Below are 71,548 nucleotides of genomic sequence, written 5' to 3'. Positions count from 1 at the left end.
TACCCTTCCCATTTTCCCTTACCACTGCGAAGTCACTTGCCTGTAGTCACACACCAGTCGCTTGCCAAGCATGGATTCAAGCCCAGATCTGGCTATCTCTAAAGGTAATGGTCTTCAAGAGAGTAGGATTCAGAGTTCAGTGAGGCAAGATGTCAGACCCGGCTGAGGATCAGGGGAAGAAACGCTTAGATGCAATTTGCAGAGTCTGAAATCCCTCACTGAGGTGATCTAATTTGAGGTGGCCCTTATTGCAGGCAAGTTCCACAATTGCCTGGAATCCTCCCCGTCCACCTCCCAGGGCCAGCGCTTCCGTGGACCATGACAGTTCTGTTATCAGGCTTGGCAGGATGCAAGCTGCTCTGCGGCTGCCAGTCCCGATTCAAGGCGAGGTGTAAAGAAGCTAATTTTCCTCCCTCTCACTTCCTTGGCTGCCGCTGGGCCGTCCAGTGGGGGGTGGGGGTCTCTGGGAGGCCAGGAGCTCAAATGAACCCTGACGGGTGATCATTGCCAGAGCCGCAGGTGAGCTGTGATTAGCGCTCCCAGCGAGAAGTGGCCAGGGGGCTCCTCAGCCTGGAAGTCACTGGAACCCCCGCAGGCGCAGTGAGGCCTCCGGAGCTGCAGTCTGGTTTTGGTTACAGCCCAGGGTCCACCGCCAAAAGGCCCTTCCAGCCCCCTTTTACTCGGGTCCAGGGTCAAGGTCAAAGTGGAACAGCTATCTCCTGGACACAGCAGGGATGAATCCGTTCCACTGCAGGATCCAGACCCTGGGGGAGTTCCGTGGGGCCAGGGTCAGCTCCCTGCATTTCCCACATTCCTTTAGTAAGAGGGGCCTTCAGCAGCTGTGGCCTTGCTTGTGGCTGGAAATGCAGAGTTTTACTAAGATGTGTCACTCTTGCAGTCTGGCCTTGGAATCCGGCCTTGAAGGCTCAGTCTTGACCTTCTCTGAGGTTTCCTGCCACTCTCCCCTCCCTGCTCACAGGCCCGAGGCGCTCGGCCGGGGAGAGCAGACCTGGGCCTGGATCAGCTCTTTGACTCGCCAACCTGCGCCTGGTGTCTGCCTTCCCAGAGCTTGCTTTTAAACGACTCTTTACTTTATGAATCACCAGAGGAAAGGAGCCAGATGCACAATAATGATAAGGGAATGGAAACATCGGTTATGCCAATCTGATGACTACATACTTACGTGTGTATTGCAACCCCACGCCGTAGCCCTTAAATATGTGCAGTTATTATGGGATCATCAATTTTTTTTAAATGTTTAAGGCAATAAGAACGCTATAAATAAAGTGGAATAAAATTGAGTTAAAAGGAGCTTCAGGTTTCCCTGAGACTCACATGTACACAGAGGAGAGCTGGGGTTAAGCAAACCAAGAAAGGTTCTGTCCCATGTAACCGGTCCCCTAAGGGCTGGGTCTCAAGAGTAACTGGGACCAGGTCCCACTCCTCAATCTCTCTGGCTCTCTTCCTTTCCAGAAGCCATCCATATCCTCTGGGTCAACTACCAGCTCCCCAACAGCACAGAACAGCCTCCTCCCTAAGTCAAGCTCAGGGCCACCAGAAAACCCTTAGGGTCCCCCTCCTGACTGTATGACAGAGTGCAGAGCTCAGAGCACCCCGCCCTGGGCTCTGGAGTGGACAGCTCAGGGTGGGCTCCCACTGGCCTGCTGCGGGCGAAAGGCAGCTCCCACCAGGGTCACCTAGAGGGAGCTTAGAGGTAAGGATGGGGCAAGGCATCTGTGAGTCCCCAGGGCCGGGGACAGCTCTCTGCACCTGTTGCCTGGGTGGACCCTGACTCTCCGTGCCCCGTCTGAGGACCACCCCCAAGGTGGGCTCTTCTCTAAGCAAAAGGAAAACTAGCACCAAGGCCCCTGCCCGCCAGGGGCTGCACAGGCCCCTCAGGAAGCCCTCCCACCATGGGAGCTGCAGGCCCCGCCCACTCCAGCCTCAGGCTCCGCCCACCCCGGCCCCAGGCTCCGCCCACTCCAGCCCTGTCCACGGAGGAGGAGATGTTCCAGGAAAGACCAGCCTCCCTCCGCCAAGCCCTGCCTCTCGAGTGCCGGTGGAGGACGTCAGGCAGGGCCTGGGCTGCTCTCATAGGAGGGTCCCCATGACCACTTGCAGACTGTCTCTGGAGCTCACCTGCCAGGTAGGGACGAATTTTATGACATTTAAGACAAAACCGCAACAACAAACTTTCAGCAGTGCTGCGTGATATGAGAAGGTGCAAAACCCAGAAGAGACGGCCTCTGCCGGCCAGGACAGGGCTCGTCCAGCTCAGGCCCACAGCCTGCGCAGGTGGGCGGGGGAGCAGGGCGCTCCTGGGCACAAATCCTCCCGCCCTTCTGATTACGGGTGGGGCGTGCAGTTTTCGCTGGCCAATGGAAAGCAGGTGAGGTGACAGTGCCAGGGCCTGAAGACACACTCTGGTTCCAGACAGGCCTGGGGGGAGCCCCAGAGCTCACTGGGAGCCGGAGGCAGACACCCCCCCACACACACACACACACACACAACACTCTCTCCCTCTCTCTCTCTCTCCTCTCTCTCTCCAGGCAGCCCACAAATGAAAAAGGAAGCTATTAGCTGCTGCCTGCCCTGGAGATGTTCAGGTTGTTATGGAGAAAAATGAAAATCTCACACAGTCGCCTGGCAGATTTCAGGGGCGTCCTCTTCCTGGAAGCGCCCCCAGCATCCTTCTGACCCCGCTGCTCTGGGGGGTGGATTGTTCTTGTAACCATGATGCCTCGCCCAGCCTGCAAGGGAGAAGGGACCCAGAGGAGAGCAGAGGCCAGCCTCCACGCCCAGGGCACTACAGAGCACTCTCCTGCCCCCTCTCCCAGGTCACCTTGGCATGCCCTCCATGGGTGGGCATGTCCCCAGGGTCCCCCTCGGCCACACACTTTGCTCTCTGCAGAGACTTCCCATCCTACGAGCCACCCACCTCTGTCCCCATGCTGGAATCCCGGACCCCTGTCCCTCTGCCCATCTTGCTGGTGAAGAAGCAGGCCCAGGGAGGTGGTGCTGTTGTCCAAGTTTGCCCAGCTGCCGGGGACAGAGGTGGGAGGGAGCCTCGGTCTTTGGGCTCATCTTTTTCTAGCAGAGCTTCTTAACCTTTCCTGGGGAAGAACTCTTGAAGTCGTGTGTTTACTGTTAAAATTCATGTGACATTTGCAGTCTGTCTCTATCTTGACGCTAATCCAAAAGCATGTTTTACATCCCAGGCCACTTGAGACCCCACCTGCAAAAACACCCTACTTCCCCTGCAGCTTCCTATGCCCCCTGTGCTGTCTACCCCACCCAGGCCCCCAGGCTGAGCCAGCTCTCCCCAGCTGCTAGAGGCTCAGGAGAATCAGACTTGGGGTCAGGGGGTTCTGGGGTGCCAGCTGCCAGCAGAGTCGTGGAATTCATCCTTGAACACTGTAGACCATGTACTGGGCTCTGATGGCTCCATTTTATTGATGGAGAGACTGAGGCACAAGAGGGAAACTGAGCTGCCCAGAGGCAGGCAGAGAAGGGGTGGCTGAACCCAAGCCCCACCTGGATCTCCTCGCACAGTTCCAAGAGTCTGTCCCCTGAAGAGCCCCTTGTGCGGAGGCTGCACTGCCCATCTCCCAGGCTGAGGCAGGGCCTTACCGTGCTGACCAGAGGTGACGGGTGTGGGCTCCGTTCTCCAGGAACTCCCAGGTCAGGAATGAGAGGGAGAGGAGGGAGCAAGTCCAGCCCTCCAGGCTCTGCTGTGTGACCGTGAGCAGTGGCCACGTCTCTCTAAGACCAGGTCCTATCCACTCTGACTGCTCTATAAGGTAAGGACCAGGGCAGACGGGCAGTGGGCACCCACCACAGTGACTGCACGCAGGGAAACTGACAGAACACCACCCTACACAGGTCATGCACTATTTTTCTTACTGGATTTGATTTTGGTCCTCATTATTTGTCTGGGAGGCAGACTGGCTGGCGAGGCCCTGGACACAGCTTCAGAGCAGGGCGAGGCTCTAGGCATGTGCAAGCCCCACCTTGAGGGAAGGGCGGGCTGGGGTCTGGCCAGCAGAGGGGCTGCAGGGGTGTCTCCATCACCAGGCAGGCAGGAAACGCTGCGCTGGGCTTCTGAGGCTGAGTCAGGCAGTCAAGGATCCAGCAAAATGCCCAGGTGACCCAACATCTAACCTGCTGTGGTGGCCACCATCCTGTCCTCTGCCGCCAGGAGCCCACAGGGAGGGTCGTGATTCCTCATTACACATGGGGAAACCAAGGCTCAGAGAAGTTAAGTAACTGCAATCCTAACCCTAACACTAACCCTAACCCTAACCCCTACCCCTACCCCTACCCCTACCCATAACCCTAACCCCTAACCCCTAACTCTAACCCTAACCCCTAACCCCTAACTCTAACCCTAACCCCTAATCCCTAACTCTAACCCTCACCCTAACCCCTAACCCTAACCCTAACCCCTACCCATAACCCTAACCCCTAACCCCTACCCTAACCCTAACCCCTACCCATAACCCTAACCCCTAACCCCTAACCCTAACCCCTACCCCTACCCATAACCCTAACCCCTAACCCCTAACTCTAACCCTCACCCTAACCCCTAACCCTAACTCTAACCCCTACCCATAACCCTAACCCCTAACCCCTAACCCCTAACTCTAACCCTCACCCTAACCCCTACCCATAACCCTAACCCCTAACCCCTAACTCTAACCCTAACCCTAACCCCTAACCCCTAACCCCTAACCCTAACTCTAACCCTCTAACCCTAACTCTAACCCTAACCCATATCTGTTCTCTGGCTTCCGGCCTCCTCTGGCGCCCAGGGGCTCAGTCTAAAATCCACCACTATTAAAATGTGGTCAGTGGTGGGCAGAGCCTCACAGGATGTGAAGATGGGGAGGGGTGAAGGCGGCTGCCATGACTAGAGGATCGGGGTGGCCAGTGCCTGGCACACAGTGGGCTTGAGTGATGCATCTCTAACAACCCGACACTCCAGTGTCCTTTCAGCCATTGAAGACACCCTCAGGCCTTGAAAATGATTGAAATGCTTGGCTGTGTCTAGCCACTCCCACAGGCTACCAGGCAGGGCTGAGGAGAGACAGGGAGGAGGAGAAATCATTGTCGAGAGCCCCAGGACATGGCTGGACGCATGCGGGTGGCCCAGGCTCTGTAGGCAGCCCAGGGTCCCTGGAGGTGCCAGCCTCTCTCAGGCCGCCCTGTGTGCTGTGCCCAGCTGGGCTTCTCTCTGATGGCCCACCTCTCCTTCCCCAGGACAGCGGCTCTCCCAGCCCTGCCCCCCCTCTCTCCTCAGCCACTGCTCCTGAACCTCACCATCCCTGTTGCCCAGGGTACCAGGTGTGGCCACTGCATCACCCTCCTGTCTGACCTGCCCACCTGCCAGGGCCCACCTCTGCCCCACCTCCTCCAGCAAGCCTCCCCAGCAGCCTCCCTGACCCTCATGGTTAGCAGAGGTGGAGTGTCCCCGAGGCCAGCCCCACCTGGTCTCATCCAGGCATCCCCAGCTCCACCGCAGGGTGGCAGCAACTTAAAGGCAACCCAAGCTGGAGCACATAGGCCAGAGGCTGAGTTTCCATCGCGCAGGTGAAGGGCCTGAACAGGTGTCTCGCCCGGCCAATGAGGGAGGGAAGCGAGTCCTTGCAGCGGGGCCTCAGGCTGGACTCTGCGAAGGACTTACTTTCCCTGTGCAGTCTAACTAAGGACTATGGTGCCCTGGGCTTGGGCTGGGAGGAGGGTTGGTATGGAGACGGTTCCTGGACAGAGTGGAGAGAGCAGAACCGAGTCACAGCAGTGACAGGAGGGCCCTGGAGCTGGCAGGCCACCCCGACCCTAGCCAGGCCACCTCCCACCGGTGGCAGCCCAGCCGGTGGGAGAGCTCAGCAGGAAGCTGGGCAGCAGGGCGGCTGGGCGGCAGCACCAGGTGAGGGCGTGGCCGGAGGCGGGAGGGGCGGGGAAGATGGGCGTGGCCGATGGGCGTGGCACCAGGACCTGATCCTGCAGAAGAGCGCTCGGGCTGTGGGTGAGCAAGTGGAACTCCACCTGCTCCCACACGTCTGTGAGGCCGGGCCAGTCACCTCACGGCTCTGAGCTGGGGATGGGGTCAGAAGACCTCCCAGGACCACAGTGTGAAGTGATTAACCTGAGACTCACAGCACGCCCGGCCAATGACCGACAAACAAAACATGTCCCTGCTAGACCAGAGGGCTCCCCTACGACCCCAGCCAGGACACCCCGGAGATCCCAGGCGCGGCCTCTGCTCTGCTGCCTCCTGGCGGTGTAACCCCGGACAACCCTTCTTCTCAACCTATTTCCTTCTCTGCAAAATGGGGTAACGGCAGCTTCTCCCTCTGAGGATTCTGAGATCCTCCTCCTTAACAGGGCCCAGCATGGCAGGGTCCTCCACCCCAGGCTGGGGCATCACCGGGCTGGGGGTGTGCAGGGGCTTTTCACATGGAAAACAGGGTCCCACCGGAGGTTTATCATTCTGATGACAATTGTCATGGCTCAGGTGTCCCTTCCAGAATCCCACATGGAAGTCCCTGGCCTTGACAGCTCCAGGTCTCCCAATCCACTTTATGGACACCCTGGGGAAGGTCCAGCCCGAGCTCTGACTGCAGAAATGGGTTCTTTGTGTTCATGAAAATTGTCCCCTTACCTTGCCAGACCCACTGAAAACTCCACTTTTCTTCCAGCTGGCTGATGGCGGGGGACACCGCCCTCCAGCATCTCCTTCCCTGTCCCTTTAGGAGCACACAAGTGGTCCCCCGCCCCGACCGCGATTTGCCGGAATGCAGCGCTTTCTTTCAAGCTGCTGGATTCTGAGAGTGGAGTTTGCTCTCCTAGCTGACACCTTTTCCTCCTTCCCTTCTTTTAAATGAGAGTGCCTCTTGTTCATTCTTGCGGACGATATGTTAAGGGAGATGAATCTAGAAAAGTCATGAACTCCCGAAGCGATAGAGCTCTTTAAAAAGAATTCATTTGTGGCATGAAATCCGCCAAGTGAGCGCACGTACACCACAGGGTCATTACCGTGCGGCTGAAGGGTTCTGCTTTGAATTGTGTCATGGATCTGTGAGCGGGGAGGGCTCTCCTGTCCTCCCACACTGTGTGCTCAGCGAAGCAGGCGGGTGGCCCCGCTGGGCTCGGCCCCTGAGCCCCAAAGAGCGTTTGAGTCATCCCACCTGCACCCCCTCACCCAGCTGAGGGGAGGATGTGGGAGGCCTCTGTTGCTCTGAGGTCCCCATTATCTTGAGAGCTTTCTCTGGACAACTCTGTCCTTAATAGGGTGACCACCCACCTCTAGTCACCCAGGGTGGAGGGGGGTCCTGGTATGGGGCAGTTCCAGTGCTGAGCCTGGAGAAGTCAGAGCAACTGGGACCAGCTGGTCACCCTGCACCTGGGGCTCCTGTCACCCTCACTAGAGAGCCCGGACTACGAGGAGAGGCAGGAGAAGTCCTTGTCCCACGTGCCACCATGCTGTGCCCTGGGGGACCAGCCCATGCTTTCCACTCCTGGGGGATGGGCTCTGTCTGCACGCACCTCAGAGGTGACTCTAAGCTAAGCAGTGTGGCTGGAGAAGGCTGGTCTGTGGGGTACCATCCCCTTCCTGCCCTGTCTCAACTATTCCTCATGACCAGTGTGAGGTGACAACACAGAGGATCAGAGAGGTGCAGGCACCTATCCCAGGTCACACAACATAAATGCCCCATCCTGTGGCTCCCGACCAGAGGGCCCTCCCTGAAGTCAGAGGAATGTCAAGAGCACAGCAACCCCAGGGCCAGAGGCAGGACTGGCAGGGGCCAGGTCAGGGGGTGAGGTCCCGACACTGCGGCCTCCGTCTGCCCCTCCAGGGTCCAACAGGGGACTGGTCCTGAGTGTGCACTTGATGAAGGAGCCGCGTGTGGGAAACCCTCCCTGTCCAGCCTCTCAGCCCCTTCGCTGTCCTCCACTGTGTCCACCCCTGGCCCCTTGGGGCTTGATGAGCACCAAGTACTGCCCCCTTCCACCCAGCTGCTCTCTGTCCGTGGGACCAGCACCGGGAGGGCCTGGTGTGCCTTAGAGCTCACTACGTCCTCGTCCACCACCATCCTAGGCTGGGCATATGGCACTGAGCAGGACACACGCAACGCCCTCAGGAGCAGGCCCTGAATCCCGGGAGGCAGACCCCAGACCTGGGGGAGGTGAGGTCCAGGGCCTGTGGCCAGAAAGAGCCAGGTCCAGCCTCCCAGCAGCCTCCAATCCTCGTGATCCCCAGGTCCTCCCATGGCCCAGGGGAACCTGTACTAAAGTACGTCACCTTGCCCTCAGCTCCCAACCTCCGTGGTTTCCCGTCCCTGGTGCGGGCCCTAGACCCCTCCCCAGCTGCCCCCAGCTGCCCCTTTCCTTGGCCGACCCCCCCTGCACAGGACTCCAGCCACCCCAACCTCCCACCGTTCCTCACACACACTCGCTGCTCCAGCCTTGGGCCTCAGCTAAGCTCTGCCAGCCACACAGAGCCCCAGGCATCAGACAGGCACAAGGCCACACCTCCACAAAGCTGGTCACCTGGCGTGTCCCTGGCTGATGCTCAGGTCTCTGTGGGGCTGGTATGTACCCAGCTGATGTCGGAGCCTCTGTGACCTGAGGGCACCCAGCACCTGGGCAGCGCTTCCAGTGGGGGGACCCAGCCTGCTGTGGGCTGCTGAGGATGGCTCCGGGCAGAGTGGGGGTGGGCTGAGGGGGCAAGCTGGAGGGCAGAGAGGCTGGTCAAGGCGTGGAAGGGATCCAGGGAGGGCCCAGATGACCCAGCGGGCCCCAGGTCAGCTGGGAGAAGCAGCCAGGCCAGGGGCTACAGGAGGGGCCTTTACCCCCACCCCCAGAAGCTCTGGCCCGGAGGAGCTGGGCTGGCTGTGGGGCCCAGGGGCGGTGGGATCCGAGCTGGGATGGAGAGAGGGCCACCAGGAGGTGAGGAGGGAACATTCTGCCGACCTCACAGGAAAACCGGACACGGCCAGAGCAGTTCTCACCCCCAAAATATCAAAGGGGGAGCATATTTGTTTCCATGGGGCTTTTCGGGAGACCTCAGGACTGTTTACCCACTGGAAAATCATGAGGGAAAAATCTCCCCTGCCCAGGCGGCTGCTTCATCCCCAGACACTAAACAAGAGAGAGCAGCAAGCTTCCGGCCCCAACTTGTTGAACCTAAAGTTCTGCTTCATTCCTGGGGCTGGAGGCTGAGTCTTTCGTTAAATGCAAACAGACTGGCAGAAATCATCTTTCATGCACACATTTTCATTCATTCAACAAATATTTACTGAGTTCTTGCTCTAACCAGGCGGTACTTGGAGTCTGGGAAGAGAGAGATTAATTAAGATTTGTCCAGGGCCAGGCCTCCAGGACTGCTGAGCCCTGGGGGTGCCGTGGGGAAGGCTGACCCAGGAGGCTGGACTTGGTGGAAGGATGAGGGGCCGTGGGGACCCTGGCCGAGGAGAAGCCTGAGCTTGGGTCTCAGGGGTGAGTGGCAGGAGCTGGTCCCCACAGCTTGGCTCAGCAGAGCCAGCAACTCCCTGGTATGTTAAGCCAATCTGTGGTCCCTGTCATCTGGAAAGGTCCTCGTTGTCCAGGGCATTTGTAGAAGACAGACTTCAATAGACTGAAACAGCAGCTTCGGGAACCCAGGGTGGGCAGGGGGATCAACTGTTCTCCTGTGGACCACCCTCCGTCTATGGCCCTCAAAAAGGGTCAAGATCTTTCCATGGAAAACATCCCCTGCCCCACCCTGGCCTGGAGGCTGGGGAGCAGTCCTGGTGATCAGAAGCCCTGGGTTCTGTCCCCATTCCACTGCCACTCAGCGCTATGCCTCGGGCTGAGTCACACCAACTTGGGGGCCTGGTTTTGTGATTCATCCACCTCAGGCTGTGAGCACCCCGGGGCAAGGGCATTATCCAACCCACACCCTGGCACCCAGGACTGGCCTGGCTCTGAGCAATAGGGCTGTTTGGTGACCATGTGGGAGCAGCACCTTCCACTCTCACCTCCCAAGACCAAGGCCAGTGCCATGCTGATTGACAGCTGCAGTTGTGCCCAGAGAGCCTGCCCTGTGCCCGAGCCCCGGATGGGGCTTGACAGGGAGGGGGGCTCCTGGCCGAGGCCCAGCACACAGCCTCCAGCGCTCGGTGGCTCCCTGGGCTGCAACTAGACTGTGGGGTGAGAAAAATCCCCCAGAGTCCCCAGTGACCCACTTCCGCCAGCCACAGCCCTTTGCCGTCATTTCGGCACCTCCAGTAAATCCATTCACATTATTGATCCATTCACCCACCCAGAGCTCCACTGATCCGGTCATTGCCTAAGGGCCCACCTCTGAGCCTCCAGCAGGGAGGACCTAGCTCTCAACACCTGAGCTTGGCGGAGAGGGAGGGAGGACCACATTGCAGATGCATTTCGTCACAGGAAGCCTCACCCAAAGTTGGTCCTCACCCAGGGCGGGGCCGAGCCTCACCTGCTGACAGTGAGCACCTGGACTCTGGGCCACAGTCAAGGTGACCAGCTCACTGAGCCTCAGGCTCCTCCCAAGGTCTTGTTGAACCAGCCCTGGGACCTGTTCCATAAGGAATCCGACTCCCCGGGGGTGGGCTCAGCACTCACATGTTAGGAAGCCCCCGGGTGACTGAGTCAGTGGGCAGACCCCTGATGAACCAGTGTCCAGAGACCCTGGTAAAGAGGACGAGACCCCAGACACACCGAGACCAGAACAGCTCACGACCTGTGCCCAGCACTCAGCCTGAACTCCTGCAGCCCCAGCTCCTCAGTCCTCAGGGACTCACAGTGAGGGGCCTCTCACCCCCCTGTCGTATGGATGAGGACACGGAGGCCCTCAGAGGAAAGGAACTGGCCTGGCGAGCCGGCGGCGGATTCACGCTAGGCCTGGGGGCTTCTGCCTCCCCCACACTCAGGAAACAGCCTTCGCCCCTCTCTCCCCGCCATTCCCAAGTGGCAATTCAAGTTTCAAAAGGACCAAATGACCTAGATTTTTACATGGATGAGCAGCTTCTTCTCCAGGTCCCCCTGAGCAGTCGCACCTTGAGGGACTATGTACATAATAGGCTGTCACAGGTGGTGACAGGTCCATGCCATGACCCAGCTGTCAGAAACTCAGGAGGAAACACCCAGGACAAACATCCAGCTGACATTTTACCCCCATTAGAAAACGTGCGTGTCCCTGAGGCACTGTGGCAGGGAGGGGCGAGCTCAGAGGGGCCAGTTCTGGCTGCTGGGCAGGAGAAACCCTTCCTGGGTGGGTTGGATGGGAAGCCTGGGGATCCACACCCAGGGCACAGGCAGCGCACAGGAAGGGCCCAGCACATGACCTAAGCCCAGCACATGCAGCCTTGGGCTCTGAAAACAAGATCCCTCGTAAATTTCCTGTCCAGCCCCTCAGGACTCTGCGGAAAGTGCCCTCAGCCCTGGTCACCATACTCAGGCTTGGGTCATTCTGCCCCCAGTCAGTCAGACAGAAGGGCAGGGGAGGACCCGTGAGGCGGAGAGAAGGGAAGGAGCCAAGCACAACGTTTTATCAGGAGCTCACTCCAGTGACGACATTGATCTACTGGTGAGGGCAGAGAGACCTCATCTCTTTCTCCTCCTCCTCCACTTCCTCCTCCCTCCTCCTCTTCTTCCTCTTCCTCTTTTTCTTTTTCTGCCTCCCCTTTCCCTTCTTCTTCTTCTTCTACCAGGAATTTAACCCACAGATGCTCGACTACTAAACCACATCCCCAGTCCTTTTAATTTTTGTATTTTGAGATAGGGTCTTACTAAATTGTGTAAGGCCATGCTTAGTTGCTGAGACTGGCCTCAAACTTGCCATCCTCCTGCCTCAGCCTCCTGAGTCACTGAGGTCACAGGCACAAGTCACCGCACGTGGCTCCTAATCATCTCTTAAGGGTCCCACCTACCAAGGCTGTTGCACCGGGGATTATGCTTCCAGCACTTGAGCTCTGGGGGGCACAGTCAAACCATGGCATTGGCCAGCAGCTCTGAGCAGTGGTCAGGGGCTTGGCCCCAGGCACAGCTGGGCAGGAATGCAGGCTCTGCGACTTGTCCCCCGCAGGATTTGGGGGATGGTATTCCTCTCGCTGCAGCTCACTTGGTATTGAAAGCCCACCCCAGTGAGAGCCCCAGGTGGCCCCACACAGCCAGTGCCCCAAGGCTGTGGAGCCCCTCTCCAGCTGGCCGACAGCCACCCTCGTTTCTCACCCACATGACGGCTATTTGCTCATGGTTCTTCACTTACATCCTTCCTGACTGATTTTCTGGCATGAACTCTTGCCTTCAGCTTCTCTTCCCCATGATTATCATTGTCACCAGTCAATGAACTTGTGACTGTAATCTCCATTAATATAATTGATCTTGGGCCGACATAAATAACTCCTGCTCTTATTAACACGAGGAGAGCAGGTAAATGCAATCTGTCATCGGTGCAGCCAGGAGTCGTCCTTCAGCTCCTCTCCACCAACAAGCCCCTCCGTCCTCCTGGCCCCCAGTCCCCAGGGCAGATCCAGCCTCCCCCTGCCCCTGCCGGAGCACGTCACTCTAGACTGGCAGTAACCACCCCTCACTCCTGCTTGGCCTCAGCCACTCTTTGAGCCAGTTCACCCTGCACCATCCAGGGGAGACTCTAAAGTGGCCACCTAACCACGCACCAGGACCAAGCCACCTGATCGCCCAGCAGAGGGGAGCACTCAGAAAGCAAGTCAGCGAAGCAACGTCATTGCTCACAAATAGGCAGCAAGGGACAAGAGAAGCCAATGGCCAGGCGCGGTGGTGCACGTCTGTGATCCCAGTGGCTCCGGAGGCTGAGGCAGGAGGATCGCAAGTTCAAAGCCAGCCTCAGCAAAAGCGAGGCGCTAAGCAACTCAGTGAGACCCTGTCTCTAAATAAAATACAAAATAGGGCTGGGATGTGTCTCTGTGGTGGAGTGCCCCTGAGTTCAATCCCTGGTACCCGCTCCCCAAAAAAGAGAAGCCTATGGAGGTGAGCTGGTCCCTCAACGCTCGCTTGGGAGAGCTGCCCTTGGGAAATGGGTGTCCTCTGTGTGTGCCACCTGCATCCAGCTGAGTAGACCACGCCATTGCTGCAGGCACAGGAACAGACCCCTGTGGTTCCAGCCAGTTCCCCTCTTTGCCTCGGGGTGCTGTGGAGCCACAGTACACAGTTACTCTGAGAACCACAACTGAGACCCAAGGAACTATCCCCAGTTTAAGGGGAAGAAACCCAGGGTCTCCAGACTTGTAACCCGCCCCCCGCCTCCAGTGCTACCTGGCTGGAGAAGACACTTGGGTTTCTCGTTCCCTCCCAGCAGTCCGGAGGGGCCCAGCCCTGTCCTCACCCACATGCATGTAATGACACCTCTTCTCCTATTTGCTTCACTCACATGCCAAGGAGCAGGTCTGGGCCCCTCAGAATCATCATCCTGGAAAGTAGAGCATCCTAATCGGGGAAACTGAGGCCTGAAGCGTCACAGCTTTTGGGAACTAAGAATCCCTTTAACCATCCATGTCTTCATTTTACAGATAGAGAAACGGAGGCCCAGAGAAGCGAGTAGATTGGCCCAGGAGCAACAGGGAAGGAAGGACGGGGCCAGCCCCAGGTCCCAGCACCCCTGACTCCCAGACCTGCACAGCCCTGGCTCATCCGGGGGGTGGTGGATGGACTTCAGCCTGCTCCCCAGAGGGCTGGGGGGGGGGCAGCGCTGGCTGGATTCAGGCTCAGAGCCGCGGTGGCGCTGGCTCGGGGTACCACCTGGAGCACCCTCTCCTTTGCAGACCCACTTCCCACCTGTAAATGACCTTTCCCAGAACCAGGGTGCCGAGTCCGACTCTCCTGAAAACTGGGTGTGGTAAAGCGCCCGTCCCCCTGGGGTTTCGAGGGGGGCTGGTCTGCGGGGATCCTCGGCCGGCGGCAGCTGCTCCCCTTCCCCAGCCAGATTGCATTTCCTCTTGCTGGACCCTGGGCCCAACGCTCAGGCGACATAAGCACATTTGTAGGGATTGCCATTCCCTGGGGCCAGAAGCAGGGGTGGTGATTCCCAGTGCTTCCTAGTGAGCTCCGGAGTCCAGCTGGGACGAATCTCTCCCTCCAAAGTGACACCTGCTGGAAGGCAGCGTTGAATGATGTCACATTATGTCACCTTTGACTCCACTCTGTAACCTTTATGTAGCCAGAGTTGCAGTCGCCCACGGAGAGGCCAGTGGATACCTGTTGTCTGGGCCGTCTTGAGGAGTGGGGCATCTGTCCCACACCTACTCGGCCCCCCGGGGACTGGACAGAGCCCCTCCTCTCCCTGTGCTCCAGGGCACCTGGTCCAAGAGGCCACCGCCTGACACATCTCACAGCATCTGGAATCCAACACCTGGCCCCAGGTTAGCCATGGGCCCCGTGTGGAGGAGATCTAAAGTAGTCAATCTGAGGAAGGAAAGATAAGGATACACCTTCTTCAGGCATGGCTGGATCCAGGGGCTCAGATTAGAGCCTTGATGTTTCTTTATTGAGCTTCCCTCCGGCTGTGGCGGGGAGTTGAGGGTGGAGGTCCCTCTCCCTGTGCCGCTGACACTCCTCCTGCGGCAGTCAAGAGCGGGGAAGCAGGAGTCATGAGCATAGCAGTTCCAAGTGTGCACGATCCCAGCTGGGACCCCAGAGGGAAGAGAGAGCTGCTGGATCCCAGAGGATTCCCAGTGGCCCAGTTTGGGCTGCAGAACCGTTTCTTGGGCCAATCAGTCTCTGAAGGGTCAACACCATGATTGGTCTTAGACTGACCCTAAGGAGAGGAGACAGGCTGGGGACTGTGCTTGGTGACACTGTCTGAATCTCAGGGCCTGGGAGTGCGGGAGGCTCCGTTCCTGAAGCAGGGTGGGAGACCACAGGTGTGGATCACAGCAGGTATGGTTAAGGCCACTTTAAAAGGAGGAAAGGCGTCTTGGAGAAGTTGGGTGGCCCAGCAGGTCAGTGGGCGCAGATGGGAAAGTCGGAAGCCCTTCACTGACCGCCAGGCTCCTTGGCGTCCCAGGGACCCCGGCTTCTGCAGGAGCCTTCTCCAACCCCTGCACCTGAGTTCCCACGGGTTTAAATCCCTGACCCCAGCCCAGGCTCTCCAGCCCCTGACGGCCCCAAGTGCACGCGGCTCCTCTTCCTGGTGGACAGGATCTGAAGTGCCTTCTCCCTCCAGAGCGGCCCCTGGCAGTTTCTTGTCCACAAAGCAGTGTCCAGAGCAAGGGCATCAAAGGGGACGGAGACCAGGTAGTGTTGCTACGGGTGACGTTAGCCTGGGGAGGCAGCCTGAGGCGTGAACGGTGTGACCAGGAGCACATCCTGGGGAAAGGGCACCTTGCAGGTGACTCAGACGCAGCCACGCGCCCTCCCATCTGCTCAGTCCATCTAAGGGACACTGCAGCACACGTCACCCCTGAGCCTCGGCCCAGATCCCTTCATCTCAGGTGAGAAGAGCCTGGGAGGGAAGCGCCTGTTCAAGGCCGGCGAGGAGGGTCAAGGGAAACAAGAACCACGGAGAGGGCACTGGTGAGGTGCTGGGCACCACGGAGGGCACCTTCTCCTCATTTAACTTGGACCCGGGGCCAGGCTCCTGCTGCCCTGGGTGTCTGCCCGCTGCCTTCTCTCTGTCCCTGTGCAGGGCCTTCTGCAAACAGGACATGTCCGTGGACCCCGTTCCACTCATGGGGAAGGGAGACCCCGTCTCCTCACCTCATGGCCAGGAAGGACAGTCGAGTGCAAATGCTGGATCCTGACACACTGTGGGGCCGTTTGTCCAGCTGCCTCTGCTCTCCCTGGATGGCCCTGTCCAGGGGGACCCTCTGGAGCCTGCAGCTGCATTTCCCGGCCCCTTCCCGCGGGTTCTGTTGGCAGAGGAGCCGGCAGAGGAGCAGGACCGGTCTCCCTCTGGTCTTGGTGCAGCGGGAGCTGCACGGCCTGTGGCCCTGGCAGCAGCAGGGACGTTGGCCACCTCAGGAGCAGCGGAGGTGGCCCTGGGTCCACCAGCGTTGGCCGCGGGCACCACTCTTCTCCTCTCTTCCTCCAGCCCTGGGTGGTGCCGTTCCCCAGGGCTCCACAGGAGCCACACGCCCGCCCTCCCCTCCCTCGGTCCCCTCAGCCCTTCCAACCCTTCGTGGCCAGTGTCTGCTTCTGTCCCTCCTCTGCACTCGGATCTCCTGAGTGGTCCCCAAGAGGGGCAGCCCTGAGCAGCAGGAGTGTCCTCCGGAGACAGACCAAGGAAGATGCCCCTTGGTGATGGCCTCAACGCGGGGTGACCTCATCGTCACGGGAACCACGGGAACGAGACGCGGGGTGTGGGGGGGCTCCCCGCAATCCGTGACCGCCCGCGTCGCCAATTGAAGGCAGGCCTTGGGCACACCAAAGAACCCGGGCCCGATGATGGCTTCCGACTGAGTTTCAGAAAGAAAATGACAAGCTCCAGGCTTTACACTCTTTAAACGCTCAGATCAAAGTATCCTCGGAGAACCAGAGATCCACGGGGGCCTAAAGAAATGTCCTGCCTTTGGTAGCGACAGAGAAGACACAGTGGGAAATCAGCTCCAAATGGAATCCAGCATCGCGGCCCGGCCCTGTGGGCGGCAGTTACAAGGTCTGCTGAGCCCCAGATCCCACCCACGAAATCAACAGGGCATTGCCCGAAAACAAGAAGGCTCCCGAGAGCTCAGGTGAATCTGAGCCCCTGGAGCCCACGAATCCCCCCCAGCCCCCACACCCCTGCTCATCCCAGCAGCCTCTGGTCTGTGTTTGGGGGAATGAACTCGCCCTCCCCTGAGATCCTCATGACAGATGCGGAGGCCACGGTTCCGACCGCACTTAGGTGACCTGGGCAGGAGGCAGGATGAACTTGGGAATGACCATGAGCGATCACCAACAGGCCCGGGGAGCGGCTGCAAATGCACCTGCTATTCCAGATCTTTCCCCAGAGGTAAAAGTCAGCACAGCTCTTGGAACTGCGGGCGACAATTATTGTTCTGGCAACTACCAAAAGGAGCTGCTTTAACGCAGGAGGCCCGTCCTCCCTCAAGGCTGGGTCAGCTTCCCTGCTAGGACATGATCCAGGCTGAAGGGACTTGGCCACTTAGCATCACAAGCCACACCATGCTGATCCGCCAGCCGGATGACATCCTGCAGAGTGGACCTGGTGACACCCTGCAGACTGGACCTGGTGACACCCTGCAGACTGGACCTGCCGAGCAGGGATGGGCTGCAGCTGAGAAGAAGGCGGGGCAGGTCCTGGGGTCTGACATTCTGGGGACTCCTGGACATCACTGCCTTCCCATCAGAGGCCTGGCCCTCAGCGGGCTTCCTGGATCTTGGAAGCAGCATAACCCACACCTCCACCTTAGTGTGTGATGCTGCAAACAATTTTTACAGATTGCAAATCTGTAAAGCTGCTGATTTGGAGTGGGACCCAAGGCAAGAAAGGCCCTGCAGAAAGACCAGGCTGTGTGTTGGCCACTCTGCCCTGGGCCTCAGGCCCGAGCAGTTAATGATCCTCAGGGTGACAGACAGAGGGGCTAAACACCCCTGGGCCAGTCCCAGCGGCCCAGACCACAGGGTTCTGGAGCAAATCTCTGCCCAATTCTGGAGATAAATGTTCTCCCTGGGGCCTCAAGGGACCCCGAGTCATGTGCTGTCCGTCAGCAGCAGGGTGTTACTGGACCCCCTGAGACATAAGCTGGGCGTGCATGGCGGTCACTGTCCCCGGTGGAAATGGTGAATGTGTGTTCAACGGCTCCCGGCAGGTGCTGAAGGTGGGAGCAGGCGGCGCTTGCAGGTGGCCCCTCCTCCAAGTGCCCTGCCCACCCTCCATCTCTGCTGTCCTCTCCTCTCAACTGCAGCGGCCTCCTGTGCGGTGCACTGTGGCCAGTCAGGTGAAGAGGGACACTCAGCCCTAAGTTACAGATGGTCCAGCAGATGTTCTGGCCCCTTCTGGACACATGCAAAAGCCGCTCAGCAGCCTGCGGGGCTGAGGGCTCCCGACACGGGACCCCGAGAGGAGCAGCGCAGCAGGGGACACGTGGACCTCATCCTGGTCCCTGGAACTGGTCACTTGGATGGCAATTGAGCCAGTCCACCCTCCAGGAGCTCCACAAGATCTCAAATAGCAACCGGACTTGGATGTTCAGCATCATCTCGTTTAACCCTCACGTGGCGCATCTCGCGGGCCAGGCCACACAGACCAGCACTGCAGGGCTGACCCCTCACTGCCCCTCCTGGCTCCCGGCTCAGGGGACTCAAGCGCCCTGGGGAGGGGAGCTCCCAGGCCACAGGCTGGGCAGCGCCCTGGGTGAGAACCGGGCGAGAGTGGGTTCCACGGTCCTCTCTGTCCAGGAGCCATCAGCCCTCAGCACACTGGGGACAGCCAGGAGGCAGTGGTACAACTGAGCATCCTTCTCCGGGGCGGGGGGCTCTTCTGTCTATGAAGAAACCCTCCAGGGAGGAAGACGTCACCACCCAGGAGTCGCCCAGGCTCAGGGGACCCACCCGCCCGCCTCCCCGGCAGAGCACCTAACGCGGGTGATTAATCCCTCCATGGTTTCCTTTATGCGCCTCAATAAATGTCTCCCTGAAACACCGGCGTTCTCTGTGATGCACAATTACCGTCTTATAAATCTAAGCCAAGGGCCCGGGGTTAAGTGTATGCAGGCCACTCCATTAATAAAGTGCCACAATAACCATGGCAGCCTGTCACTCCAGAAGACTCACTTCCACAGGGCGCATTTCTGTGCGGTGTTTGTTGGGGGGCAGGAAGGAGCCAGGGTCTCTGGGCAGTTTGCCAGCCGCTGTGGGCAACCCCACATCCTGGTGCCCTCCAGAGCTGCCTGGGCTTCCCCGTGTCTGGCCTCTTGGGACCTCTGGGTCATCTTCCTGCCTGAGAAAAAGGCGGCCAGAGCAGCCTGTAGGTAAAGGAAACTTGGGCAAGAACCAAGAAGCCTGGCTAGGCCATTCATGGGCTGTGTGGCTTTGGACAAGTGGCTTGCCATCTCTGAGCCTCCGTGTCCCCCTCTGGATCGTCAGAGAGGCGTTTGCAGCAGCCACCCGAGGCAGTTACGGGGTGTGGGAAGGTGGGTCTGTGACATGGGAGCAGTGTGACTTTGGACAAGTGATGTGACCTCTTTAGCCTCAGTGCCTTCGTCCACACACACCAGGACAGCAACGGCACCCCCTCAGGGCACCGGAGCTGAGCCAAGGTCGGACGTGACAGGCTCACTCAGGCCCCGTAGATGCCATCGCTTGTCAGGCTCCCAGAGTGGCCTGTCCTCCGTCGCCCTCAGGGGTCCTCACACACCACTTGGAGGACTCGCGGGGAAGCATGGGAACAGGCGCAGGGTGGGCTGGGGACGAGGTGCCAAGGGGTGCTCGGGTGCTTCCCCAGGGGACGGACGGACTGGGCCTGGCCAAGCCCCGGCTCTGTCCCTCTGAGGTCAGACTGTAGGGAGCCCAGAGGCCACCTGCGCAGCGGGCAGCAGGGGAGCTCGGCTCTCAGCCCCTGAATTTCTACATGTGGCTGAGCTGGGAGGCCATCAGCGGCCAGACCAAGATCGGCACCAGGCCACCGCCCCTCCCAGCTCCTGCAGAGGCACCTGCTGTGACCAGGCCTGCAGGCTGCCCCCTCCAGGATCCAGGAACCTCCCGGAGCCTGAGGAACATGGGGCCTCAGGGGCCCAGGCCCACCCCGCCAGCCCACCCTGCACCCCTCCCCCACCCTCCTGCACCCCACGTGCCCAGCCCACCCTGCACCCCTCCCCCGCCCTCCTGCACCCCACGCGCCCAGTCCACCCTCCTGCACCCCACGTGCCCAGCCCACCCTCCACCCCACCCCGCCCTCCTGCACCCCACGCACCCAGCCCACCCTGCACCCCACATGCCCAGCCCACCCTGCACCCTCCCCCACCCTCCTGCACCCCACGCGCCCAGCCCACCCTGCACCCCACCCCGCCCTCCTGCACCCCACGCGCCCAGCCCACCCTGCACCCCACGTGCCCAGCCCACCCTGCACGGCCCCCGCCCACCCCCACATTCCCAGGCACAGACATGTCACTAGGCTCCGAGACTCTCACGGGACACCTTCCTGGCTCCCTCTGTGACTGGCTAATGGGCTCGCTCTCTTGTTAACTTTTATTACGTATCGATTTCCTTTGATTTACCTCGGCCATGTCCATTCTCATCTGGTCACTGAGTGGGAAAGGCACAGCTTAGATCTTATACCATAAACAAGCGCCCGTACTAATGGGGCCACTCTGGGGCTGAGCATCACCCCCAGCCGCCTGCCACGCTGGACTGGGGGAGCCTGAGGAGGGGGCCTCTCAGCTGCCTCCCACGGGGGGGCTCAGGGAGCTGGCCTCTGGGGGCCACGCACGAGGGGGCTGGGCTGGACAGAGACAGGGATGAGCTCTCGGATGGCCAGAGGACGTCTGACGGCTCTGAGGGGACACACAGGGTCAAGTCTTAGGTGGGGGCCGAGGGCACAGGAGCCTCAGCCGTGGTCACACAAGACAGGTGGTCTCAGGGAGGGGACAGGAGGGGCAGCAGAGGCCAGGCCCAAGGTGGCGGGGAGACTGGGCAGAGCTCTCCTGAACCAGGAACCCAGGTGACACCCGTCCAGCCTCCTCACACCCTGAGGAGCAGGCCCAGCTGCTGGACAGGGACTTGTCCCCAGGCTCAGCCAGGCAGGGTGCAGGGATCTGGGGTCCCTCCACCACCCCTCACCCCTGAGGAGCCCAGGAGGCTGGTCTCTGAGGAGCCCCAGGGAGCAGAGTCATAGTGGACAAGCTCACACTGGCCATGGAGACCCAAGGCCACCCCCTGGGCCACCACTTACTGGCCAGGGCCCTGGGTAAGGCTTCCGCCTGGATCCTCCTGAGAGAGACAGACAACCAGGCCTGTCCCGGGGCGCGGGGAGGGGCGGGCAGTGAGGCTGGTCATGAAGTAGGGCTCGAGGGGACGGCAGTGATGACGGTGACAATGGCCATGTGGATACAGGTGGTGTCGGCAGGCTCTCCAGAGAGCAGAGAGGCTGTGCGTGTCCCACAGCTGCGCGTGTCCTTGTGCTTCTGGGCCGAGCCTCACTGACACTTCACGTTAGAACGTGGCACACCTGGGCACGCGCAGGCGCACGGAGAGGGCGAGGCGTGAACTCGTGATCCGCGGATTTAAATACCAATCCCTCCCAAAAGTAACCTCACGGCAACGTCCAGCTTAGTGCCTGGCCCAGCTCAGGCTAACCCACCAGTGACGACTGACGGGGAGGGAGGTGCAGGCAGGAGACGGGGAGTGCCACCTGACCCCCTGCCGCCCAGGGGCACCCGGGAGCACTCCTGAGCTGCACCCGCCCGGGGGGCCCTCCTGGGCTCTGCTCGCCCACAGCTCTGTCCCCAGCATGGAGCTCAGGGCTGGCCGGCTCCGCAGTGGCCTTGGCCCCTCCCTTCTCGGGTGTATTTCTCAACAATGACCCTGGGAGGTGCTGAGACCGTGGTGACCTGAGGTAAGTGGGAACTGGCCGGCAGCCCAGCTCTGTTCTGTCCCCTCCACCCGCCCGGCGTGTCTTTCAACACTTGACCCCAGCAATCGTGTGGCCCCAGGTGACACCGAGGATGGCTGCTCTCTGGGGCCTGGGCCAGCAGGAGAGATCCCATCCACCCCAGCACCCTCCGGAGCCTGGAGACCAGCTCCTGCTGACCCTGCTGCCCATCCGTGAGTAACCAGCCGGAGGGGGAGAGTCACCTCCTACAAGGGGACAGAGAAGGGGCCTGCAGGGGACGGGAGGGGAGGAGAGCGCCCCCCGGCGGCCTGTGCACAGCTGGGCCTCCTCTGCCGGGCATCTGGAGTCTCTGCAGGAAAGCCCGAGCCATCCTGGCCTCCCCAGGGGGGCTGGAGGGCAGCCTCCACCAGGGACAGGCTCCAGGGTCAGGCAGGGAGGGCAGACCCCAGGCCCCCCTCACCAGCTCAGCTGGCCCCTGACCTTGAAGAAGCCACTCACCTCCCTGGGACTCAGTTTCTTCCATGTGACCTGCCACCCCACCCACCTGGCCCACCAGGTGGTTCTGAGGACTGGGGGAAGCTGCAGACCCCAGCATGCGATGAGCCTGGATCCAAAAACCACCCCTGTGACACCCACCAGGTTGCCGCACTCTGCTGGGAGCACCCTGCGTAGGCTTAATCCTCGCCCCAGCCTGGTGAGGGCTGCTATCATATCCCATTTCACAGATGAGGGAACTGAGGCTCAGAGAGGTTAAGCAACTCACCCAGCATCACCAGCACAGGTGAAAAATGGTGAAGGCAAGATTCGCCATCGAGGAGTTGACTCCGAAATCTGTGAATTTCAACACTGTTTAAATGTTTTTAGCAGCCATGGGGCGTGTCTTGTGCTGGTCACTGTCAGAACTGGCCCCTCCACCTGGCCCTGGCAGCTGTGAAACCAGGCGATGCCTACAAGCCGTTGCTCCTGCTGCACCCTCTCCCTGGGACACGGTCCCCTGCCCTGGGGCTCCAGCAAACTCCTACCCAAGCTATAAGCCCATGGGCACTGCACCCACGCACCCTGTACCCACGCACCCTGCACGGCTGCTCTTGGCAGGTGGAGGGCTGGGGCGACAGGAGTCCTCACGGGCTCAACCCACAGCACCGACTTCTTACCCCCCACTTTAGACAACCTCCCACTTGGACGGGCTTCAGTTTCCCGAGGCCACGGATCCGCTAGAGGGGAGACATCTGAGCTCCCCGGGCCACCGAGGCCACCTTGGGGTTCATGCAGCAGCCTGTGGAGGCTGCGAGTGGCCCGCCCCACCGTGTCCGCTCTTCCTTCCTGCAGCCGTGAGCGCAGTCACACTCCGCGGTGTCCCAGACCCCGCCAGGGCCCTTTGGCCACAGTCACAGCAATTAAACCCACTTGATGTAAGAGCAGCGCCTGAGACTCAGGCAGCGGGTGATTAACTCAGCACAGCAGGTGACATGGTTGAACGGAGTGACAGCAGCACCCCTTGACCTGGAGGTGCCCAGACGCTGCCGGTTCTGATCGATTAGCAAAGCGTTGGAAATTGACAACCAGTTGAACCTGATGGGCCCGAGCCATCCTGGCCTCCCCATCCTGGCCTCCCCTGGCCGAGGTGGTGAGCCCGGCTGGGCAGAGAGGGAAGGCGGGACCCACCGCAAAGGAGGCGCCTGCCGCTGGACACCCTGGGGGACTGGCCCCTCACGGCTCCCCTGGGGCTGTACCCCTGCTGCTCCCAGTGGCACCAGAGACACCACAGCCACCTGCCCAGACGGCCACCACCCAGCACGAGGCCCTCATCTGCCTCCCCCACCCTCCTCCGCCTCCCCCACCCTCCTCCGCCTCCACACGCCCGTCCAGCAGGCCTGGCCCAGGCACGGCCACAGCAAATACTGGCATTTGCAGAGCTGTCTGTCCCCAGAGCTCTCCCCCAAGCCCAGGAGAGAAGCCAGGGACCCGGAGCCACCACACCAGACAGTCGAGGGGCAGAACTGAGCTGTCGGAAGCTGGAGTCACCTCTGGCTTCAGGCCTGTGCCCTTCCGGCCACCCAGCACGGTGGAACACAGGCCCTTGGGCTCCTAGTTTGGATGATGTCCCCCTCCCAGGGCCAGGGCCACCCCAGAGACACCAGCCTGTCTGCACCTGCCTCATGATTTCCTGAGACTTGGGCCCTCCTGGGACGCCCAGCCTCTCACCCCGAAGCTCTCTCTTTCCCTTTCTGGCCCCAAGAGATCCACGAGGGCCACGTCTCACTGCGGGCCACGGCACCAGGAGGGGGCAGGTCTGGGCTCCACAGGCCGAGGCACCAGGGTGGCACTGAGAGGCCTCTGGGGGCCAGGGCTGGGGCTCAGAGGCAGAGCGCTCGCCTGGCACGCGTGAGGCCCTGGGTTCCATTCTCAGCACCTCATTAAATAAAGGTCTGTGTCCACCCACAACTAACAAAATAAATAAATGTTTTAAAAGGTCTTTGGCACGGAAATCAGGGTCTAGGGACCAGTCAGCCCCACTGAGGGCCCTGGGCCCGCCCTTCCCCTCCTGGGCCTCAGCATTTCCACAGGTGAGTGGAGGGCTGCTACCTGGATGTCTCTGCTCCTAAAAACTCTGAGTCTCTCCGACGTTGTGAGTGATAATGAAAGTCATTATGATGTTGTTACCAAAGCTAGATCACCATGGCGACGGCGATGGGGTGGTCTGGGGATGATGAGGATGGACAGGAGAAGGTGATTGACAGGGATGAAGAGGAGGAGGATGGAAAGGATGAGATGAAAAGGAGGGGGAGGGGGGAGAGGAGGAGGGGGGAGGGGCGCACCGCAGCCCCCACGCCCTCTCTCACTGCCCAGCACCTGGCAGAGGAGAAGCTTCCTCACCCGCCTTCCAGAGGAGGAGGAGCCAAGTGTCCTGTCCCCAGTTCCAGCCACGAAAGCCTGGAGCTTGCCCACCTCAGGCTGGGGGTGCCCCGCTCACCTGGGAGCCCCCGGCCTGAGCCCTCTGCCCCCTGGAGGTTGGGCGGGGGTGGGGCTCCATGGAGGCCACTGGGAGGGACCCCTGCGGTGTGGCCTGCTCCTGCCCAGGGCCGTCTTTCTCAAACGCCCTTCATGGCACTTCAGTTCTCACCGTGGACCCAGATGGCAGCCTGCCACGCCTGGGGGACTGTCCCCCTTCCTACATCTGCAGGTCCATGATGGGGAGGCCCAAACTGCATCGGGGCCTGGACCCCGCACACTGGACAACATCCTGGGAGCCAAAGGTGGCTCCCCGGAGGTCCCTCAGCCCAGAGACGCTGAGGACAGAGCAGGTGGCGAGACCCTGGTCACTCGGCATGAAGCCTCAGAGGTGGACAGGAGCCTGCTCTGTGGACTCCACGCCCCATGCTGCCCCCCAGTGCAGGCCGAGCGCCCTCTCTGCCCCAGGTGCTAGGGCCTCCTCTGCCCAGAGGCTGCTTGGGGACAGGTCCCAGCACAGCGGGTGGCTTAGTGAGCACAGACTTCCTCTGCCACCTGCAGCCTCTTCTACAATAAGGTCTCCTAGAACTGAAATCCTGTCCTCTGACCAACATCGCCCCACCCCCAATCTGCATGTTTACAAGGATCAAGGGTGAACACTGCTGATCTAGTGAGAGCGTCCCCGTGAACAGCCCCACTCACCACTGCCCCTCTCCGTTGCCCTCTGGGGCCTACAGGCCACCTTCTGCTTGACTGTCGGAGCAGGGCTCTGTTGCCCCCGTAGCTGCCCCTTCCTCGGCTGCGCCTTCTCAGGGTGTGACCTCACCTGCCCTGACTCCAGCCCAAGCCCTGAGGTCCCCCCAACTGCCCCTGTCATTGTCCCCAACATCAGACCCTTCAGCCAGTTCTCAGATTCTCCCTCCAAAACTCGTCCTGCTCTGGCCACGCCCCTGCACCTCCAGCTGGGGGTGGGGGCTAGCCCTGGTCCCCCTCTGGCCTGGCCACCTGCTGCTCCTGCCCTGGTGTCCTGCAGGCAGCTTAGCCCTGGCCCTCCAATGAGGCCCACCCTGGCCCCTCACTAAACTCAAACAGCTCCGTCCCCAGCCCACGCCCCTCCCACCTTCTGCCCCTGAGTCCCCTCCCAGGTCCTTCTCAGTGGCTGATGACACAGCCGTCACTCCAGCGCCTGCTCCCCACAGCACCTTTCCTTTAGGTGCTCTGGAATCGCAATCCCGCTGCACCGGCTCCTCCTTGACTCTCTGCCCTGCACTCTCCGGGGTCCAGCCTTAAGTCCACATCAGGGGCCCCTCTTCCCGCCTCCTTCAAGCTGGGTTTGGTCAGCAGGGGCCCAGGGAGGGAAAGTCTCCTGGGGTCCCACCCTGGGAGACCTAGACCCTGCTGGGCCCACCCCCAGGCCAGTTTCAGCCGCCCCTCCTGGCCTCGCCCCTCCCTTCCACACCTTCATACATGGGATGACAGTGCCACTTTGTCCCTGCCAGGTCCCCATCAGACACCGCCACCCTCCCACCTCCAGCTCATCACCTGCAGAACTTCTCACTCTCCCAAGTTTTTGCTGGTGATCTGTGTCCCTCACCCGCATATGGGCTCCCTCGGAGGACATTCACCACATGTGACATCATGTCAGCGGGGCAGACACGCTCACACCTCCACTCTGTGCCCAGACCGCGAGGAAGCCCCGCCGATCCTGGGAAAGTTCACCTGTGAATCACGCCGGCTTTTTAAAGGCCTGAACGCGGCATTTCCCAAGTGGGATCAGCCACGCTCATCTGGGAGGTGCCAGCAGTTGGCAACCCGGCACACAGATGACGCTGTCCTGATTTTTCTCATCTCACCAAGCGTCTGTGACAATTTTATCCTGGCTGCCATGACATCAGGCTCCAGCCCGACCCTGGGCCTTAGTCAGGCCTGTGAACCTCAACCACTGGCCCTTGCTGACCCCAGGAACCCGGCTCCAGGCCTGTGCTGCCCAGGGTCTGCCTCACCGTCCCTGCCCAGCCTTGGCCCTCCCCTCGGCTGCCCAACCAGCCCTGGAGCAGGGTCCTCTGAGCTAGAGCCGATAGATCAGCCCTGGGCAGGAGATCAAATCCTGGTCTCTCATCTGTCACCAGCTCGTCACTTGGAGGAGCGGGCACCCCACTGCTGTCTCAGCTCCCCAACAGCCCGCTGCTCCTTCCGTCTCCAATCCCTTCCCCCCACCCCCCGCCCAGGTCAGACTGCATCTCCCCAGCCCTGCTCTGCCGAGGCCACCTTCAGAGTGAGCTGGCTCCAGTCCCAAGGACGGTCATCTCCCGTTGGCAGACGGGAGCAGAGTTAAGAGGGTAGCGTGGCTGAGACGGCGATCATGATCGGAGAGCAAAACAGCCCGCGGCCATCTCTGCTGCCCAGACCATGGGCTGGTGCCGTCCCCTGCCACCAAACTCTGCCCTCCTGGCCACGATTTGGCCTGAGACCATGGAAACGTGTCCCCTCCTCTGATATGTGGGCTTCAGGGTTAACTAAGCCAGAGGGATGACTGGGGTCCCGAGGTGACAGTCACAGGGGAGATGGACCAGAGGGGAGCGGCCAGCCCCTGAGGTCGTGGGAAAGGGGAGCCAGCACCGTCCTGGGGCGCTGTTGTCGTAGCGGCTGGCGGGCGCTCAGGCTGGTGGGGTGCAGCCGTGTCCTGAGGGTTCCGTGTGGGGTGCTGCACCCGAGCCCCCACTGCCCCGGGAGAGGGTGCAGTCACCACCCCACACTATCTGGGCTTCGAGAGGCTACATCATCTTCCCAAAGACAGCGAGCTGGTGACTATAAAAGGTCAATGACGGGCCTGAGCCCCAGTCAAGGGCACGCTCCGCAGCACTGAGGATGTGTGGCACCCGGCATGGCCCTCCCTGTCCCCTTTGGATCCAACAACTGAGGACAGGGGTCCGATGGCCATGAGGGTTGGGGTCTTGGAGGGGCCCCTGGGGTCACACTGGTACCCAGGCCACAGGGATCACCTGGTCCAGTGCTCGGGGCCGGAGGTGGGGTGTGCCACCCTGTCCTTCCTCCTGCTGAGCGCCCAGTGCCCGGGGGCTGGACTGGCTGCCCCTGGGTGGGGCCGGCTCAGGGGAAGGACTGCTTTCCCCTGTCCCCATCCTGGCTGAAGCAGCAGAGTTGGGGTCCGGATGATGCACGGAGCAGTGGCACAAAGGACTCGGTCCTGGGAAACAGAGGGACAGGACATGGGGGAAGCTCTTCAAGACGCCTGAGCTCGACGGCCACCGACGGCGGAGGCTGACCAGTGCACCCCGCCCACCAGCCAGACCCGGGGTCACAGCAGCGGCTGCCATTCCATGAGCACCTGCTGTATGCAACTCCACTTGTTTAGTGCCTACTGTGTGCCGGGCACTACACCAGGTTACTTTCCGTTGCTGTCACCAGCTCTCTGGTGGCGACTCTGTTAGACTAAGGCCATTTATGCCTAGAGAGCCTTATTGATGCGCCGTTCACATACACTACGCATATTTACAGTGTGACTTTGACATGGACACACCCCTGAAATCATCGCCACGATCTACACAGCAAACTTTCACAAGTGTCCTCATGTCCCTTATCAACAGCCCCCTTCCCGTTCCCAGCCCCATCATCCACGCGACCTGCTGTTGCTACAGACGGTTCCCATGTTGGCCAACAGCAAGCCCCGGCTTATTTGGCTGTCACTCTGCACAGTTATCTTGAGGTTCCTTTGTGACACAGAAGTCCCCTTCCTCTTACTGATGACTGGATCCCAGTATGAAAGTGTCGCGGATCATCTTTACGCCCTCCCTGCTGACGGCCAGGAGAATGTCCAGTTGGGGTGTTTTGCAAATAAAAGGGCCCCAGACGTTCACGGACAGCTCTTTGTAGGGCGATGCGATGTGCTTTCACTTGTCTTGGTAAGTCCCTGGGCCTGCAGTTGCTACATCATCTGATCGGTGTGTGTTCAATTTTATAAGAAACTTTTCAAAAGTGGTTGTTCAGTTTTACATTCCCACCTGGTAGCACAGGAGAGCTTCGCCGCTATGCATTCTTGCCACAGACCCATGGTGGCATCTCTCTGCGGTTGTAGTTTATATCTCCCTCATGACTAAGGAAGTAGAGCACCTTTTCATTTATTTGTCCTCTATCTTCTTTGATGAAGTGCCTGTTCAGATTTTCTACCGTTTTCTATTGGGTTCTTTCTTTTCTTATTGAGTTTTGAGGACTCTTTATATATTCTGGGTAAAAGTCGTCACTAAGTAGATACTTTGTGAATATTTTCCTTCAGTCTGTGGCTGGTTTTTTTTTTCTTCTTCTTTTTTCATGCTCCCAATAGAGTCTTTCAAAGAGCAGAAGTTTTAATATTGATGAAGTTCAATTTGTCATTTGGTTCTTTTATGTATCTTTCCTTGGGTGTCATATCAAAGAAATCTTTAAATTCGGATTGCAAGTTTTGTTTCTGTTTTCTTTCTTTAATATTTTTTAGATGTCGATGGACCTTTATTTTATTGATTTATTTATATGAGGTGCTGAGAATCCAACCCAGGGCCCCACACATGCTAGGCAAGCGCTCTGCCACGGAGCCACCACCCCTTGTTTCTGTTTTCTCAAAGTCACTTTGTGGTTTTGGTTTCACACTTAGCTCTGTGATCCATTTCAGTGGGTTGTCTGTGCGGTGTCAACGGTGGATCCTAGTGTCCCTCTGGTCTGTTGGCTTGGTGGCTGTTGTTCCCTCCTCCACTGAATTGCCCTCAAGCTACTGTCAAAAGTCAGATGTCCATTTTTTTCTGATTTTGTTTAATTTTTTGTTGTTTAATTAATACATAGTAATTGTACATATTCGTGGTGAGCCGTGCGATATCTCAATACGTGCATACAGGTGATGATCACATCAAAGCAAATAGCATCTCCACCACCTCCGATATTTGTCATTTCTTAGTGTTTAGAACACTCAAAATCCTCTTTTCCAACTATTTCAAAATCTATAGTGAATTATAGTTAACTATGTTCACCCCCTGTGGTACCACAGAACATTAGTACTTAACTCTTTCTAACTATGATTTTGTGCATTAATAATCTCTCCTTATCCCCCTCCCGCCTACTCTTCCCAAACTCTGCTAACCACAATTCTGCTCTGTACCTCCGTGAGATCAACATTCTTAGCTTTTAGCTTCCACCTGTGAGTGAGAACATGAATTATTTTCCATGCCTCTATTATTAGTGTCCTCCAGGCTCATCCATATTATAAGTGAAAGGATGTCATTCTTTTTCATAGCCGAGTAATAGTCCACTGTGTATACCACATCTCTTTACCCATTTACCCATTAGTGGACACTTAGGTTGATTCTGTAGCTTGGCTATTGAGCTGTCCGTATCTCAGTGGGCCTGTTTCTGAACACTTTTCTTTGCTCCACTGTCCTACTGGTCTGTAGTAACGCCAATATCACACGGTCTTGATTGCTGTAACGTCGTTAAGTCCAAATCAGATACTTTCTGTCCTTCAAATCTGGGCTTCTTCTTCAAAGTTACTGTGGTATTGTAGGTATTTGCATAGGTATTTTTCATTGCTATGTGAATATAGAATCTGCTTGTGAATTTCCACCAAAAAGAAAATAAAGTTCAGATGGGATTTTGATTGGCTTTTGTAATAAAAATAGAGACTCCGTGTTTGATTTCGACCACTGACGGCTTTCAGATCCTGACTTCATCAGGGCCCCCAGAGAAGCAAGCCCATGGCCTCCTCAGTCCCTTAACACCTGCAGAACCTTCAAAGCACTCGGCCCGTCCGAGCATGGGCGGCACCGCCCCAGCTCCACCCTCTGCTACAGTAAAAGCTGACGGTCACCCCCCTTGCTCATCCCACCCCAGAGCAGACCCAGCCACCACTCCGTGGGAAATTCTTTTGCTGTGGAAGTAATAGGCTTTATTTCATGTCCTTTTGTGCCCATGTGTCATTTGTCTCAATATCTATAAACTTCTTTGGAGGACTGCCCAGAATTCAGCGTGGAAAGCTAAGTGCCTGAATAAAACAGGACTACATTGAATCCTGAGGTTGGAGGAGAAGCGACACCCTAGCAATATGGATCATTCTGACTCACAAACACAGTATTTTTCTCCATTTATTTAGGTCTTCAATTTCCCCTCGCAGCCTTTTGTAGCTGTAAGTGCCAGGTCTTTTCTGACTATGGTCAGACATACCCCTGAGCATTTCATGTTTTCATACTACCCAAAATTATATCCTTTAGAATTTTTTTCAATGTTGACTCATTTGTTGCTAGTGTATGGATATACATTTGATTTTGGTATGATGTTCTTACATCCTAAAAGCATGTTAAAAATCACTAACTCATCGGCATACTATTGTGACGCAGCCACATCAATGTTCATAGCAGCTCGATTCACAATAGCTAAACTGTGGAAGCAACCTAGATGCTCCTTAATAGATGAATGGATAAAGAAACTGTGGTGTGTTTACACAATGGAATATTACTCAGCATTAAAGGAGAATAAAATCATGGCCTTTGCAGGTAAATGGATGGAGCTGAAGAATATCATGCTAAGTGACGTAAGCCAAACCCAAAAAACCAAAGGACAAATGTTCTCTCTGATAAGTAGACACTGATCCATAGTGGGGAGGGGGGAGGCATGGAAAGATGGTGGAATGAGAAGGACATCATCACCCTGGGTACATGTGTGACTGCACATAGGGTGCAATACGATATCGCGTACAGCCAGAGAAATGAAGGGTTTCTGCAATTGTGTACAATGAATCAAAATACATACTGCTGTCATATATACTAATCAAAATAAATAAATACTTTAAAATCACTAACTATCCAACATTTTTGCATATTTCATCATATTTTCTTCACAGCTTATCATCTGTAAATACAGTTTTATCTCTTCTAATCTGAAATCTTTTATTTCTTTTTCTTGTCTCATTGAATGGGCTACAGTCTCTAGGACAACACTGAATAGATGCTGTGAGAGCGAACATCTGTGTTATCTTCCCAATCTCAGAGGGCAGCATTAAGTTCACCTCAAAATAGGATGTTAGTTGTAGTTGCCTTTTATCAGGTGAGAAAATACCTTTCTATCTTACTTTGCTGAGAGCTTTTATCAGAAATGGATGTAGATTTTGTCAAATGTATTTCTGAATCTATTAAGATGATTATATGATTCTTCTTTTTCAGTTTGTTAACAGGGTAAATTACATTGACAACTGATTAATTTGCAAATAGGAAGCCAACCATGCTGCACTCTTGATATAAACCCTACTTGGTCATAATTACATTGTATATAAACATCTTTAGGTATTTCCTCATACAACATGCTGAATTTTTTTGCATTTGAAATTTTGCTTTTGTGTTCATGATAGACTCTGGCCTGAAGTTTGCTTTATCAACAAAATCTCTTCTGGTTTGGACGTCAAAATAATGCTGACCTCCTAGAATCAGGACGTATTCCCTCCTTTCCCACATACTGGAAGAATCTGTTTAAAATTCACATTATTTTTGTCTTAAATATTTGGTAGAATTCACCCGTGAAACCACCTGGGTTCCACACAGTGCTGGGCTCAGAGCCAGGCGTGTGACCTAGCTGGCCCTCCAGAGACGGCCCGTGCATTGTTGACAGAAGTGACCTAGAGGCTTCTTTCGGAGGCTGCTGAACTGTGGAGGCTAAGAATGAGTTCTGGGGGCCACCCTGAGGACAGGCTGTCTGTGGACAGGCCAACACGGGCGAATACGTACAAAGTGGAGGAAGAGAGTCACAGAGTGCATGTGCTTGCGATCGAAGTGGCCCCCAGAGGCCCACGTGGTAAAGCCTTGGTCCTCACTTGGCGCTACTGGACAGTGGTGAAGCCTTGAAGGGGTGGGGCCTGGTGGGAGGTCCTTGAAGGTGATAGCGGGGGCTTCTGTCCCCTCCCTCTCGTTTCAGTTTCCAGTGTGGGTTGAACTGTGCGCTCTCCTGCCATCGGAACCCAACGACCCTGGACAGAAATCTCCAAAACTGTGAGCCAAACTAAACCTTTGCTCTTTATACCCTGCTTATCTCAGGCATTTGTCACAGTAGCAGCAAGATGACTAACACGGTGTCCTGAACTCACTGACTGTGCGCCCCACAGGTCGGAGACCCTGGTCTGACTTGCTCCCTGCACGTGCCCAGTGCAGAGTCCTACCAGCGCCTGTCCCCTGCCTGGGCCTGGACCCAGGCGGCCTGAAGCCAGCACCTCCAGACCTGCAGCCCCATCGCCAATACCTCTCCCTCCTGCCTGAGACAGCAGAGTTCCACAGAGGAGACCCGGGGACGGCAGAGGCCCACAGAGGAGACCCAGAGGACGGCAGAGGCCCACAGAGGAGGCCCACAGAGGAGCCACAGGGGATGGCAGAGGCCCACAGAGGAGACCCGGGGACGGCAGAGTCCCACGGAGGAGACCCGGGGACGGCAGAGACCTGAGACAGCAGAGTTCCACAGAGGAGACCCGGGGACGGCAGAGGCCCACAGAGGAGACCCGGGGACGGCAGAGGCCCACAGAGGAGGCCCACAGAGGAGACCCAGAGGACGGCAGAGTCCCATGGAGGAGACCCGGGGATGGACATCTGCTTCCCCCACCACAGCAGTGTCTCCCTGGGGCCCTTCGGCGGTCAGCTGGGCTCAGGGAGCAGGGCTTCCGTGTGGGAGCAGCCCTGGGGGCGATGTCAGAGGTGGGCTCGGTCCTCAGGCTGAGCTCGGTGTGACTCCTCAGGCCAGAGGGTCCTGCGGGCAAGGGCAGTCCCATCCCCCTGCACAGGGCCCAGCGTTGACAACACCCAAAGGAGCCCAGCGGAGAAGTCCAGCGCCAGCTCACCAGGCTGCACTGGATCCCACCTAGACCCGCCCCTGGCCACCCAGGACCTTGGCTGCGGCTCTCATCACCAGCTTCCAGTGACGGAAGAAAGAGAGGAGGCGAAGGGGACAGTGACTTTCCAAGGACGAGCCACCGCGAGGACAGTGGGGCCGGGGCCAGGCCATCGCTGCACCCTGGGCTCTCAGGGGAGGCGGGTGGGACCCCGACATCTGTGACAGGAGCAGAGACCCCAGGCTCCTTGTGTTCTGCTGGCAGCTGGCAGCCTGAGCGCGTGTCCCCAGGCAGGCCTCAGGACGGCCAGAAGGGCCAACGTGCTGCAGAGAACGAGGGAAGGCCTCCCAGGACAGGAGTTGGGCACAAAGAACTTTGTCCCCCCATCCCCACTGGACACGGCGTTGACGATCATAGTGGCATCTGGGCATTCGTCTGCTGACCTAGGAAAGGGTCAGATGCCATCCCTGCCCAGAGGCCCTCATGGCCCCTGAAGGGGGCTGACCCGGAAACCAAGAGAAACTGCACAGCGGTAGATCCTGTCACCACCGCCCTCATCTTATAGGGGGAAAGGGAGTCCCAGCGCAGTCGAGTGAACGGCATGTGCAAAGGTCCTGTGGCTGGACAGCCGTCAGCACCCTGGAGAGCTCCAAGGCAGGTGCAGCTGGGGGCAGGGGGTGGATGGGAGTCCCTGGAGGGGGGCAGGCAGGGCCAGACCGTGGGCTTCCAGTGACGCACCAGGCACTCGGATCTTTGTCCCAAGGATAGCAGGATCCCATTCAAGTGTTTTAAGCAGAGTCCAAAATGGAGGAAGTAGAATCGATCGGATAACAGTCGTCTTTCCAGAAACTTCTTGAGGCCCGTGGGATGAATCGCGGTGGAGGAAAGAGGGGGACCGCAAAGGCTGGAGGAAAGATGACCACGGAGGCCTGGGGGAGGAGGATCACAACAGTGAGTGCCCACATCTGGTGCCCTTCATGCATCCCTGGGCCGTCCCCAGGTCCCAGGCAGGGGCCACATCTCTGTCTCTTCTCCTGTCTCTCCCCTGCCCAGGAAGCTCTGGGTGCCTCCCTGGTCTCAGCCACCGCACGGCTCCCCGCAGAGGCTGGCAGAGGCTCCCAGAGGCTGAAGGGAGGAAGAGGGGACGTGGGCGGGATGACGGGACCTTGCTTCAGAGCCTGGTGCAAACCCCAGGCAGAGAGAAAATTGGCAATTAGTGGACGGCGGGAAGAAGGACATCAGAAAAGGCTCCGCATGAAAAACGTCACCCAGTGACCTGGTCATTTTGCTTCATCAGGAACAAATTGCTCTGTTCCCGGAGCAGATCTGAGAGGTTTCTGGGGCAGCACGTTTCTCACATGGCCGTTTCCTGCTGCGCTGGGCACGGCCTGGACGGCGGCAGCCAGGGCCAGATCCCAGCAGCCCAACCCCAGGGAAGAGCGAGACAGCCCCGTTCCCCCAGCCCCTCAGGAGCCCCTCAGAAGGAGCATGGGGTCAGCCAGCCCTCCGCAGGGCCCCTCCCCTGGACAGGACCCCCAGGGCCTAATAAGGAGGTGCCTGGGCCGGGTGGAGCCCTGGTGTCTGGTGACTCGGGTGCCAGGGAATGGCGTCCCCTGGGTGACTTCTCCAATGCAGAAGGCCAGGCGCGCCCAGACCCTAATCGGATCTGGACACCACAGTCTCCCAGGTGATCCGTGCCCAGGGGACCCTGTGAGGGACAGAAGGACACTCACCGACACGTCTCCAGGGAGGCAGGGAGACGCGGGATGGAGGCGGGCCTTGAACCCCCGACGCTCGACTTCCTCGACTGTAAAGTGGGACTGTCCCACTCACCGAATGACCAAGCCAGGCCCTGTCCTGGGCCCAGTGGAGCCAGACGGGGCCCTGCTTCTATGCAGCTCCGTCTAGTGCACCTCCTGTCCCCAGCGTGGGGACGGGAGGATGGTCATGGAGCCTGGGACCCAGAGTCAGTGCACATGGAACCCTGTGAGGGGAAGGACAGCAGCAGAAACAGGCCCGGGGCTCCAAGGCGGGAGGCCGTGGGTGACCTCCTCTCCCTCACTCCCCCTAGCCCTGAGAGTTGGTGCTGCTCCCTATTTTTGAAAGGAGAAAGCTGAGGCCCAGAGAGGTAAAGTGCATTGCCCAAGGGCACACAGCTTGCCCAGGAGGGCCCAGCTCAGATCCCCATATTTTCCCCATGACCCCTGGCTGTGGTTCTGGACCCAAATGTGCCTTCTACAGCCCTTGAATCAGCTTCCTGGGGGTCAAAAGGACCTTCCAGGCCATTCCACAAGACCTTGGCACTAGGACCCTTCAGGCCACCAAGCTCTTCCTCTTTCTGGACCCATCCCTCCTCCACAAGAGGGAACCCTGCCCACGGCCGTCAACCCTGGCCTCTCACCCCTCCTCTCTGGGACCCGGTTTCCTCCCCTGTAAAACAGGGACAAGGACAGCCCCATAGGTACTGGGAGCTTGGCGGCTGTGGTGGGGTCTCTCCCCAGGAGCAGGTGGCCCTGGGTCCTCTCTGCAGGGCCCCCTCCCACCCTCCCACCCCACCTGGGGCTCTTCTCCCAGGGCCCCCTCCCGCCTGGGCTCCCCACATCTGGCCTCGGTCCTCCCCTCTTTGCCCCCCGCATTCTCCTGGACGGTCACTGTTCTGTGGCTGCCCCCCACCAACCGTGCAGGAGCTCTGAGGACAGGGACCCGCGGGCCTCATTCACGGCTGGTCCCTGGCTCAACCCAGAGCCCGCCACTCAGGAGCCCGAGGTCCAGGCTTGATGTCAGGGTGGGGAGAAGGCCAGCGGCCCCGACCCCAGCACCCAGGGTCCCACCCAGGAGGCCTCGACTGCTCGTCCACTCTCCGGAAGAAAGCTCGGGGCCTCTGGGCTGGTGCTAGGGAGGGTCCAAGGCTGCCACCAAGCTGCCCCCCTCCCTGGCCACGTGCTTTCCAACTGGCTCTGACCACCCCAGGCTCCTGGACTTCCTGGGGTCCCCTCCCCTCTCAGAGATTGCTGCCAGGATTAACTGATCTGCTGCGGGGTGACAAGGGCCACAGGCGGTCCTGCACCTGAGGACAGGAGCCCAGGAGGAAGACAGAGCCGCAAGGTGCCCGGAAGGCACAGGAAGGGGGCCTGTGGGCAGCCACCAGTGGGGCAGCAGCAGGGCGTGGACAAGGCCGCCTGGCCCCGTGGCTGAGCGGAGGAGGCGCCATGGGGTGGGGAGGCTCTGGCACGGGGCGCCCCCAGGCTTAGGGCAGGGGCTGGGGAGGGTGACAAGCATTCAGATGCACCCCTGTGCAGAGGTCCACCCGGCTCAGCCAATGGGGCGAGGATGCTGCAGGACCAGCCACACAGCCGCCCCGAGGCCTCACCTGGCACCTGGACTCCCTGTCCCTCTGGCTGGGGCTCACCTGGGTCTGAGCTGCTGGGGAGGCCTGAGGGGGACCTGTCCTCAGAGCCGCACCCCAGCCTCGGAGCCTCCAGGGTCCTCACCAAGCCGACTGCCCGAGGCGCCTCTCCACCTCCCAGAGGAGCCCCAGGTGGTGGGGGTGTCGCCTGTGGGTGGCCGGGTACAGAGGAAGCCGAACTGGGGCTGTCCACTCTCCCCTGTCCCCCTCGGGTCCTCTCCTGGAGCGTAGAGCCCTGGTGGCCGTGGGAGAGATGGCTGCGTGGTTGCCGGGGCCGTGTCTGTGGTCCGAGGCTGCAGTCGGCCTCCCCTGGACCCTGTGCACTCGGCTGCCCCGGGTAAGAGCGTCCTCAGCTCCCCGCGACCCCCGCCCGCTGTCCTCTCAGACCTGCCCAGGCCCCGTCTGAGCCTCTTTTTGCCCTTGAGTGGGGACAGAGGGGCTCCCCAGCCTGCTCTGTGCCCGGCCTGTGGCTTCCCCGACTCCCAGAAGAGAGCTTTTCCTGCCATCGTCCCCACAGCTGGCTGTGTGGACCCCCTGACGTCACCAGAAACACAGGAAGAAGGGACATTCTTGGCAGAGTGCCACCATCAAAGTCCCTCCTGAGCCTCAGCTTCCAATCTGTAAATCAGGGTTGGTGACAGCTGTGGCCTGGGAATGGATGAGGGTTAGGGAGACCATGGGGGACAGTGACTGGATCAGAGGTGGCACCAGTCACAACAGCTGCAGAGTCTCCTCCCCCTGTGGCCCCAGGCAGAGGAGGGGGCCGCACCTCCCCAGCACAGGGTCCTTATCCACAAAATGAGGACAACACTCTTCCTCACAGCTTCATCATAAGGACATAAGTAGGTAATCACCTCCACCCCCTTCTGGGGACAAAAGGGCTCCATGTCCCATCTCTAGGCGGAGGAGGAGGCCCGAGGAGGAGAGTGGGCTCGGAGCCCTCCGACTCCTCACAGAGCCACCCGACCCGCTGCAGAGACGCTGGCGTCACCTTAATTGTGTTGACTTCCTTCTAACTGCGGTGGTGCCCAAGGGCACCAGATGTTTAGAGAAAACAACCTCCGACTTTGTGCGCAGATGGAATTTGGTTCTACCCTGGGGCCTGCACATCACAGAGGTTTATTTTAAGAGCAAGACAGTCTCGGCTGTGGGGGGAGAGGAGATGTGGCACAGGGGACAGCTCCCAAGGGCCTACACAGGGTGGGAGCCAGGCCCGCCCTGGGGGTCTGAGTCACGGGGTGTGGGCCAGAGCCCCAGAGGTGGCAGAGCCCCAGAGTGGTGACTCCCATGTGAGGCTAACAGTCGGTGGCCAGCACTTCCCAGGCACTTACGATGGGCCTGGCAGGGTTCTGTTTTCACATGTATTTGTTCATGTAACTCTCTCCACATCCCAGGAAGCACAGATTCTGTTACTTCCACAATTAGCAGACAAAGAAACGGATGAGAGGGTTAAGTGACTTGTGCAATGACCTGCTGTTGGTAAGGGGCAGAGCTGAGAGGAGAACCCGGGGTATCGGACCTCAGACCTGACCTAAAGCACCGTAACAAAGTCCAGATTTCCCAGCATACTATAAAGGACACTCAATAACCTGGCTTGTTTTGACATGTATTAGTTAGGTTGTGCTGCGTAACAAACTACTCCATAACAAATTGGTTTAAAAGAGCAGCGGGGACATGAAACGATCGCCCACAGTGGCAGGAATGGAGGCCGTGCTTGGGCTCAGCAGCGTGGGCCTCCTTATCAAGGCTGATGACCCAGTGCTACTGCTGAGAGCCCCACAGTCCACAGCAGAGAGGAACATTCATGTCCAACATAGAACCCTTCCCTGCAGGGACCTGCAGTCACTGGGGAGCAGGTTGGATACAGGGACCCTTCATCGTGGAGAGGGTTCAGATTCCTCCTCACGATCAGGGACACATCCTGACGTGGCCTTGCCCTCCCTGCCCACCACTCCTCTTCCAGCAGCATCATCCACAGACACCCAGACGCCTTTCCCCCATCCTGGTGCTCCTCCCCACTGCGGCTTCTGGTCACAGAAGTCAGTCACAGCAGAGGAAGGGCAGGCGTCAGCTCACCTCCACGAGATCAACTGCTTTTATCCTCTACTCCAAAGTGGCCAGCCGAACCGAAAGGCGGAATGGCTCCCTGAGGACCCCATCGGGGTGCCCATCAGAAAAGCCAGGTGTTCTCTCTACAGGATGGAGAGTGTGTGGAGCCCAAGACCACAGGATGCCCAGGAGCCACGCCCGCCCCCCCCCCTGAGCCCCAGATGTGGACGTGGCTCCGACCACTGCTCTCCAACAACACACTCACAGTCTCTGGTTCCCATCCTTCCAACGTTGAGCTCTTCTCATTCCAAGAATCTAGACCTCCCAGGACACAACTCGGGAGGCTGAGGCAGGAGGATCGGGGGTTTGAAGCCAGCCTCAGCAAACTTAGCAAGGTCCTAAGCAACTTAGAGAGACCCTGTCTCAAAATAAAATACAAAAAAAAAGGGCTGGGGGTGTGGCTGAGTGGCAAAGTGCCCCTGGGTTCAATCCCTGGTACCAAGAAAAAAAAAAGAAGAAGAAGAAGAAGAAGAAGAAGAAGAAGAACCTAATCCCCAGAGAAAGCAGGGAACCCAGACACGGCTCCCCTGAATTAGAGGATGAAGCCGCCACCTGGCCCTTTGGGTTCCTTATGCCTCTGAACCAACAGGTCGATAAAATCCTGCTCTCCTACCTCTGTGGTCTGTCCCCGGACCCAGGGAACTTGGTTTGCTGCTCCATAACAGAAGCAGGGAGCACTGTCTGGAGTCCCAGAGGTTCTCCGGCTGCCTCTCAGCACTTTATGCCCAGTAACAACCCAAAGAGGCGGGATGCATGAGGACTCCGACCCTGCAGAGAGTAAGGTCGGGAAAGGCTCCTGAGTGGAGACCCCCGGCCACCTGAGATGTGGACAGTGGGAGGTGGGATGACCCGGGGAAGAAGGAAGCCACAGACGTCACCCTGGCCTCAGGACCCAGGGCAGAATCAGGGGCCACCACAGCTTGCACCTTTCCTCCTTGTCCGCTGGATGGGCTTCTTTGGGTAGATCAAGCCTCCCCCCTAGTGCTTCCCTCTTCCCGTCGTTGCTGGGCACAGTCGGAGGTTCACTCTGATATTCAGTGGACATCATCACCTTTCACCAGGGGGAAGGGTAAGAGTCATTTCACTTCCAAGAGCGAGGTCAGGTGGACAGGGAGCACCTGCTGCGGCAGAGGTGTCCAGGTGTGGGTGGCACGCCAAAGCCGGGCAGCCGACGGGCGGCTTGTGCCAGCTACCGCCCCCACCATTGCCTCTAACCTAAGATTCCCTCCTGACACCTGCTCTGCAGATGGACGGGATGAAGCACCTGTTCTTTATCAGGAGCACACTGTTTTGTCATTCAAGGCCCGGGAGGGACACTTTGGGAGGAAGGGGACCTCCCTTCCTGGCTTTGGTTGCTGTCTATGGCTGTCCCTCTCCTGCCAGTTAAGCCAAGCTCGGTGTTCCTCTGTACCTCAGTCTGGTGGTACTGATCGGGCACAGGGTCACTAAGCGGCCTTGGAGCCACGGCCCAGTTCTGACAGCCACCATACCACCCCCTCCTCCTCCTCCTCACACAGCCCTGCAACCCCCGGCTGGGCCCTCAGTAGCATAAGGATGCCCTGGAGCCTGTGCCCAGCCTCAACTCACCAGAGCCTCCGAGCGCTTCCCTGCTGCCTGGCAACTGTCCTAAGCAGCCCAGGCAACACTTCTGCCATCGCTGGACTGTGGATGTGCATCCCCAGTGAGACCTAAGCCAGCTCTGGGGAGGGGACCCCCTCCAGGCATCTCCTTCCTTGGATACCCTCCCTTCGCCCTCGGGTGCCTCTGGGGTTCTTTCGACTTCACAAGGACCCTCCTGATGAAGCAGACACTTAGATCGCCCTGCAGCCGGGCTCCTGCGTGGACCCAGCCTGACGCAGGCCCCTCCTTCACGGTGCTCTGGTGAGGCAGGGTTGATTCCTTCGCAGAGAACCACGGGCTCAGGGACATCATTCTGCAAACATTTGCAATTCTTCTCTAGAAAATCCACTCACGTTGCAGGGCACTCAGTGAGCTGGAACTTGATTCTTCTTATTTTCCGTAAGAGAAGCTATTGAACCACAGGCTTGGAGGTTGGCGGGTTGGGAGTCATCTGCCTAAGCAGCGCAGGGCCTTCTGGGAGAGAAGGAGCAAGCAGATCAATCCCTGTTCTCTGAGGCTCGAATCTCTTACAATAATGAGGGAGGCCCAGGGGACCCTGAGCGAGGCCCGGGGGTGGGGAAGGCAGTCCGTTCCCTGAACGAGGCTCCGCTGGGCAAGAGAAAGGGACAGGTCTGGCCCCCGAGGCAAGCAGGAGCTGAGAATGCTAAGGACCTTGACCCACTGTGGCTATCCATGTGCTCTGGAAGGTGCCACCAAGTGGGACAGAAGGGCTGTCACACTGGGAGCCACGGGGTGTCAAGAAGAAGCAATGTCACTGTGAGAGGAGCGTGGGGGCAGGCACTGCTCTGTGCTGAAGAAGCACGTGGCCCAGGCACGACTGGAGCCAAAGGCAACGTCAGTGACAGTGGCAGGAGGCCACGTCGTAGATGTGCCCCCCAGGGCAGAGATGAGGCCCTTCTGACTTCTCAGGTTCCCGCTGCCTTCAACTTCAAGACCAGAAGCCATGACCATATTGGCCCCCTGAAGCATGACCAACCTCAGCCTGCGACGATTTCACGGAGGAGAAAATGGAAGTCCAGGACGTCAGAACCACTGACCACTGGCAGGTGGCGGGAGCCCTGGGCTTGAGTTCCTCCACGAAGCTTCCACGCAGGCCGGGCAGGGAGAGGGACACTGGGAGCAAGGCCACCTGCAGAACCACGCTTGGAGACTCAGAGGCTCGGGTGGATTTCAACCGAGGGAAGGAGCAGGAGACGCAGAGATGCAGGAGGAAGGGAGGGACGGGTTGGAAGACACACACGTTAGGCAGGAAGAGAACAAGGAGAGCCCAGGCTCCTCTTTACAGACGGGAACTGAAGCTCGGTTTGTAGGGAATAATAATACAGAGAGACACAGACAGGGTGAGAGGCAGGGAAGGTGGCAGAGTGGTTCCTTGTCCAAGTGGCCACATTTACCTATACGAATAGGTCACACTAGGTCATTAGTACCCTGACCACCTATTGTTTAGAGTATCGGGAAGGTTCTTATTCTGCAGCTACATTTCACGCTTACAATATGCAATGTCAGGAGCTTTGTGCAGCTCTCAAGAAAGTCCATTGTCTGAAGTCACTGTTAGGGGGACAGCTCCAGGGGCCCGGAGCTTAGGGAAACCTTGTAGTTACCCAGCAAACAGTTCTTCTATTCCCAGGAGCCATGGGCCTGCAATCAAGGTGGAGGCTTGACGAGGCTCTCACAGAGGCGTCTCAGGGCATTGCCAGACCAGCCAGACACTGCACGTGTGTGAGCTATAAGATCCTGAGAGAGACTGCAGGGCCTTGTAAGGGTGGGAAACAGGGTGCCTGTTACCCCGGGAGTTTTCTCACCAGAGGAGTGCTTGCCTGTGCGTTTCCACGGTCAGAATCCCTACACCAGTAACCTAAATGACAGAGAATTGAGTATCTTGACCACTTGGTCAACGGTGTGACTTCGGTTGGCAGAGCTTCAGGGTCCCTAGCCAGGGTCTGGGGGCTCTCCATTGCACATGGGAAGGAAGCGGAATTCAGTTTCCCCTAATTTCATACTGCAGTGAGATCTTTCCAATCTCAAGCAGACTTTCTAAATACTGGAATACATTTTTATATTTTCATAGACAACATTGGGACATTTGTCCTAAAATGTATAATAAAAATCTCGATGATTCCCATTAGTCAGAATTCTAGGCCCCTCCTCATTATCTAGAAAAGAATCATTTGGCTAAACTTCCTAATGAGGTAAACAAGACGGGAAGTGTCAATATTCATCCCGCTGAGAGGCAGATAGTCGGCGAGCCTCTGAGTGAGAACATCACCCTCCTGGACGGACCTCAGTGATGAGGTGACTGATCCCCACCCTCCGGTTCTTTGTCTTGTGTACCCAAGTGAGCTTTCAGCAATGTAATGGGAGCTTGGACATTTATGGAGCATCTTCTGTGTGTGAGACCTGGACGAGGGCCATAGATCCTACCTTTAACCCTCACGCCAAGACTATGACTGTATCATCAGCCGCTCCTTACAGGTCAGGGCACAGAGGCACAGAGGGATTGGGTACCCCGCCCAAGGTCGCACAGTTTAGCAACAGAGCCGGCATCGGTCCCAGGCAGCTGGGCCCCAGAGCATACTCTTTTAATTCCTCTCCTGCGCGATCTCCTAGAGCAGAGCTAACCCATTGATTCTCCTGCATAAAAACCTTTGAAAACGTTGCCTAAAAAATCCTCATCCCAGCTGATGCATTTACTGCTCCCCTGCCTGGATCTCTCTGCCCTAAATTCCTACAAGGCTAACTCCTTCCCATACACCCAGGCCTGACCTCAAATGTAAACCCTCCTATTAAACTTGGCGTCCCCACTCCACCCTCCACCCAGCCCCAGGCCCTCTTCCGATACCTTGTCTCTCTTTATTTCCCTGAAGCACCTCCTGACTGTCTGAAATCACTCTCTCATTATTGATTCATTCATTAGAAAGCCTCAGCCAGGCAAGACTCTTGCCTGTAACTTTTTTTGGCGGGGGGGTTACTGGGGATTGAACTCAGGGGCCCTCGACCACTGAGCCACACCCCCAGCCCTATTTTGTATTTTATTTAGAGACAGACTCTCACTGAGTTGCTTAGCACCTCACTTTTGCTGAGGCTGGCTTTGAACTCACGATCTTCCTGCCTCAGTGTCCCGAGCTGCTGGGATTCCAGGCCTGCGCCGCGGGGCCCAGCGCTAGCCTGTCCTCTTCAAGGGGCCTAGGACAGACATCCATCGGGTGATGGATGGATGAGTGAATGAACACGTGCCCACGTGGTTTCCTTTCCAGGCGGGAAGCAGAATGACCTCTGAAGGAATTGCAGATCAGATTTGAAGTTCGTCTTTCATTTATCCATAAACAAGTTTCCCTGAACTAATAGAAAGAGCCAGTAAACGGCGAAGGGAAAGTTCATCCTGTTCAGGGAGCAGGTCGCTTGTGGCCTTTCTGTCCATCAATTCTTATCAGATGGGAAAACCGCAACTCCAAGAGAAGGGGACGGTCATGTGGACCCACACATGGAGCCAGAAATAAATTTGAGGCAAGAAACCAGCTGTCCTCGTCCTTCGTATTTACTTCTGAAGCAGTCGGGAGGTACTCAGTCTGTTGTGGGCACATAAATCAGTGCTGCTTTTCTCGATAGCATTCTAATTAAAATAGCAATAGTGATTTAAACACGATAATAGTGATGCAGCACATAACACTGTCAATCCCCACAACGACCCTCAGAGAGGCCACTATTATTATCTCCATTTTACTGATGGGGAAACTGAGGCCCAGAGAGAGGAAGCACTTTGTCCAGGACCGACTAGTTGGTAGTTAGTGAAGACAAGATTCAAACAGAGGCAGTTTGGAAATGTGCTCCAATAGCATTCCGTTTGACAGAACCACTTCTTAAAAGTCCCCCAAAGAAAAGGATTAGGATGTAGGTGACAACGCACTTAATATGGGTGTCTAGAAGACAGCCGGATTCTTTCCACACATACTGGGGTGGTATCTCTCCACCACCCAGTGGACACCTGCTCCAGGTCCCTGGATGCAGGCATCATGGCAGTGGCCCGGCTCTTGCTTTGGCACAGAGTGTTTCAAGACACAGAGGATCTTTCCTGTCTTGGAATCCCAAGACCCCTCCTGGATCCCAGGGCCAACAGCCCCCCGTCCTCAGCCTCAGGGTCATGTGCCATCCCACCAGCCTGTCAGCAGTCAGTGGCTGATAGAAGCGGCACCCCCCAGCTCCAGGTGATGTCACCCCACATCCTCCCTGTGACACCCCCCTCCCTCTTTGTTAGCAGTGAGATGCAGATGCTCAAAGGTGGAAGGAAAGATGGTAGGAAGAGGCTCGTTCTCCAGCTGAAAGCAGGCGGGAGATGGGCGGCAGAGGGACGGGCCAGCAGGCTGAAAGGCAGAAAGGCTGGTAAATGAACATGGCGGCCTCTCCGCTTAATGGCGGACGTGGGGCACCAGGCAGGGGGGACAGAGGGCTCCATCCCTCCTGGAACGCGGATGCCATGCTGGTCAGGGATGCAGGAAAACCCTGCCCTGCAGGAGGGCGGGCGCTGCCTCCCAGCCCCACGGGGCTTGTTTTCTAGACGTGAGGCAGCTCCTAACACGCCACCTGGAGCCTCTGCGCCCACCTCCCCGACACCGTGGCCCTCATGCTCCGTCTCCGCCCCTGATGCAACCTTAAATGTCAAGTGTCTCTTCTCCAACAGCACTGAGCGGAGATAAAGAGGATTAGGGGATATTTTTATCCTGTTCAAAGATCACCTGGAGTGACTGGGAGTAAACAGACGCCCCTGGAGCCCTGTCTCTTCTCCCCACACCCCCTGGCCCCTCCTGCTCCCCTTCCCACTTCCTCAAAGGCTGCCCTGGCTGCTGCTGGTACGGGGTGAATTCACCTGTCGCCAGGACCTGCCTGCAAACACAAGTCCCCACCTTAACCCTGATCCCAGGCAAGGTACCAGTGAAAGGCTCTGATTTGGAAAATTGACAGGAGAGGTCAGGAGGGAAGGAGGTGGGGGGCCCACTGGCCTTGAATTAAGATTCCAGCAACAACCTCAGTGTTGCCATCTTGGAAATCACCCCCAGGCCCCTGGGGCCACCTGAGAAGATGCCAGGTTTTGAATTGGTCAGCAGCAGGATGCTAAAATCAGCTGACAGGAGCTCAGTAGAAACATATTGACTTTTAATACAGAGCAGCCAAGGCTACTTAAATATGTAAAAGTATAATTCATCACTCGAAGGCCACTTTGTGCTACAGAGAGATGCCAGTCTTCTGGGACCTTCATAACTGGGCTTCTAGCAACAGTAGCACTTTGAAGAAGCCTGAGACCCGCGTAATTATCACAGAACTACTTTCCATTTACTGAACACCTGCTATGTGTCAGGCACTAAGCAATTAATTTCATATACATAGTGGCATTCCCTCTCCAAAATAACTGAGATCGATGATGTGAACCATTCTATATACAGGCAAAGAGAGGTTCAGCAAGGCCAGGTGACATACTCAAGGTCACAGTCACACAGCTAGTCACTGGTAGAGTCAGATTCTAAACTCACGTGGGTAAGATTCTAAAACTCATACGTTGACTTCTGCTTTGGTCATGATAGAGTAACTGTGCCCCTTTGTGCCTTCCCCATCCACAAACAAATGAAAACTGGGCAAGACACATAAGACAGCTACTTCAGAGGCTGGACAGCAGAGAACTAGGGTTGCTACCAACCCTGCAGGCACACCAGCATTCCACCAGGAGGCGCTCTTCAGACCACTGCCCTGGGAGGGGCAACAGAAGGAGAACCTTCCCTGGGCCGAGGAGGCTGACAAGTTTAGGGAGACCTGGAATCTGCAGAGAAAAAGAGAAGAGGTAGCTACACAGAGAAAGAACCTCAGAAAGCTGCACAGATGTCCCTTAGAGCCCACTGCTGAGCATAAACCTGCACAGGCACCAGGAGAATGAGGCCAGGGCAAGAAAAATCAAGAAGCAGAATTCTCAAGTTCCAACAGAGCTATGCAACCTGTGCACTCTGGCCACCTGGAATGGACAGACCTCCCTGAGTACTTGAAGTAATAAGTAGACGCTCTTAAGGATCATGCCCTTAGAAGGAACACCCTAGTGTTCAGGCTCCCCAAGGTTCACGATGACAACCAGAAAAGAAGCTCGAATGGTTTAAGCTGATCTCTATAACCTCACTCCATTAAAACAAACTTCAATACTCCTTAAAGGAAAATAACAAAATCCAGAAACACAAAAATTAAACATTCAAAATGTCCAGCATAAAATCATAAGTGTCTAGACATAAAAATGTGACCCAAAACAGGGTTCGAACATCAATAATTTGTATGAACCACGTCAAGCTATCTGACCTATGTGAAAAAAGAGTCGCACAACAGGGAGGGGTGAAGAAAAAATATTTGGCTGAATTTTATGAAAATTATGAATGCACGAATCCAAAGATATCAACAAACCCCAAACAGGATAGTTTTTAAAATGTGTTAAAACACATTATTGATACATTAATCTAAAAATCCAGTGAGAGACAAATTGTCCAGCTGACAGAGCAAAAAGATGTCACACGCAGGGGAGCAAAGACAAAGATGACTGTCGATTTCACAGCAGAACCTGGGATAGGCATCTCTGCAATGTCAGAGCGGGAGGGGAACCCATTTAGAATTCTACCTCCTTTACCCAGCACCACCAAAGAAGAAAAATTCTATCTTCTTCAAGCAAAGGCAAAATAAAAATATTTTCAGACACAGGAAAATAAATGATTTTCACTACCAGAACTGAACTACAGGAAATAAGAAAGAAAGTTCTTCAGTTGAAGGAATACGGTGACAGATGAAAACTGAGACTTCCTGAATGAATGAGTGAATGAATGAATAAAATAGTTAAATGGATGAATAAAATATATGAATTCACTTAAATTACATTTTTATCATTTTGGAAATATTTTCTTTAAGATATAACCAGTCAAAACAAAAAGAATAATCAACTTATTAGATGGTCGATAACGTCCATGGAGGTGAGGTATAAAGGATGGGGCAGAAAGGAAGGCATGCTGTCACCTGGGCTCCCCTTACATGGATGTGGCATGAGAGTACTTGAAGACACACTTGCTACATTAAAGTTGCACCTGTGTAAACCCTAGAGGAACCACCAAGAAAATTAAAATGAAACATAACTAATCATATAATAGAGAACACTTAAAAAGTAGATTATATTTAAAAATGGCAAGAAAATAGGAGTAAAATGTAAATAGCATTTAATAGGTGGATGTAACTGACTTAAATCTAACCACATTGTTGGTTACATTGAGTGCCAAAAGTCCAAACACTCAAACTGAAAAAGTAGATTGTCATACTGGATAAAAATTTAAGGGACAACTCTATGTCATCTGTAAGAAGACCACTCACTTTACATATGAAAGACACAATTAGTTATCAAAATAAAAAGGATAGGAAAAGATATACCATGCAAACATCAATTATAAGAAAGCTAGAGCAAGTACATGAATGCCAGCAAAGTCAACTTCAGGACAAGGGTGTTAAAAGAGGTCAAAGGACATTTCATGACAAAGAAACAATTCATCTCTAATGGACAACATTTCTAGGTGTATATACGCATCTAAGCATCAAATAATGGAGCTTCAAAGTTATAAATCAAGAAATAAGAAAACTTACAGGAGACACAGACAAATGCTTGATAAAAATCGCTAAGAACAGAGGCTTGAACAACACCATCTTGAGCTAATTAGTGTTTATAGAACCTCTGACGCCTCAATGGGAGGGCGCGTATTCTTTGCAAGCACAGGCCAGACAATGCACTGAGCCACAAAACGCTCTCACAACATCTTTTAAAGGATTAAAATCCTACAGAGTTTGAACTTTAACCACAATATGATTGGACAACAACAACAAAATCACTAACAGCTGTAGAACGCTTAAAGATTTTGAAATAAAACAACTCCATCCAAATAATCCATGGTGAAAGAAAAAATCACAGATAAAATTTTTGAAGTATTTTGAAGCACAACATGTCAAAATGCATCAAATTTGTAGGTAATAAAATACTAATTAAAGGAAATGTAGCCTTTAACTACTTAGAAAAGAAGAAGGATAATTGATGACCTCAATTTTTTTCTTCTTCTTCTAGATTTTGAAAGAGAGGTAAATAAATCCCAAATAAGGAGGAAAATAACTAAAAGAAATAGGGGCATAGGCATCACTTTCTTAAAAAAGGATAATTAATAGAGAAATCTATAAAAACAAAAATTCTTTGAAAAGACTAATGAAATTGAAAAAACTTTAGCAAAGGCAATCAAGAAAAAAAAGTCTCAAATCACAAGTATAAAGAATTTAAAAGGAAACTTAACTACACATTCTAACAAAATTAAAGGGATAAATATTATTGCTAATAACACACCAATCAATTTTAGAGAGAATGGTTATATTCTTTTAAAGACACAAATCACCAAAACAAACACAGGAAGAAACAGAGGACCTTAATAAAGCCGGATCTGGTAAACAGACTGAATTCCTAATTTAAAACCCGTCCACCAAGAAAATTCCAGATCCCACACTGACTCACCGGTGAGCTCCAACCACCATTCAGATGAGAAAGGGCAGCGACTTTCCACACATGCTTTATTTCTTGAAGACAGTATGACCTTGTCAACAAAAATCAAAGAAATCTCTAGAAGAGTAAACTACAGAATAATACTCCTCATAAATGTGGATTGGAAGCATCTTTAAAAAAAAAAAAAAAAAGCGAGCAAAACCTGAGCAGCTCCGCAGCCGTCGGTCTTAGGTCTGGAGGGTTCACGTCTGGTCTCATTTGAAGGGAATGACCCTTAATAATAATGTAAAGTGTACATAAAACCAGTTCTTTACATCTAAGGTCCTTTCCAGAGAGAACCTTGAGCACTGGCATCCAAGATGTGGGCTAGGAGAGCCCAATGTCCTTCCTCCGACCTCCTGGGCTCAGAGCTATGTCCCCTGCGTGGACAGTCCTGGAGTCTGAGGCAGGTGCCAAGATCTGGGGGGCAGACGGACCTCTAATTTGAATCCTACCACCCTCCCAGCTTCCGAGCGGACCATACTGACTTGAGGGACAGGGCAGTGTTGGACACCCCGGTGTTCCTTCAGAAGCCATCACCAAGTTGGGACAGAGCAAGTTCAGTAGGACCCAGACCCAGCTGAGTCACCCGAGGGGCACTTAGCATGGGGTTCTGTACAGCACTGACTTTCACTCAGTTCCTACAGGTGGACGGGTCACCCTGGAGACAGTGACTCTGCGTCAGCCTCCTGCCAGGGGCAAGCTCTGCGAGAGGCCCAGGCCTCCCAACAGGAGCTGAGCCAGGACCAGGAATGTCTTCCAATGGCTCCGCCATGGCTCCCATCTCAGGTGAAGCCTCCAAAGGCGTCGATTTCCCAGGACCCAAGCCAGAGGCCCCCCCAAGGTGTCAGAGGGTGGGTGTGGCAGTGAGATCCTGGCTTCCTCTCCCGCAGCACCTCTCTGCCTGACAACTGACAGCTCTGGTAGCAGCAGATCTGTATCTCACGAGGACACGGAGGGCAAGAGATCAGGGATGTTTCCTGAAGCCTCTCTGCCCACTGACCCGAACAGATGAGCCTGGTGCGAGGCCCCCAAGGCCCAGCTGCCCACAGATGTGGGATGGGCCATCTCAGCGCATCGATTTCCAGTGTGAGGCTGGAGTGATCAACTTTGGTTGGCCTCTGTGTTCTTGGTAACAAATGGTCCTTTGCCTGCAAACAGGGCTACTTTGAGGGCAGTATGAGATCCCAGGTGTGGGGTGAGTGGGGTAATCCCTGTTGGAGAACCTCTATGGCCTGGCCCTCGTCTTCAGGTCTGGAGCCCCTAAGGAAACACAGAGTGCCCACGCCCAGCTACTGGCCAGCTGAGTGGCTCAGATGGCAGTCCCTGGCCTCCTGTGAAGGAGGTGTAACAACAGAACCTCACCAGAGGCTTTTTCTGTGGACCTGGTGGCTTCCCTGAGGCAAAGGAAACACCCACTTCCTGGAGGGGACCCTCACTTTTCTCTACTGAGCACCCACTGCAAGCCCAGCACACCCACCTCTTCTCATTTAGTCCCCAAATCACATTAAGGAGTGTAACGTCCATGTCACAGGAGGGGGACTGAAGCCCAGCAAACTTTAGCAAATGGCCAAAGGGGAGAGGAGGTGTCAGGGCTGGGTGTGCAGTCGGGCCTGTGTGGGCCTCCTCTCTCCCTTCTTATGACTCCCCAGCCCTGCAGCATGGGCATCTCCTGGGACCTTGTTAGAAATGCAGCCTTAGCCCCCAGACCTCAGGGACCCACAGCTGGGGGCTTCCTGTACTCATTTCCTTCCAAGTAACCTCTGATCACAGAGCCTCGGCCTGCACCCACCCTGGCTAGGTTCCACCTCTCTCCCCGTGAGCCTGCTTCCTCTCCCCCCGCATCCACCCAGTCAGCCCAGGTTCTCAGGGCTCCTCCATCCCCTGCAACCTTCTCCCCTCTGCCGGGCACCTGCCAGGGATTCCCTGTTCCCAGCCTCTTGGCCCACCATGTATCTCTGTCCACCTGTCGGGTGGGGCCCTCCGGGGCTCTTCCTCAGTTCCCTGGATCACAGTAGTCTGTGACACTATCTGCCCCACCACAGTTCACCCCAGCCCATGTGCTTTCTGACAGCTGTGAGTGGCACCACGGTTCAGGGAGAACCACCAGTCAGCTTCAGAGCCAGGCAGAGTGCTATATCCCTGACTCTTCTAAGCTCTGAGCCACTCAGTTGCTCTGAGCCTCTAGGGTGGCAGTTTCCTTTGTGCCATCTCACCCACCCATGGGTCACCAAGGCAAGAGGATAAAAGGACACATGACACTGCTACCACAGTATACATTCCAAACCACTGCTTGCTCCTCTGCTAATATCCCATTGTCCAGAGCAAGTCATGTGACTGAAACCAAGAACAAGGATCCAGGAAGTACCTTCTTCCTCTGACAGTGGAAGACACAGAAATTTATATGGCAAAAGACACAGAAGCCAGGTAGGGTGTGTTATTAGTTCATGTTCTGTTACTAGAGCAAAATGCCTGAGGCTGGGTTCTTCAAAATGGAGGAGTTTATTTATCTCTTGTTCTGGAGGTTCCAGGGCATGGTACAAGCACTGGCTCAGCTCTAGTAAGGCCCTTCTGGCTGCATCACAGATGGCATCACAATGGTGGCAGACAGGAAATCAGAAATGGGAGGGGCCAGCAAGGACCACCCATGAGGTACCACCTCTTAAAGTCCCTCTACCTGTTCAGGTTGCAGCACTGAAAACCAAGTTTCCGACATACTCAAACCAGAGAGACAGTGGAAAATCGAATCCAATAATTGCACCATCATTGAGTGAACAGGGGATTCAAAATTGGTGAAGAGACACTAGTCTTCAACATAGCCTCTGTGACTGTTTTAGAATTGACACAACGGTTCCATGGCTCCACAGGGAGCCAAACCCTGGGGTATCTGAAGTTTCATTTCTATTGAGAAATGAAAACAAAAACCAGCTCATCTGTTCATGGGGGCCAGTCTTATTGGTATGGCTGAAAGAAGGCAGGGCCCCATCATTTACTTGTTGGCAAAAAATCATTTAAAAAAAAAAAACAGAGATTGAATCCAGGGACTCTTAATAGAGCCACATCCCTGGCTTGTTTTTTTGTTGCTGCTGTTGTTTTATTTTTTGTTTGTTTATTTTTAAATTGAAATTTGCCTTGCTAAGTTGCTGAGGCTGGCTTAGAAGTTGCAATCCTCCTGCCTCAGCCTCCTAAGACATTGGGATTACAGGCACTCCCAATCAAAATAGCATTTTGCTCTTTTATTAGGTGTAACCAGGTCAAGTTAGACAGTGACATGAACCGGGCATGCTTGTTCCATGAGAATGAGTAAGGCTGACTCCTTTTGCTTGGATGTGGGTAGATCCCAGTCCATCCTTACCCTGGCCCATGACAAAGACTCCAAACCCCTGGAGAAAAAAGTCCCAAGGCCCAGAAAACAAAAAGTGACAAGGTAAGCCGTCCTCGCCTATCGCCATGACTACTTTACAGTGAACATAAAGAAAACCGCAGAAGCCTTTTGTGGTACATAATCGTTTTTATGGCCTTACAAATCTGGTGTCTCGAAATGAAAACAATCTCCATTCCACATCCCATCTTCTTCCTCTCAAGGTGAAATCTATTCTTCTTAACGTTGTTAGATTCCGTATTCTTAAGTCGCCTGTCACGAAACCCCTTCCTTCCCTCATTTGGCCTATCGTCTTTTCCCTCTCGCACGGGAAACTCGGCAGATCTCATCTGGGCCTCGATCCCCGAGTCGGGTTCGGGTGTTCCTGCGACTCGGGGTTCTCGGCGTCGTCGGGCCCACGCGACAGGGTGGAGTCAGAACCCGGACGGGGACCGCCTTCCGCTGATCTTCCGGACGCCGCCTGCAGAGTTTCTAAAGATGGGCTGGGGAAGTGAAGATGTTTCTCGGCCTGAGCTTAACAGTAGAGATGCAAGAGAAAGGAGAGCGACAAGACCAGGACGCTGATGGAGCACTGCCACACGCTGATGGCAGAGGACTCGACGTCAGGCAGGCTGCTGGGTACCGCGGATGGAACCTGGGCATCCAACTGCGGGGGTAGCAGCAGCGCCAGCAGCAGCAGCCCCAGCCCCAGTCTGACCATCATGCCTCCGCCCATCTCAGCTGTCGCGTGCCCAGCGTCCGATTCGCTGCCCTGGCGCAAAAGATAACAATGGCTACAGACAGAAGCAGGCGAAGTGGAGAGCGCGGCTGCCGGCCGGGGCTTATATAGCCGGGAGTCACAATGCCGTGACGTCACGACGCATACGTGCGCTCGCCCCGCCCCCCGCAGATGCGCCACGCCCAGGGGCTTTCCCGCTCACCGGTGCTCCAACGCTGGCCTGGCACCTCGCCTGTGAATCAAAACGTGCAAAACAACTCACTTTCCGAGTGCCTACACCCGACGCTTAGAAACCTAAGGTTTCCATTCTTTTTTGTGCCAAGGGACTGATTTTTTTTTCCCGGTCCCTAAAAGGGATTCACGCTTGTAGTTCAAAGTCGGGAGCTTGGTGTATGTGGAAAGAGGCTCACACCCAGAGGTGGCCACTGCTTGCATTCGGTGTGCTTTTCTACGGTACAGACGTCTTTGACACCATGGAGATTTATTCTGCACTTGATATTTCTTTTTTAGAAATGTGAGGTTTTTTAAAAGGTTGCGCCTACCTGCACCCCCAGCTTGTGGTGTTGGTTAAGATTCGCGGGTTTATAGTGAGGTACCACTATCTTAGTCTTGGTGGTTCCTACTCAATGAAATTTGTGTACTTTTTATATATATGCAGAGTCATAGGGGAGTTGTGAAGCTGATGGGCTTCCAGCTAGAATAAACCAAAGTGGAAATTGCTTTTTTAAAATGAAAAGATTATAGAAAGTTGATCGGAGATGAAAGAATTATGACATGGCTCAGAGTTAATAACAAGCACTTCTGGTCTGAATGGGAAATGATCCTCTTTGAAGGGACTGGAGGGGGTAAAAAATAAATATGTTCACTGGTATTTGAAATTTGGGGGTATGACTTTAATAAGAGATTTGATAGAAATTTTTAAAAACCTTTGCTTGATTCTTTTATGGCTTTAGCAGATGCTTTAAAGTTCCTCAATATCTTGTCATTTACTTTCCAGTATGTAAATATTTTCTTTGTATTCCAGAAAATGAAAACCTACTTTCCCTTTGCTTAGTTCTAATTGGATTTCCTCTTCAGGAATCTGATTCTCTTCTCCTGAGCCCGTGGGGGTAGGGCCCTGAAGAGCTCTCCAGTGCCTGTTGTCATTGGGGAGTTCGTCCCTTCCTGGTTTCCTCCTGCTCAAGTATTCTGGCTGAAAGTGTATAGTGGTAAGTTGCAGATGCAGAGAAGGAAGGAACTGTCCTGAGAACCCCAGAGGCCACCACAGTCCCCTAGGTGCCTGCATACCTGTGGGACCCTGCTGCAGTCAAGCAGGAGGGGAGAGCAGAGGTGTTTAAGGTCAAGGTCCTCCTGGCTCTGTTTTGGACTACTTTTTAACAAACATTGAAACCAGCCTTCTCCTCTTTTCCAGTGATGGAGGACTCGTGTTGGGGGTAAGGACAGAACTCTGTGTTCTTGGCTTCCTGTTCTAGCAAACTGGGGGGAGCTTGCAGGACTGAGAATGTGGGCTTCTCCCTCCCGGTCTTGCTCCTTAGACTTCTCTGCTCTACTTAGAGGGTTCTCCCTGATGATGTGGCGAACATGTGGCCATCATTGGCAGTCACCAGGTCACAGATCTTTTCCTGTGATGGCGGAACCTCCTGTCTTAAGAGGCAGCCTGAACAAGCCAGAGGTTTTCCTCCCCCGTCTCCTCTGCAGCGCAGCTACCACCAAGTGGTGAGTTTCCTCCAACCAGATGCACCCCCCCCCACCCCCAGCCCACGCTGTGGAGAGAAGGATCTTGACAGCTTCTCAGCTTAAATGGCCTGGGGAGTGTGTGGTGTAGGAGGTGACACTTCTGACCCTCCCCCTTTTAGTTAAAATGCTGCCTCCTCCAGGAAGCCTTCTCTGTTCTCAGCACCAGAAATCATCTCTCCCTCCAGTTCACCCTGGGATTCACTCTATGGCCTAGCAGCATCTTGAGGGCACTAGTCATCTAGTGCTAGAAGGTGCCCCCCAAAAGCTCATGTGTTAGACAATGCAAGAAGGTTTAGAGGTGCAAGGATTGGCTTAGGGGAGCCTTAACTAATCGAGCTCTAATCCCTGATAGGGATTAACTGGGTGGTAACTGGAGGGTGGTGGGGTGTGGCTGGAGGAGGGGGTCACTAGGGGTTTATATTTATCTCTGGGGAGTAGAGCACGCTCTGTCTCTCCTGCTCCCCATTTTCCTGGTGTGACGTCCTGAGCTGCTTTCCTCCCCCATACTCCTCCACCATGAGTTTCCGTCTCATCTCAAGCACAAAGCAATGGAGCCAGCTGCCTATGGAGTGAGCCCTCTGAAACCAGGAGCCCCAAATAAACTCTTCCTCCTCTAATTGTTCTTGTCAGGTCTTTTAGTCACAGCAGCAAAAAAATAAAATAAAAATGACTAAAACATCTAGAGGCACAGGAACATGACTCAGGGGCTGCTGCCTAGTTCAAGCCTCAGCTTTGCCACTACCTACCTGCGTGACCTTGGATAAGTTATTAAACCTCTCTGTGTCTGTTCATCTATAAGGTGGTGATGATAACAGCACAGGTTGTGAGGTTTGTTGCACATTACCGTGGACAGCACCACCACAGTGCCTGACCTGTCTCAAACCAACACCGTGTGACTCCACCCTCTGCAGAGGGGCTCTTGGAGAGGGGCTCTGTCCACCTCTCAGCTGGCCCATCAAGCACTCCAGTGGCCCCAGCTTTTCTGCAGTACCTAAACCCACTCACTGTGATCCTACCTATCACTGGTCCAAGTCCCCTGGACTCTCTGAGGCCACTTGTGTCCACCCTCTCTCACTGTCCCCCATAGCCACCTGCCACCTGTCACTGAACCACCATGTTCCTAAGTGACATCTTTGAGACCAGAGTCCCCTCCTGCACCAGGTGTCTTCCCAGGACCTGGAGGCCCTGAGCCCATTCTCCTGCTGAGGCAGGCCAGCCCGGTCCTGTTTCTGAGGGTTAAAATGCAGACTCCGCCCACAGTCAGGGCCCCTGGATCAGCCTCCTTGGCTCTGGGCCTCAGGTGCTTCGACCTCCCCCCAGATCCCAGGCCTCCACCTGTTCTTCAAGCAGCACCTCAAAGGCCTGAGAACTGACATGCCCAAGTCCAGGCTCGCGGGCTCCTAGCCCCCCACCCGACTCCTCCTCAGTCCTGTCTCCCCATTAATGGCACCTCCACCCACCCCTCAGGTTAGCCCAGCCAGCAGCCTCCTTCCTACCCCTAAACTGGTCTCTTTCTGGAACCTTCTCCTTTGGCACCTCCTCTCCTCTCTCACCCAATCCATCGTCCAGCTTATCCCTGTAGAATGTGTCCCCCCATCACTGGTCACGTCTGGCCTGGCCGTTGCCGAGGCCCCTGCCTGGTGCTGCCCATTCCCAGCAGTGAAGGGAGGGGGTGAGCCACCCTGCCCACCCCTCTGCTCTCCTACCGCTTTCAGCACAAGACAGACACCTCAGGGTGGCCAGACCCCCAAGGGCACCTGTCCCCACACCAGTCCACCTCCCCTGGTCACTGGCCCTCTGTGAGCCCCGACAAAGCCCCTTCTCAGGTTGAGAAGGCCTCAGGGCTCCTCTGCCGCAGGGTCAGAATCTTCTCTCCGCCTCCTCCACCTGGTTGAGTTTGACCTGTCCTTCAGATCTCTCCTCCTCTGGGGCACCCTCCCCAACCAGGCCCACGCCACACAAGCCAGATCGCTCCACTTCTCTCCCATTCAAAGCCAACCCAGGTTTGTGATTCCTGTTCAACCCTGCGATAACGAACTGGTTTTTCTCCTCTTCCAAAAGCCAATGACCGTGAGGACAGACATCTGGTTTCATTCCTTGGCGAGTCCTCCACCTGCAGTCTAGATGTGGTAGGTGCTGCACAGCTAAGTAACTGGGTGAAATGGGTTGATAATAGCTCTCTTTAATGAGCATCTACTGTGTGCCAGGCACATTATCTAATGTGTTCCTCCCAGTATCCCCATGGTGTAGGTACTAACTTGATCCCCACTGTCAAGAAAAGAAAATGAAGATCAGTGCAGTAGGTAACTGGCCCCTGTCCTGCACGCAGCCAGTCATGGGCAGAGACAGGTCTCAAGCAGCAGAGTCTCTGAGCCTTAACCACCTCACTGAAGCGCGGCTTGAAATCCTGCTTAAAAATCCTGCATCCGCCTAACCACATGGGCTGACCTCCCCGCATCCTGCTTGCCCATAGGCACCTGCCTCTGCCAACCGACTGGGAGGCCCAAGGGTGGACACCCTGCTTTATATCCCCATGTCTGGAGCCACTCTGGACAGTACCTATGCACACACCTTTAAGTCCTGAGTAAAGGGGTACTGAACAGTTGTTGCACCCCACAATACACTGGACGTTTACCCCTGCTCAGGTAATGAGTTGTGGCTCCAAGGAGTGGGTGTCACTTGGTGGGATTGAGTTACACTCACCTGTTCCTTTGTAATCCTACCCCTTTGCCCTTTTTGAGATAGAATGTTCCATGGAACCTCCCCTTATGTGTCTCCTATATAAGAATAAAGAACTCCAGTGGCTCTCCGTCTTTCCACAGGCCCCTAAGGTCGGAGAGCCGTCTTGGATTTTGAAAAGGTACTTCTTTCTGTGGGTTTGTGTGCTTTCTTTGCTGTTTTCTTGAGTTATTGGAATAGATTTGTGAACCCAGCATAGGTCGCCAGCAAGAATAGATGGTGATAAATGGTATCCCCCAGCTCAGCGCCTGGGGGCTTCCCCCCATCCAATGCTGAATAAGGAAGGTGGGAGGGATGCCCAGGTCCTGCTCCTCCATGCCCGATTGCCTGTATCCTGGCAGGGCCCTGGCTATGGCTGCCCAGGGACCTGCGGGAGAGACAGGAATGGCAGGGAGCCTCCAGGGCCTCAGCTCCTGTGCGTGGACCGGCGTGGTCACTGGGTGAACTGGGCTCTGAGGCCCATCTCCACCTCAAGGGTGCCCACCCATGGGCACAAACTCTGCTGCTCGGCAGCACCCACATGCCTTCATCTAGACACTTTCTAAGGACCCAGCACAGGGCAGAAGAGATCCACCAGCTGCAAAGTCCTGAGCCCTCAAGAACCAACATACTAACAGGTTAATAAGGAGCCAGGGACGGGCCACATGGCCTCAGGCTGGGACCCAAATCATGTGGGTCACTGATGAGTCACTGATCCCCCTCAAAGGCTGAGTCTGTTGCAAACACAGCCAGGCCAGAGCAGCCGCCTGGCCCCCGTGGCCCCTCCTAGGGCTCTAGATGTGAAGAACTGAAGAGGGCACAGATCAGGGTGAACCCAATCAGGGCAAATGGAGTGTGGGCCCCGGTGTCCCAGGTGAGGCCTCTGTCACACACAGGTCGAGAGCACCTGGGCTGGGCAGTATTCTACCTGCAGCAAACAGCAGGTGACATCAAACAGATATGGAATGTGTCATTGTCAGCTTTTAAAAGGCACCTGCCTGGGATGACCTGTGGGGCTGGCCAAGGCCCAGGGATGGATCTCCAATAGGCCTGGTTTGAATGTGGCTCTCCCACCTGCAGGAGGTGTGAACTTGGGCAAGTCTCCTCCCCTATCTGAGCCTCAGTTTCCAAAACTGAATGGGTGTGGGTGGAGGTGGGGCAGGGGACTCGACTGCAGACCTTGAGAGCCATGCTCAGGCTGGGGCTGTGCCTCAGCAGCAAGGGACCCGCTGGTGTGCTGTAAACAGCTGGGGTATGGACCGTGGGCGGGTTGCCTTTCAAAGGGTCACTCAAGGCCTTTATCTCAGCCCTGGGTTGTAAGGATGACAAAACAGTGATAGATCAGAGCAGCTCCCAGAAAATGGCAGCAGAGACCATCAGATTGGAGGTGGGTCAATCTGGACCATAGGCTCTTGACCTGCTGCCCATTACATCAGGATAGCACCTGCCCCACACTGTAGTCAGAAGCAGTAGTCATGCCCTACAATGGCAGAGGCCACGCCCACGACAGCAGAGGCCACGCCCATGACGGCAGAGAGCACGCCCACGACAGCAGAGGCCACGCCCATGACGGCAGAGAGCACGCCCACGACAGCAGAGGCCACGCCCACGACAGCAGAGGCCACGCCCACGACAGCAGAGGCCACGCCCGTCATAGCCCTAATTCCTCTGGTTTGCTAGTGCTGAGCCCAGCAGGGGTTGGGCTAACTCATCTCCTGAGTCCTCGCAGCACCTGGCAAGGTGGGTCTGTTACCACCCCTTTCTACAGAATGAGAAGCCCACGCTCAGGGACGATATTGACATGTTAGACCCCTGAATCGTAGATGAGAGGGAACTTAGGGACTGACCTCCATGCCCACCTGCATTTCCCTGAGGGAAACCGAGGCCCTAAGAAAAGCAGTGTCTTGTCAGGAGAGAACAGTTAATTAAACAATCAATTCGTTAACTAAATGGAATAATCATGAAAAGTCGCAAGTGGTACCTGGCAAGTTCCGAAGACTTGCGTCTCCTCCTGCCCCTCTGGCCCTCGGAGGCCACCTGCACCAAGTTCCCGTGGAAGCATCTCTAAAGCACCCTCAGGACATCACTGAAAGGTGGAGGGGTGGAGGCAGGCCCCCTTCCAGCTCTCTGTGAGCCCCACCCCCACCAGCTGCTGTCTGCCCAGGGAGGGAGCAGAGTCTATCTGTGATAGACAACCCTGCCACCCACCCACAGCCCCCCAGTGCCTGCCAGGATGTCTCCCGAGGCCCCCGAGGGCCTTAGGGGCTGGGGGGCTGGCCTCCACCTGCTGGACCAGATCCCGAGGAAAGGGCAAGTGCCAGCCTCGGCTGTGGGAGAGGGGGGGCCTGGCTGGGAGGGAGGACTCCCTAACCCTGAGATGCACGGAAACTGGGAACTCCCACTCTCACAGGGGAATCCACGGAGACAAGGGTGGCTAGGGGCATTGGAACCAAGTCACATAGAGCCAGAGGGACAGACTATGGGATATAGAAGTTGAGGACTTCAAGGAACCGCCCAGGGGGACTCCAGGCAGGTCTCAGAGATGTTCATAGCGCTGTGTTCCTCTAGATCTTCGAAGAAAATGTCTGCCCTGCCATACTCTGATGGGCAGACCAGAAGTCCCCTGGTAATGCAGATTGTCTACCCTCCTGCCTTAACTATTTGTGTTGCTACAACAAAATACCCAAGACTGGGTAATTTATACTCAACAGCAATGTATTTTCACAGATCTCATTCTCTTCCTAGTCCCTCCCCGGTTCCTCACCGGCGGGTGCTGTGGGGTGCAGGGTACTGTCTCCTATTGGGTTATATGTTAGTCAGCCTTTTCCGCTGATATGACGAAAAGACCTGACAAGAACAATTTTAGAGGAGAAAAAGGTTATTTTGGAGCTCAGGGTTTCAGAGGTCTCAGTCCATAAGCAGCCGGTTCCATTCCTCAGGGCTTGAGGTGGGGCTGAACATCCTGGCAGAAGAGTGTGGGGGAGGGGAGCAGCTCACGTGATGATCTCCAAGCAAAGATCCACTTGCCCCAGAGGCACACCTCCAAGGACCCACCCCCTCCAGCCACACCCTACCCACCCTCGCTTACCACCCAGTTAATCCCTATCAGGGGAATAATTCACTGACTGGGTGAAGATTCTCCCAACCCAATCATTTCTCCTCTGAACCTTCTTGCACTGTCTCAGACATCAGCTTTCCCGGGGGCACCCCACATCCAAACCGTAACAGATTATTTAAAGAAATGTGCCTTTAGTTTTCTCTGCCCCCCTTTGCTCTCCGAGGCGGGAGGGTCTTCGGGGATGAGTGCATCTTGGCGCCTGTGAAGTTCATCTCTGTTGGTCGGATCAGCTCCTTCCTTCTCACCTCCTGTCTCAAAGGCTGGGACTTGGTCACATCAGGTGTGAGCTGCTGGTTACCATTTGTTCTGTTTCCCTTTGGCTGTTTCTTTTTACAGCTTCAGGAATTTTACATTTGAAACCAAATACTGCATTTTGAAACCTACCCCGGACTTCCTGTTTCACACCACTGTGCCATCCTCTGACCTACAGCAGAGAAGACCTGGCCCTAGGGCTTCTCCCAGAGGTTGGGCAGGGCTTCTGGGCAGCGATCCTCCCTGTCAGTCAAGCTCATTCCAGCCTGAGCAAGCTGCACACCTGTGCATGCCGGTCCTTGCACCTCCTCAGTGTGCACATGAACTGGAAACCTACCTGGGAAATCGCCTTGTAGTAGACAGCTGAATCCCGGCCAGTCACAGCAGCTGAGGCAGACGAGAGGCCTCTGAACCTGTCCTGGTCCTCGGCCGATCATTTGCATTGTTTGTAGCTCAGCTAAACTCTGAAGTTTAATTTGTCTCAAGTGTTTCTTTTTACAGCCTCAAGAATCTGCCCTTGCGTCTCTGAATCCATTCCAACAACTCCAAGGGCAGACCTCAAAGATGGTCTTCTCTAAAAGGAGACTAAGCCTGCCTGCATCAGGGAGAGCCAGGAGCCCTGCCCTCCTGGAGGAAGCCGGGGCCTGAGTCCAAGCTCAGGAACCCCTGGGAGCCTCTGGTCCACCCGCCATCTCCCAATCTACAGGTGGATGCAAACTATCAGGGAAAAGTGATCTTCCCAAGGTCCACCACAACTTGAAGTCATCTCTTCTCTCCCCTCTTCTCACTTCTCTACCCCATTCCTTCCCCCCAAGCCCCCTACCCTGGTGTCATTCACCGTCTTTAGTCCAGGTCACATAGCGGGGTAGCGGGATGGGGCTGTGTCCTGCTCTCATCACAAAGCCTTGACCCAGCTTCTCCGAACCCGATCTTTCCCAGGAAAACAGGATTCATTTGAGAGCCTGCATGGGAACACTGAGCCAGCCTGGTCTCCTGAGCCCCCTCCTCAACCATGTGATGAGGAAGCACCTCCTGTGGGCTTGGCTTGCCTTCAGGTTGTGTTTAAGGAACAAATAAAGAGGGCTGTGCTGTGGCCCACGCCTGTAATCCCAGCAACTTGGGAGGCTGAGGCTGGAGGATCAAAAGTTTGAGACCAGCCTCAGTCTCAGCAAATTAGCAAGGCCCTAAACAACTTAGTGAGACTTTGTCTCAAAACAAAAACAAACAAAAAAATAAATAAATAAAATTTTTTAAAAAGATCTGGGGATGTGGCTCAATATCAAGAACCCCTGGGTCCAATCCCTCCTACCAAAAAAAAAAAAAAAGAGGGTATTTTGGTCAGTTTTCTTTGGCTCAGCAAGGGGACACACAGGCTCAGTGACCGCGTATCAATGTGGGTGTCTGTGCAGCACCAGCTGCGCCAGCTGCAGAGGAGCCAGACGCAGCCTCCTCCTTCCTTTCCATGCCTTGAGGCAGCGGATCCCTTTCCATGGCTCAGGGGTGCCACAGCAAACCACACTGTCCTCACTGTGCAGATGAGGACACAGCCGGGCGTCCTGTGCCTCCGCCTGGTCCTGGCTGCCTCAGGTTGGGGCACGTCCAGCTACAGCGCAGGGAGGGGAGGGGGAAGGTGCACGGGGTGACAAGGTGAGGTCATGACCCGCAGCAGGCTCCGGGCTCCACCCCCTCCCTGCAGGACACACTCTGGCCTGCTCCAGGCCTGGAAAAGCCCTCAGATAAACCCAGCACTTAGATAAGAGGGGTCTACAGAGGACACCCTGCTGAACGCCATGGTGATAAAAGAGAAAAATGGACGAGCTCGCGCCAGGTTACCCCCGCCTGAGCAGTGACGATGCCGCTCCTGTCCTGAGCCAGGGTGCTGGTGGCCGAGGCTCCTGCCCAGGTGACCCATCATCCCAGATTTATGGACTCCCCACGAGCCGCCCGCACGTGGTCTCCCCCCAGGTCTCTCGGGGCACCTCTACGGGATTTCATCAGGACTCACTGCCCACCCTGAGCAGGGAGGTGGGCACCAGCCTGGTTAATAAAAGAGAAGAATGGACAACTTTGCGCCAGTGAATTGTGATTTGCTGACATTGACCCAGGGCAAAAGAGACCATGTGAACCAGCTGCCCATGACCTCCCCAGGGTCCTGGTCTCCCCAGAAACTGCTGGGCTGCTGATGTCACATCAGGTACACGAGGACCTAAGTGCACGCTCCCAGGGAAGAAGACGGTGAGAAACGTAGTGCCTTGGCCACCTCTCTGCATGGGAACAGGGTGTGGGAAAACAGGGTCTTGCTTTATTGCTTGAAATCTCCCAATGGGCGTATGTTGTGGTTCACTCTGAGAAAATCAGGCACCATTCAGATATACTAGAACTGAGGTAAAGGAAGGCCAAGGTCACAGCAGGGTGGCAGGAGAGGGCCTGGTGTCAATAGCACAGGGCCAGGCACAGGCCGGGCACAGGGTGCACATGGCTGCCAGGCAATGACGGTTACTGTGATGCTGTTGGGATGTTGCTGTTGAAGGTCGGTGAGCCCGGCAGGATCGCGAATGTGAGTCTGGACGGGACCCTCTGGTCCACTCATCAGGTTAGAATGAGGGTTTACCTGCATCTGCCCCGGGAGATCGGAGAAGCCTCACAGGCAGGGTCGAAGGCTCAGAGGCTGGGAAGCATTCAGCCAGTTCAAGGAAGAGCACGTGGATAGAACAGCTAGGAATGGGGTGTGGCCTAAGGAGTGGGGCAAGAGGAGGAGGTGGGCTGGAGATGTGGAGCCTGGGACCTCTGTCCCTGGGTCCCCATGAATGAGGCTGGAGGACACATTTCCAGGCCCTAGCTCAAATCCCAGCTCTGATCTTGATCTGCTGCGTGACTCTGGGCAAGTGGCTTCCTTCTCTGAACCTCAGTTTCTTCACGGACAAAATGAAGACAAGATGTGCCTCCCAGGCTTGCCCAGGAGTGAGATCTCGTTCCCCATTCGGCAGGTGCTTACTGAGAGGCTACGCTCTACCCAGCTCTATGCAGGACGCAGGGCCACAGCCCAGGATGTCACCTCACGTAGCTGACCGCCTCCTCAGACCCACATGGTTAAAGGACCACTAATAGATATCGATTGTGGAACTGATGAGCAAACTGAGGGGAGCAGAGGAATGTGGCCAGCAGCTGGGACAAGGGGCTTCACCTTGACCTGGCCTGGGAGGGTGCCTGGGAAGATGGCTGTGAGGATGTGACAGAGCACACAGGGGGACAGGGACGTCCCGTCCCACAGGGAGGGACCAGTATGAGTGAGAACATTGTGGGGGCTGATCAAAGTGTGGTGAAGGAATATCCCTTAGGTCAGTGTGGCTGGGGCAGGTGAATGAGCTCCTGAATGTATAAAGCAAACGTCGACAGAAGTGAAGGGAGACATTGACAGCCACCCAGTAATGGCAGAACACTTCAATACCCTGAGTCAGTAACGACAGAACAACCAGACAGACGATCAATGAGGATGCAGGGGACATGAGCAATACTATAGACCAGTTGGACCCAATAGAATAATTGGACCCAACAACAGAAAAGGCTCACATGAGGAACATTCTCCGGGGTAGACCACGTGTCAGGCCACAAAACAAGTCTTCATAGATTTAAAAAGATCAGAATCATCCAAAGTATCTTTTGCGACCCTAGTGGAATAAAACTGGAAATAATTACTAGAAGAAAAGCTGAAGTACTCACCGAAAGGTAGAAATGAAGCCACACACTTTAAACCACCAATGGGTCGTAGAATAACTAACAAGTTAGAAAATACCTTGAGACAAAATGAAACAGCGTTCCAGAACATGGAAGGCAGCAAAAACATATATGAAGGAAATTTACAGTAATAAACATTCACATTATAAAAGAATATCAGCTGGGTGCACACCTGAAATCCCAGAAACCCAGGAGGCAGAGATAGGAAGATGAAAGTTCAAGGCCAGCCTAAGCAACTTAGTGAGACCCTAAAAGGGCTGGAGAGGTAGCCCCTGGGTTCAGTTCCCAGTACCACAAAAAGAAAAAAAAAGGGGGGGGTATCAAATTAGAAATCTAACTTTAACCTCAAGGAGAAAAATTAGAACAAACTAAGCCCAAAGTTAGCAGAAGCAAGAAAATCACATAACTTAGAGCAGAGTTAAATGAAATAGAGAAGAAATAGAGAATAAGAGAACAATAGCGAAAAATCAATGAAACAAAAGTTGATTTAAAGAAAAAAAGATCAACAAAATTTCAGGTATATTCACTAAGGAAAAAAAGAGAGCAGAATCAAATAGCTAAAATCAGAAATGAAAGAATATTACAACATATGGCACAGACATAAAAAGATTACTAGAGAAGACTATAACAATTATATATCAGCAAATAAGATACCTAAAAGTAATGGATAAACCTCTAGAAACATAAAACCTGTGAAGACTGAACCCTGAAGAAATAAAAAATCTAAACCAAGAAATATATGAACAGACCTATAAACAGTAAGGAGATTGAATCTGTAGTAAATAACAGCAACAAAGAAAAGTCCAGGACCAGTGGGCTTTGCTGGAGAATTCTACCAAATGTTTAAAGAAGAATTAACAGCAATCCCCCTCAATCTATTTCTGAAAAATTGAAGAGGACAAACACTTCCAAATTTATTCTGTGAGGCCAGTTTTGCCCTCATAGCAAAGCCAGAAAAGTCACTACAAGAATAGAAGACCACAAATTAATATCCCCAATGAATATTGGTGCCGAAATCCACCACAAAATCCTTGCAAGCTGAGTTCAACACCACAGTAAAAAGAATTTTACACCATGACTAAGTGGGATTTATTGTTGGAATTCAGGGGTGTCTCAACATGCAAAACATCGATCAGTGTAATGCACTACATTAAGAGACAGAAGCATAAAATCATCTCAACTGACATAGAAAAGCACTTGACAAGAATTCAAAACTCTTCTGTGTTTTTGAAAAAAAATCACTCAACAATGTAGAAATAAATCACTCAACAATGTAGAAATATAAGAAAACTACCTCACCATAATAAAGGCCCACATCTAACATCATCCTCAAAAGTAAAAGACTAAAAAATTTCCCTCTAAGATCAGGAAGAAAGAAAGGGTGCCCATTCCCACCACTCCTATTCAACACTACTGAAAGTCCTAGCCAGAGCAATTAGACAAGAAAAATAAATAAAGTCATCCAAATTAGAAAGGAAGAAATAAAATTATTTCTATTCATAGATAACATTGGAGGGAAGTAACAATACTTTTATTTGTTATTTTTGTTTGTTTGTTTATTGAAGTACTGGAGATTGAGCCTAGGGGTGCTTTACTACTGGGTTTTATCCCCAGTCCTTTTTATGTTTTATTTTGAGATAGGGTATAGGTTGTTAAGGCTTTATGTAGAAAACCCGAAGGATTCCACACAAAACAAAACAAAAAAAAAAACTATTAGAATTAATAAATTAATTCAGCAAATTTGCAGGATACAAAATCAACATGCACAAATCAGTTATATTACTACACAATCTAAAAAAAAACAAAGTAAGAAAGCAATCTTATGTATGTTTTCATTAAAAAGGATAAAATACTTAGGAATAAACTTAACTAAGGAGGTAAAATACTTGCACATTGCAAGCTTTGGATTAAAAAAAAAGTTGGATAAAAAGTTAAAGGAGACATAAATAAATGGAAAGACATCCCATTTTCATGAATTGGAAGATTTAATGTCCATGCTACACAATGCAACCTACAGATTCAATGAAATCCCTATCAAAATCCCAATGGTTTCCTTTTTCTTCTTCTTCCTTTTCTTTAATCCTCCTCCTCCTCCTATTATTATTATTATTATTATTATTATTATTACTATTTGTTTTTGTTTTTTCAGAAACAGAAGAAAAATCCAAAAATTCACGTGGAAATTCAAGGGATCTATCCACATGACTAGCCAAAATGATCTTGAAAAAAAGAATGAAATTGGAGAAGGCTTCACATTTCCTGATTCAAAAGCATATTACAAATTTACAATGTCAAAATGTGAAGAGTGTGCTACTGGCATGAAAACCTATTGATCAGTGGAACAAAACAGAAAACCCAGAAACCAACTCTCCTGCATAGGTCAAATGATCTGCAACAAGGCACAGAGACCAGTGGTCTGGGAATATTGGATATTCACGTGCAAAAGTGTGAAGCTGGACTTTTACCTTGCACCATATACAAAAAGTAACTTGAAATGGATTAAAGAGCTAAGCATAAGACACAAAGCTATAAAATTCCTAAAAAAAAAAAAAAAAAAAAATAGGAGGAGAAAAACTTCACAACATCAGACTCAGCCGTGATTTCTTGGGTCTGACACCCACAGTGCAAGTAGCAAAAGTAAAAATAGAAAGGTGGGGCCCGGGGAAGCTTAAAAATCTCTGCACATGAAAAGAAACAGCAATGTGAGAAAGTAGCCTTTAGAATGGGAGAAAAGACTTGCAGATCCTATTTCTGATCAGGGTTTGTGGCCCAGAATATACAGGATTCCTAGAATACAACAACAACAAAAAAATTTTTTTAATTGACAAAGGATTTGAATAGATATTTCTCTGAAGAAGAAAGACCAATGTCCAATGCACACGTGAAGATGTCCAACGTCCTTTTATTAAGATATGAAAGTCAAAACCACATGAGATATCCATACAAACTCATGAGGATGGTCACCATAAGACGGAGGAGGGAGGAGGAGGAGGTGACAGGTACTGGTGAGGGTGTGGAGCCCTTCTTCCCTGTGGGTGAGGATGTGAAATGACACAGCCACGGCAGGAGATGGCACGAAGGCTCTTAGAAAAATTAAAAATACAATTACCATAGGATTCAGCAATCCCACTTCTAGGTGTGTATCCAGAAGAAAGGAAATCTTTTTATCCTGGTTTATTTTCTTTTTTAAAAAAATATTAGTACACCCTAATCCTACATACTAATGGAATTCACTGTTACATGTACCCAAACATAATTTGGTGAACTTCATTCCCCAGTACTTCCCTGTCCCTTCCCCTGCTCCCCTTCCTCTTCTCTACTGCCCCCCTCTATTCTCATGAGAATCACCCACTTTTCCCCCCTTTTTCCTTCCAGTGTGAGAGAAACATAAGACCCTTGACTTCCTGAGTTTGGCTTATTTCACTTAACACCATATTCTCAAATTCCATCCATTTTCCTGCAAAGGACATAATTTCGTTTTTCTTTACGGCTGAATAAAACTCCATTGTGTATATAGACCACATTTTCTTTATCCATTCAATGTTGATGGGCCCCTGGGCTGGTTCTATAATTTGGCTACTGTGAAAACACACTCTTTTTTTTTTAAACAATATGACATACATCGTTTATTTAAATCAAAATGTGTGCAACAACATCATTTAGATTATACTAAAGCATATTCAAAGAAATATATGCAAAACAAAGATTTAAATAGTTGTCAAAATGAGTAAGATAAATAAATAAGAGTAAAATTAAGCAAAGTAAACAAAAGGAACAAATCAGAGGTCTTCATGTGGACATAAAATGATGGATATTGTACCTTGAACCCAGAGAGAATGATTAACTCAATCCTCTGGCATCATATCCCAAAACAAAAGGCACACATAATCACAAAGGAAGATATGTGGAAAACCAAATGCTAACTTATTTTAAAATTGATATTAAATAGATGCATTTCTAGAAAAAGTAAAAAATGTTAAAACTTAAAAATTAATATAAAATTGAAATGGCCAACAAACCTGAAAGAAATTAACATATCCACCAGACACTGTCTTCTCCCTAAACTCTAGGTTAAGACACTTTTAGGGACAGCTTTGCACCATCCAAGGAATAGTTAGTTCCTAATACCAGTATTTCTAGAAAAAAAATTAAAAGAGCAAAATGGCTGACTCACTTAGTGAGGCTTATTATATCAATTCCTAAAGCAGATAAAAGCTGTAATTGAAAAATATGGAGAATAAGGAATTTTAATATCATTTTGAGATTTGCACACCTCCATTCACTGATGCATTATTCACAACAACCAAGAGGTGAAAACAACCCAAATAGATAGATGTCCATTGGTAGATGAATGGATAAACCCAACGTGCTGCAGAGCTACAGTGTAATATCATCCACAAAGGAAGGAAAACCTGGCCCATGCTGTTACGTTATGACATGGATGAACTTTGAAGACATTGTGCTAAGTGAAATAAGCCAGTCACAAAAGTCAAATACTTCCATGAGGGATCTGAAGAATGCAAATCACAGAAACGGAAGTTAGAATGCTAGTTCAGGGATAAGGAGCTACTGTTCAATGGAAATTTCAGGCTGGGAAGATATCAAAGTTCTGCAGCTCAATGTGGTGATGGTTGCCCAACAGTAAGAATGTCCTTAACGTCATGATCAAATGTCCTTAATGTCACTGATTTGCACACTTAAAAAACAGTCAAAATGGTAAATGTTGGGTTTATTTTTTTCATGATAAAATTTTTTGAAAGAATACAACCTCCATCAATAAAATACATCGTATTCACAGAGTAGAGAAAAACCATATGATCATCTCAACAGATGCAAAAAAAAATAAATGACCCTAAAGATTAAAGGCTGTTCTCTCCTCGGAGCACACACACTGTCCTGTTATTTGGGGGGAGAGGGGGGTTGTTTAAAAAACAAGGGCACTTTTGTGCAATGCGGACAGCAGGGCTGTGGTTTCTCCCTCTTCCAGGTCACTTTCTGCCTACTGCACACTTGAGGGGTCTCCCCACCAGCCCGGCACCCCAGAGGCACCTCTTTGCCCCCTGCCGGCTGAATTTGCCAACAAGGCTGAGAGTGTTGCCGAGTGTCCCGTGAGGACAGCGCCCTGAACACATCCTCCTGTAGGAGCCACCTCTGCGACTGCATCTACCATGTTCCTTTCCTTTGAATGTGGAGCGTCAACATCTTCTTCCCCCATGATGCCCGGCACAGGGCTTAGCGCTTAGTAGGAGTGGGAAATGCTGCTGGACTTGAACAGAACCTGACGCAAAAATTGAATGTGCTTCGGAGGCTGCTCAGAGGGGGAAAGAAGATGTTTGGAAATGAAAACCCTTTTCTGTTGATCCCTGGAGAGCACAGCACTTCAAGGGAGACCTTGCAAGTCCTTTAGGAAAGGGCACCGGGTGGAAGTCCTGGGTGGGGAACACCCTCCAGCACAGCACTTTGTGACGTGCTGTGGGTGCACATTTGTGATATTAACGTTGGATATGTGATGTGAACGTATTAATATTAAGTAGTTAAGTCAGATACACAATGACATATGAAGCCCCTCTCATCCTCCCCAGTGGACCCATCATTGTGTTGGGGGCTTTATTTAGAAACTGCTCACAGAAGAAGTACACCCCCCTCTAAGATCAGATAAAATCTGATTATTTTCATTCACAAGGTAGAAAATTCAGGAAACCAAGAGACTTCAGAAGCAGACCCAAAGAGCTCCTCGCTCCCTCTATTTTCTGGGAAATGCAGAGCCCAAGATGGGCAGGGGTCAGCTACCTCACTGTCCCCACCACAGGCTGCAGGAGGGGGCCATCAAGGATCTTATTGGTCTGAGGCACCAGGTTGAGGGGTGCCGGGTGGTAACCAGGTGGGCGGAGATCTTCTTCCACCCAGCTCTGCTGGCCAGTTTGGACGACCGTTCTGAACGGAAGGCCCCTGCTCCCTGCTCTCCGCCCTCATTCAGGACCTGAGGAGCAGGGGTGCTCCGTTTTCACTCCTTGGCAGAACTTGGCATGGAGGTGGTAGACGCGGCCGGCGGCAGTTCTAGAATACCCTGCCAATCCACGAGGCTCCAACCTTGAGAGGTGAGTGCTGCGTCCCTCGTCCTGGATGCGGGTTGCCCCCGGTCCACCTGAAGGCCACGCGGTCCTCCCATGGGCAGAACAGCACCACCCCCTCTGTGGGCCCCCCCAAAGGGTCCTCAGGTTGTCATCAGGCTTAAGGCCCAGGGTCTCATCACACAAACCTGGCCCAGGGGTGGATGAGCTCCAGGGACAGCAGCAACTTGGGTCCAGCTTAGCAAGGACGGGGCACCAGGGCAGGAGGAGCTGGGGACAGCTACCAGAGAAAATTCTTTCAGGGAGCGTGACGGCAAATGAAGCAATTGAGGGGGGTAGCAAGATGGGGTGTTTCCTTGAGTGGAGAAAGGATGTCCACTTGTCCACTGATGGGGACGATCCTGTGGAGAAGGGGCAGCACAGCGGAGCCTCGTCTGTAAGTGGGAGAAAAGGGCACCACCTCTACACGGTGGCCTCCTGTCAGAGAGCCCCCGCCCCACAAGGGGTTCGCCCAGCCAGGCACCTCCGTCTTCTGCAGAAGGCCGATGGTACCCAGGGGCAAGGCTGTCAGTCATGCAGACCCCGGAGAGCTGGAGCTGAGACCGGAGGGCACTTGAAGACCATCCAGGGGCAGCTCCTCTCTGCAGATGGGAAGTCCACGTCCAGACCACACAAGGACCTCCAGGTGGCCTGGCCCAGAGCCTGGTCTCCGCACCTGGATGCCGGGTTCTTCCTGGAGGAGGAGGACGGTGCCCTC

Source organism: Callospermophilus lateralis, chromosome 7, assembly GCF_048772815.1.
Source record: "Callospermophilus lateralis isolate mCalLat2 chromosome 7, mCalLat2.hap1, whole genome shotgun sequence".
In the NCBI taxonomy this organism is placed as follows: Eukaryota; Metazoa; Chordata; class Mammalia; order Rodentia; family Sciuridae; genus Callospermophilus; species Callospermophilus lateralis.
Note: the sequence above shows the minus strand (reverse complement) of the source record.